The 71,376-nt window shown below is 47.2% G+C and overlaps 1 protein-coding gene across 11 annotated transcripts; it reads right to left on the bottom strand.

Moving 5' to 3' along the window:
* Positions 1–19,749: 19,749 nt before the first annotated feature.
* On the bottom strand, positions 19,750–50,991 carry TEX36 (testis expressed 36). Of its 11 annotated transcripts, XR_005529441.1 has the most exons (9): positions 50,721–50,990; positions 46,130–46,261; positions 45,114–45,194; positions 39,977–40,225; positions 38,965–39,037; positions 31,652–32,290; positions 27,425–27,568; positions 26,359–26,411; positions 25,569–25,613 (listed from the first exon to the last, which is right to left on the bottom strand). XR_005529441.1 is itself a non-coding variant. In XM_039237895.1 (6 exons), exons 1-5 carry the CDS (start codon positions 50,769–50,771, stop codon positions 39,002–39,004), a joined length of 549 nt encoding a protein of 182 aa, XP_039093826.1. In that variant the 5' UTR covers positions 50,772–50,991; the 3' UTR covers positions 20,873–21,442; positions 38,965–39,001. The 11 variants fall into 11 exon arrangements, 3 of the variants coding, with proteins under 3 accessions (XP_039093826.1, XP_039093823.1, XP_039093825.1); XR_005529440.1 differs by lacking the exons at positions 25,569–25,613; positions 26,359–26,411; positions 27,425–27,568 and adding exons at positions 19,750–20,298; positions 21,006–21,442; XR_005529439.1 differs by lacking the exons at positions 25,569–25,613; positions 26,359–26,411 and adding an exon at positions 20,873–21,442.
* Between the last annotated feature and the right edge of the window lie 20,385 nt (positions 50,992–71,376).

Raw genomic sequence — 71,376 nt, 5'->3', positions numbered from 1 at the left:
TGGACATTTTAAACACAATACAAAAGAAAATATAAAAATCTGTACATTTTGCTAAATCGTTATTTAGAGGGAAAGTCAGAATCTGAATTATATATATTGGAAAAAAGATTAAAAATTGACAAACTGACTTAACAAGTTAGCAGTACAATCACAAAGAAAGCAGAAGGAAGGAAATTGTAAAGCCAACAAGAAATGAACGGAATAAAAGAACAGAGAGAATCCACAAAACCAAGAGGGGGCGGTGCAGGGGAGGGAGAGGGAGATGACTATTTGCACATGATACACTGCTGGTCTTGAAGATGGAGGAAGAGATCATGAGCCAAGGAATAGGGGCAGGCTGGAAAAGATGCAAGAGGGGGAAAAAAAAAAAAGGGATTATCCCCTAGAGCCTCTAGAAGGAATGCAGCCTTCTGTCCTCCAGAACTGTAAGACACAATACATACATGTTGTCGGGGTTTTTTTGTTTGAAGTTTTTATTTATTTATTTTGAGAAGGGGGAGGGGCAGACAGGGAGAGAGACAGAATCCCAAGCAGGGTCCGCAATGTCAGCATGGAGCCGGACGCGGGGCTCGAATTCACGAACCGTTCGATCGATCATAACCTGAGCCGAAACTGAGAGTCGGAGGCCCGACCGACTGAGCCTCCCAAACACGTGTTGTTTTGAGCCATAAACATAACTATGTTTATGTTAATTAGTTAGAGCAGCAATAGAAAACAAATATAGTGACTTATGTTAGCAGCTAAAAAAAATCATCTCAGTGGATGATGAGAGAGCCGCCAGCCACCTGCATGGGACACGGGCAGAGCCTCAGCGTTCCCGGCAGGGCCAGGGCAGGCTGCCCATTGCGGGGCTCAGGGCAACGGATGACTGGGGATGGCGCGGGACACTCCTGGGTGAGAGGCTCTTGGCTCACGACACAGATGTGTAAATTTGGACAAGTGATTTCTCCTGTTACCTTTCTCAGGTGTAAGAACCGCACCTACTTCAAAGAGCCACGGTGCGTCATGCACGGTGCATGGCCGGTGCTGCCAGAACAGGGCATGAGCTCAGAGAGACCTCAAGCCATGTTGCTCCTATGAGCTGCCTGCCCTGGGATAAAGCCCCGCAGGTTTCGGGGGTTGGTGACCACATCACACTGTCCGTAGGACTGCCACGTGCTTCGCCGTCTGGTCTCTTACGCAGCCAGCGTGGGTGAGTGTGGACCTCAGGCTTGGGCAGACTCTACTTTCCTTCACCACGTGAAGTCAGTCCATTGTCCCATCAATGAAGTCTGTCTCGAGCCCAAACACCTCCGCAGGCTTTCGCCACCTGCAGATTTGATTCCAGCCTCTTCTCTAGCATCAGTAGGACGCATGGATTTCCTACCCTTCCCACGAGTCCTTCCAGCTCATCTTTGAAGATCCTAATGCATTTAATAATCTAACAAGGACAGTGATAATGAGCCTTGGTTGAGGTCACAGTCCAGGGCGGGCCTTGCCCATCTGTTATTCGTGAGCTCACAGCAGCCCTGGAGGGTGGCAACAGCGGAGGACACCAGGTCCCACTGGCTGAGTTAGCGCCAGGGCCTCCTGGTCAATGCCCAGGCCAGTGTGCTCTTTCCCGCCTTCAACCCTGTCTTGAGCTGGCTTTGCATGGCGTGGCCATCACATCCCCTGACCTGGAGGAAGTGGGTCCTTGGGGAAGGCCATGCTTCGGGCCCTGGTAAAGCCACTGCCCCCAGACCAACAGAGCCCAGAGCTGAGCACCCATCGCTGAATTGGCCTAATCTCTGTGCTGAAACAAGTGAATTCAGAAAGTGCATTCCTGCCCTTCTTGATGCTGCTTTTAACTCCATACTTCACTCCTTGGTAGATTTTATTGATTTTTTACGTGGAGGTTTTTAGAGACCCAGCAGATGGATTATGGGAAATGAAATCCATCCAGAGAGAGTGGCCCAGCTCTGTTTCATCACTGGCCAACCTCTGAACTGTTTCAGCACTAACTTGCTTTACCCGAATTCAATCACACCTTTTCTGTAAGAAATGAATGTATACAATTGAGTGGGCTTGAAACTTCCACACCATTGTTAGAAACCCTAGTCTAAAATTATATCCTGGGTCCTAATGATTAGCCCATTCACACTAAATGTGAAGCTAAAGTGAACTGATCATATCAGCTGTGGTTTCATAAATGGGAAACTCCCCGGGGGGGTCTTATCTTTTTGGACCACGACCTTGCTCCCCACCACACACACTCTCCCTTTGTTGCTCCCCCAAATCCCTCACTAAACTATCGAAAGGTATACTCATCTTGAATAACTCTTCTTAAAGAACATAGGCAAAAGGGGGCACCAGGCTGGCTCAGCTGGAAGAGCACGGGACTCGATCTCGGGGCTATGAGTTTGAGCCCCATGTTGGGTGTAGAGATTACTTAAGTGAAAAACAATAATAATAAAGGGAAAAAAACTTCTTTCATTATAAAATGTAACCGCAGTGAAGAACATTTTGCAAATGGAAAAAAACCACCCATGATCCCAGCAAACTGAAGCAGCTAATGATTTACGGCAGATGTCCACAGTGTGGTCCTTGCAGGCCTGAAGATTAAAGTTCCTCTCAGTGTGTGACTGTGGAGAATCATGTCCAGGGTTGCGGGACAGACTGAGGACCCCATCACACCTTCTGTCAGAAGGGTAGCCGTCTAGCACTTTCTAGAACCTTTCGGAACTTCTAGAACTTCTAGAAGTTTCTCCTCTGCATGGCTTCTGTTCATGCTCATTCCTGTTCATTTTCCAGTTTTGACCTTGTTTCTGCATTTTCATCCAGGACAAGTTCTTCAAGAGATGAGATTTTGTTACATGTGCTCTCTATCTAGTTCCACACACGCAAGAGGACATGGCTAAGTAGCAAACAGAAAGTGGCCATCCGCTCGGGAAAGATGGCTCATTGGTGCACCGAGGTTCCTTGCTCCCAGGGCCATGCACCTCACCAAAACTCATAACGTGTCACAGCTTCCAGCTACTTGCTAGACAATGCTGCATTAAAATCTCCACTTTGTCACCCAATATTTTGCGATGGGGGCTGGTCAGAGGCTCCAAAAGTGTCAGCAGGTCTTAGGTGTGATCTTTCATAAATGGCTTGCCCTCTCTGAGCTTCAGTTTCCCCATCTGTACACCTGAAAAGTCTCTAAGGATGCTTTCCCTGGCTCCCAGGCCATCGGAGCCCTCCTGGAAGGGACAGAGACACCCCCCCATCCCCGGCTCGGCCCTGCCCCAGACTCCAGGACCCATGCTGACCTGAGGCAGAAGGGACGTATAGAGCTTCAGACCCTTGTCCGGCATTTGTCATGTGATCCAGTCTTGACGTCCCCCAGCCCAGTTCAGGAAACCGGGCGTGGGTCCAACTGACTTAGGCAGCAACACAAATGAGCCCCCGCTCAGAGCTGGGCGCTGCGCCAGAATACACACGGGAGTGGCACTGGTCCCACCCCAAGCGGCCCCCGGGGGACGCGGACAGGACACCACGACATCGTCCTCGGGCCTGTGCCCACCAGTGCCCAGTCCAGTGAGCGGATGTGCCTGGGTCCCTGCATCTGAACTTAGACCTGGCCTGCACCTGTGATCGGCCCAGTAGCCACCTCACGCCCCCACTCTCACCCTCAACTGAACTCCCCCTCCTCACGTCTTAGAGTCCTGCCTGAGCTTGGTCTGGGGGGCACGCAGCTAGGATTTCTAAGAACCCACTCCTTCCAGCCTCTCCAACTCTGGGCTGCCCCCTCCCGCTGAGACCCCAGCACTCCAGGGTAGGCATCCTGAGTACCCCCCAGGCCGCGGGCCAGGACTAAGCCGGGAACACCTCCACACTCTGGGGCATCTGCTTGGACCCTCTTCTCTGAACTTTCCCTTCCCTTCCACTCATGGGGACAGTGCCCCCAGCGGCCACCATCTCCTGTCCCCTCTCCCAAAACTGCCCTAAGGGGGATGGTATGGCCCAGGTCAAGATTGCCAGAAAAATGCCAGACACCAGCTAGGTTTGAATTTCAGAGAAACAATAGACCATCTTTCAGTTTAAGTGTCACCATGCAATATTTAGGCGTCCTTTATTTTTATTTGCTGAATCTGGCCACCCTACCCAAGGTCGCCCAAGCCAATTCTCTTGAAGGACTTTGAACCCACAGTTCAGCAACACTATAAGATAATAATGTGGGAAGACAGGGGGTAGCCAGATCCCACCAGGTAGGGAGAGAAGAGAGGAATTTGATCCACAGAGAGAACGCACCTGAAGAGGGTAAGAAGCAGGCACTTTCCTCTGTGCCGTGCTCTGGACTTTTCCAAGGAACCGCTCTCATCCTGGCTTCGGTGTCTTAAGATGCCCTGGCGCCCTCATTATTAATTCCTTTCTTCGGGTGGGGGTCTTGCCCAGTGTGTCTCAGGGGGACCCCCTCCCCCGGAACCTGGCAGACTCGCCGGTGAGTGATGTGTTTCTTTGTGGCTTCCGGGCTCCCCAAAGACCAAGATGGGCTGTACTTCATTGTAGGTTCTTTACTGTCCCAGGGGCCTTCAGACTCCTCTCTCCCCTCACCCCCTGCGTCCAAATCCTGCCGACTCCGTGCTCTCTCCATGCCACAGCCATCAATCACCCTCCTTCGGCCACCAGTGCGGCTTGCCTGGGCTGCTACAATGGTTTCCTATTGTTCTCCAGTATTGTCTACACTCCAGCCAAAGCAACTGTCGTACACATAAATCTGACTTGCCTCTACCCCCTGCCTCCCCCCCCTCGCTTGAAACCCTTCCGTAGTTTGCCCTCCGATGGTTTAGAGCTCCCTCCGTGACCTGGGCTCCGGTGAGCTGTCCAGCATCACCTCCTCCCTGCCACCCACCCACCCCGCGCCCGGGATGACAGGCGCTCACAGGAGGGCCTTTACGCCTGCAGCTCTGCCCACCCCTCTCCCCCGGTCCCTCCTGACTCCCTGCCCCCACTTCCTAGCAAGTGTGATTGAATGCCGCTCCTGCACGGCGCTTACCCGGTCCCTGGCCCAGCAGCAGCACCTGGGAGTCTGTCAGAAATGCAGGTTCTTGGGGCGCCTGAGTGGCTTAGTCGGTTAAGCGTCCGACTTTCGCTTAGGTCATGATCTCACGGTTCGTGGGTTCGAGCCCCACGTCGGGCTCTGTGCTGACTGCCAGCTCAGAGCCTGGAGCCTGTTTCAGTCTGTGACTCCCTCTCTCTCTGACCCTCCCCTGCTCACGCTGTCTCTCTCTCTCTCTCCTAGAAATAAATAAAACATTAAAAAAATTTTTTTAAATAAAAAAATAAAAATAAAAGAAATGCAGGTTCTCAAGCCCCCTCTGGACTTGCTGGATCAGGAACTGGGGGCTTGGGGCCCCGGCAGCCAGGGCTCTAACCAGCCCTCCAGGGTTTGGGATGCTCAGCTCCTGTTTGAGGACCGCTGCTCTATTGTCATTGTGTATTTATTTGCTTGAGATAAAGAGCTCTGCAGCCTTGAGAGGATTAGAAAGACCACAGTGTCTTCACTGGCAAATACAGGAACTGGCACAGAATAGATTCTTGGTCACTGTGGGTGGAAGGGAACGGAGGCCAGGAGAGACACTGGAAGAGACGCAGGAAGAAGGGGGGAGGCAGAGGAGTGCAGGCCGGCAGCACGTGTTGTCTTTCTGGCCTTCCAGCGGCGTCTAGACACAGCCAGCCCATTTGAGCAATTCCCTGGCTCTCCCCTGCGGTCACTGTAAGTTTGGGCATAGAGACAGTGCACAACACTGTGCACTTGTCATTGCTGGTCCAGGGGGCCAAGGAGAGAGAAGATGACAGGCTTTTCCCAAGTGCCAATACCTTTCGGCACGTGGGAAGGAGGTAGGGAGCGAGGGTAGAGAGGCCACCAACGTGGGACTGGTCTTCTGTCATTTCTGGGTGGGCTTCACACTCCTGGCCTACCCAGTGGGCAGTTCCCACTCCCAGGCCTGCTGAGGGCACGGTGTCCTCCCCTCCCTACCCTGGGCCACCGCTGACTGTCACACAGGCAACTCATCTAAGGGGAGCATGTCCGCAGGGCTTGTTGGTCACTTGGACCTGTGTCATCCGCTTGATGAGATGAACTGGGCCAATCCGACTCTTTTCCCAAGACGTCAGGTGAGAAAGGAAGAGACAGGGCAGCAGCTGTGGGGATCGGTCACAAGCTATGTAGCGTCCCCGGGGTGGGTGACGGGCCATGTGCAGCTGATGACGGAGCGCAGACTGGGGGCCGGAGGGAGGGAAGCGCAAGGTCTGGGCAGATGCAGAGAGAGAGGGGAGAGATGTCCTCGGAATGAGGGCCTGGCTGTGCCACCACTTTCCCCACTCCCGTGGCAGCCGCTCTGCGGGCCACACGGATCCGTGAGCCATCCTAGTTGTACTTAGAGAGGACGGTACTTTACTCTAGTTACTGCTGTGGGTGAGTTTCTTTTTTTAATTTTTGAATTTTTTAAAATGTTTATTTATTTTTAAGAGAGAGGGAGAGACAGAGCACAAGCGGGGAAGGGCAGAGAGCGAGGGGGAGACACAGAATCCGAAGCAGGCTTCAGATCCCGAGCTGTCAGCACAGAGTCTGACGCAGGGCTTGAACCCACAAACCACGATTCCATGACCTGAGCTGAAGTCTGACACTTAACCGACTGAGCCACCAGGCGCCCTCACTCTGGGTGTTTCTATCCCTACCTGCATGATGTAAAGTGTGAGGAAAGGCAGCATTCACATCTAAGCCATATTCCACACTTGTGGAAACCAAGGACCACAGCAGCCGAGGAGCCTGCCCAGGCCACCCAGTGATGCCCAGAAGCCCGGTGACACCCTCAGTGTGACCATCTTTGCATTATGATGCTGAAGAGGGCAGTCACAGGCTCCTGTCCCTAAGCTAAACACACATCACCCCGTTTCTCAATGCGGCCCCATGGAAAGCCCTGAAAAATCTCGTGGCATCATCTCATTAGCCTACCAAGGGTACGTGAAGCACCGTCTATGGGAAAGTCACATTTGATTTTGTGTGTATGAGATGCTGAATACCATGGCCTACTTCTGTCTGGGTCTGACCTAAAACTGCACTAATAGCAGAAGCCTGTAAGCAACAAAACAGATAAACATAGGGAAAGGGGGGAAAAAAAGAGAGAGGGAAGGGGGGAAGGGCTAAATGGGGGATGGGCATTAAGGAGCACGCTTGGTGGGATTAGCGCTGGGTGTTGTTAGGTAAGTGATGAATCACTAAATTCTGCACCAGAAACCAATTTAACCATGCATGTTAACTAACTGGAATTTAAAGAAAAACTTGGAAAAAAGAAAAAAAAAAAAGCCTAGCTGATGACCTCGACCAGCAAGAGCAATTGTTAAAGAATACAATGTCTTTGCCAAGTCCAAATGCAATTCTGTCTTAAGCTTTCTCATTTGGCCAGGGGAGTTGGCACGTATCAGTGTTGATTCAATTTGCCTGTCTGGCTGAAACAGAAGAATTGGGAAAACTAAACATATGGGCGAAATCGAAGCATACTTCTATTAATGCCCACATCCTAATATTTGGGGTTTGATTTTCAGTTAATAATAATAGCCAGCATTTACTGTGGGTAAGAAACTTCTCATCAATAATCGTATTTAATCTTCACAGTAACCTGCGAGACAAGCATGCTGTTTTAGAAACTAATAATTATTATATGGGGACTTCCCAGGAGCCTGACCAGGATGTACATACAGCCAGGGAGTGGCAGCCATGTGTCCCCCTGGGAGGCTCTGCCTCAGCCTTTCAGCCACATCACCCGGGGCAGGTGAGCTAAGGAAACAGATGATTGCTTGTTTGTTTGAGGCACAGACAGAGAAGATAATTCAGGAATTTGTAATTGCTCATCCCTGCTGGGGGATATTAGCTAGACATTAGCCTTGACACGTGAATCATGACATTTGTTTCCGGCTGACTTATTACCTATGCACCGTGGGGCTCACCAGCTTGCCAGCTTGGTTTAGAAGATGCTGGAAAAAGATGGTCCTTACTGCTTCCGGATCCTCCCACTGTCCGTGGCTCAAACAGGAATTCCGTGCTCCCTGCTGCCCCCTCCTGCAGTCCCTGACCTCAATCCTACATCTTCCTGCCCCTGCTTCTCTCCTGGCTGCCTTTTGGGAGTCAGCCTGAGGCCCCCTGTGAAGCCCCCATCTTTGGAAGGCTCCCCCACCCTGGAATTCGAGCGTCCCTCCCCAGCGCTCCCCAGCAGGGCGTTCCATCGCTCCGACTCCACTTTGCATCATTCATTCACTCACCAAACACGCCGAGCGCTTGCTCTCTGCCCGCGGACGCTCCACCAGGGACCCAGACGAAAAGGAGGGGGGCTGGGGGCCCCCAGGTGCACAGGCGGAGAGGCGCGGATTCGCCTGCGCGCATCCCCGACCTCGGTCTACCCAGTTGTTTCGTTCTGATTTATGTTTCCGTGCTGTATAGGACTTCATTCCTTCTTTAAAAATTCACATTTTTACCCTTTCCAAGGAACGCTCGTTAATATGCGCCCGTGGGGGCGCCCGGGTGGCTTAGTCGGTTAAGCGTCGGACTTTCGCTTAGGTCATGATCTCGCGGTTCGTGGGTTCGAGCCCCGCGTCGGGCTCTGTGCTGACTGCCAGCTCAGAGCCTGGAGCCTGTTTCAGTCTGTGACTCCCTCTCTCTCTGACCCTCCCCTGCTCACGCTGTCTCTCTCTCTCTCTCCTAGAAATAAATAAAACATTTAATATGCGCCCGTGGCCTGCGGTGCCCATGAGCCCTTGGCGCGTGTGGGGTTAAGGAAGGCGCACGGGGTGCCCAGGCCCGGGAGCCCCACCGAGGAACCAAATGTGGCCAGATGTGGCAAAACAGGGAAAGAGACCTGGGACAACTTCTCAAGCTCAAGGACTGCCCAGCGGCCTTCTCTTCTCAGCCCCCCAACCCTCTCCAACTCCAAGGGCTTCAATAATAAGGACCACCCTCCTCGCCCCTCCCCTCTTAGACGCTCCAGACGGAACCGGTTTCCACTTAGATTTCTCCGACAGCCAAGGATCCCGCGGCCCTTCCCCACGCCAGAAACCTGCTGGAGGCCGGTCCTCACCGGGAAGCCCCCGGGCTCCCCCTTCCCCATCCGGGTCCACCCTCCCTCACGTCCGCAGCCCTGCACCTCTGCCCCCTCTGCGCCCCGCCCCCCTCTCTGCCCCTGAGCTCGCCCCCGCCCTCACTGCTCCCCTCCTTCCCTCCTCGCTCTGCTGAGCCCGCGGGTCCTGCCCCCTGCGCCGCCTTGGCTCCCCCCCTTCCCCGCCCTCTTCCCACCTCCCCTGCGCCCCTCTGCTACGCGGGGTTTTCTCCTTTAACGCGGCCCCCGACACATTAACACTCCAACTGCAGACTGTGCACGCATGGGGCTGTGCCTTCATTCTTGCCTCTAAAGTGTGGGCACGAGGCTCACAGCCCGAGTGGGGACCCGCTAAGCCGCAGCCTGAGCGCAGCAGCTGCGGGGGCGGTTCTGGGGCGGGGGGCGCGCGGGGCCACCCACCGCGGGGCTCCCCATACAGGCCCCTCCCTCCGCCCGGCCTGGGAGACGCCCCCCCAGAACAGTCCCCTCCCTCCGCCCGGCCTGGGAGACCCCCCCAGAACAGTCCCCTCCTGGGAGACCCCCCCAGAACAGTCCCCTCCCTCCGCCCGGCCTGGGAGACACCCCCCCAGAACAGTCCCCTCCCTCCGCCCGGCCTGGGAGACACCCCCCCAGAACAGTTCCCTCCCTCCGCCCGGCCTGGGAGACCCCCCCCAGAGCAGGACCCCGCGGAAGAGTGGACAGGAAGGAGCGCAGAGCGCGCAGCGTGGCGAGCACGGGGGCCTCGGGGTGGCGTGGGGGTCGCGCTGCCCCTGGCAGGTCTCTGGGGGTGCCCAGAAAGCTCGGGACCAGGGTCGATGCGCGGGAGCGGCCGAGTGGGGAAAGATAGTCAGCTCCGCTGCGCAGGAACTGGGGGTGAAGCGCGCGGGGTGGGCGGACCCGGTGCCCCCCAGGCCGTGTGGTGCCCCTCCCCTTCCCTTGCCCACCCCTCCCTTGATTTTCTCCCAGACTAAATTCTGAGGTGGGAGCGGCCTTCCCAGCTCATCTCAGTACCCAGCCTACAGCAGTGGTGGGTGAGTGCTTACTATGTTTTTTTCTTCAATGAAAAAACAAACAGGTGAATGAAGGAATGAATGAAGGTAACTCTCTGGGGTCCAAGATGGGTCTAATTTTACATTCTAGTTAAACAAAACAAAACACCTCTCCATCTTTCTCCTTATCCATCAAAAACAACTTTGTACCTTAAAAAAAAAGATGCATTCATGCATTCAATTCATCTTACCAAGTTTTTTTTTAAGTTTATTTTTGAGAGAGAGAGAGAGAAGGAGCTGAGGTGGGGCAGAGAGAGAGGGAGACACAGGATCTGAAGCAGGTTCCAGGCTCTGAGCCATCAGCACAGAGCCCGACGCGGGGCTTGAACTCACAAACTGCGAGATCCTGACCTGAGCTGGAGAAGCTTAACCAACAGAGCCACCCAGGGGCCCCTTACCGAGCTTTAGGTTAGCACCCTACTGTACAATTTTTGTACTTGGGAGTTTATTGGCCCTGAGGGAACTTTGTATCTGAGAATATGCTTAGACTCTATCAGTGCCCTAAAACTCAATTTCTAGAATCCCGACCGTTGCCATAACTAGGAGTGAGAAAGAGACAGTCCTTCTAACTGACCACCTTGTAGGATTTTTCCTCCCGTAGTGAAATGTATTCAAGAGTGATGAGATGTGAATAGATTGCTGAGTTTTCAAACATCTCTCCGAAAATGCAAATCCTGGGCCACATCTCCTTTCTGTCCAAACAGGTAATTATACTTTGTGTATTAAAGTCTTATATCTTTGACCTATCCAGTGCACAAAAAACAGTTTAACCTTTATACCAAGTCATGTACACCATTTTACTCCTGGAAAGAGGAATTTATGTTATTCCGTCAAATCAGCATCAACTTGACCTTTAAATGCATCCGTGTTTCTTGGAAAAATATTATGGCAGGGGTACCTACCGGAATAAACAATATTAGCTGCTCGTCGCCACCGAGGCCCTTCGGAATAAGAGGGTAGAAGGCTGGGCAGGGCCCAGAGCTCTTTCGAAGGACTCCCCAGGATATGAAAAACAATGTAAATGCACCAGACTTGGCAGCTCCGTTTCTACATTACTGTTCCGGAGATAACAGCTAAGGTGAATCATTTCCCACCACCTACCATTCCAAATTATTTCAAATTCTGAAGGGACCCTATTTATTTCATTGGTAGCTGGCAATTTACTTAGCTGAAGATCATTATATTTATGTGTCTGTGCAATCCTCACAATAATTACACATTTGCGCCGTCTCGGGTGTGCTCTCCATAGTCTCATCAGTCGTATACTTGGAAGGAGATTACCTCCATTTTTGTAGCACCTTCGCAACGTGCGTGTAAAGCGCCCAACTGGATGTGAACTTTGATTCTCCTGGATTTCTCACACATCAGATTTATCAAACAGCGGGACAGCCTGCATTCACATGCAAATGCGTGCAGAATGCTAGGAAATTGTCTTAATTTCTCTTTCTCTCCGTCACTTCAGTGCGGCGGCCCTGGAAGATATTGTCTTGGGCAGCGGGGAGAAGAGGCCTCGCTGAGATATAAAATTGCTTTAGAGGCTTACCAAAAAGTTCCATAATGGGAAATATTTATAAGGCAGAGTGCTTCTTTCCCAATCATAAAGTCACTGAAGGGGAAGCACGAGCAAGGCATTTGAAATTTCCAGCGTTCTGGCAAGTGTCCTCCAGGCTGAAGTCTCTGGACAGCATTTGTGAGGCTGGTGGGTTCACCTGAAAGGCTCTAGTTGGCCGCTTTAAAGTCAGAGACTATTAGGGGCACCCGGGTGGCTTAGTCGGTTAAGCGTCCGACTTTCCGACTTTCGCTTAGGTCATGATCTCGTGGTTTGTGGGTTCGAGCCCTGCGTCGGGCTCTGTGCTGACTGCCAGCTCAGAGCCTGGAGCCTGTTTCAGTCTGTGACCCTCTCTCTCTGACCCTCCCCTGCTCACGCTGTCTCTGTCTCCTAGAAATAAATAAAACATTTAAAAAAATAAATAAATAAAGTCAGAGACTATTAGAGGCAGCAGACTGCCTGGTGGTTTTGTCCATTTCTGCCTTCCGCATGTCTATTTCAGAAGGGTCCACTAGTATCACAAGCAAGGTAATTCTCAGAACCTGTCTAACCTTTTTTTTTTCCCTAGGAGAGAGAGAGAGAGACAGCGTGAGCAGGGGAGGGTCAGAGAGAGAGGGAGACACAGACTCTGAAATAGGCTCCAGGCTCTGAGTTGGCAGTCAGCACAGAGCCCGACGTGGGGCTCGAACCCACGAACCGCGAGATCATGACCTAAGCGAAAGTCGAACGCTTAACTGACTAAGCCGCCCAGGCACCCCGGAACCTGTCTAACCTTGATAGCAAATAGCCATGATAGAACGTTTCTCTCCCTACCTCCCCCTTCCCACCCACCTCCCCCACCTCCCTGGTCCCTGAGCAATGGATTCCAAGAAAACATGACGATTCATGTGCCAGAGACCGTTACAGGGCCATTAGGCTCAGGACGGGGCATGGGGGGTGGGATGGGACTGTCCCGTGGCCTTTACCGTGGTTTACTAGAGCATATAGTTTTGTGCGATCATTGCATTTACTGTGAGCTCCCCCACGAGATGATGGACTGCGTCTGCTTCTGTTCACCTTCGCATCCTCAGCACCCAGCACCGCGCCTAGCACATAGGTGCTCAATAAATGCTTGTTAGATATTGAGATATGACTGGCGGAATTCTCTGGACCAACTGTGTCCTGTGCCTTTCCCCTTTAGATGCAATGCTGTAACTATGTTCTGGCCCTCAAAGAGCTTCTAGTCTCACACGGAAACAGACGTTTAGTACAAGCTCCGGAGGAAGGAGATTCCTAGAGCAGGGAAAATAGATAAGAAATGAGTACATGATAGAACGAGGAGAATGTCATTCCGGTGAGTGTTTCTGTGTAACAAACCACCCTGAAACTTGGTGGCTTCAAAGGGGACGCTGTTGGGTAATGGAAGTGTTCCGTGTCTCGGCTGTGATGGTAACTTCGTGTCTGTCCATTTGTCAAAGCTCAGCAAACAGTATAAACAAAATGGGGGAATCTTACTCTAAGTTATGCTTTTTTAAAACGTTTATTTCTTTTTGAGAGAGAGAGAGACAGAGCACAAGTTGGTGAGGGGCAGAGAGAGAGGGAGACACAGAATCTGAAGCAGGCTCCAGGCTCTGAGCCGTCAGCCCCCACATGGGGCTGAACTCACGAACCATGAGACTATGATCTGAGCGGAGGTTGGCTGTTTAGCCGACAGAGCCACCCAGGTGCCCTTTGAAGTTATACTTTAATAGCCTGCCTTTAAAAACCAAAAACAATTTCACTCATATGAGGATCTTGAGAAACTTAACAGAAGACCATGGGGGAGGGGAAAGGGGAAGAAAAAAGTTACAGAGAGGCAGGGAGGCAAGCCATAAGGGACTCTTAAATACTGAAAACAAACTGAGGGTGGATGGGGGTGAGGGAGAGGGGAAAATGGGGGATGGGCATGGAGGAGGGCACTTGTGGGGATGAGCACTGGGTGTTATATGGAAACCAAATTGACAATAAATTATACTAAAAAAAATCCAAGCCACTATACTTAAAACTTAACCTTGAACCAACTAGGTTACATGAAAACCAAATTTACATGAAATATTGTAGACTAAAGGGGCGCCTGGGTGGCTTAGTCGGTTAAGCGTCCGACTTTCGCTTAGGTCATGATCTCGCGGTTCATGGGTTTGAGCCCCGCGTCGGGCTCTGTGCTGACTGCCAGCTCAGAGCCTGGAGCCTGTTTCAGAGTCTGTGTCTCCCTCTCTCTCTGACCCTCCCCTGCTCACGCTGTCTCTCTCTCTCTCTCCTAGAAATAAATAAAAACATTTAAAAAAAAAAAAGAAATATTGTAGACTAAAATAAAACAGTGTTCACTACAAGAAAAAAAAACCTAACTAAAAAAAAACCCCCAAAATCTTAGGGGCTGGGAAAGCAGTCGTTGGTTATTCCCACAGACACTGTGGAGTCGGGATCAGGGCTGGACATAACAGGAAGCCGAGGCGGAGGGTAGAGTCACACGGAGGCCCCTGTCCCCATGTGTCTGGCACCTGGGCTCTGAGCTGGGGTGACTAGAAGGTTAGCCTCTCCATCCCCCGCATCCTTGTTGAGTGCCTGCTGTATGCCAGGCTCTGTTGTGGGTGCTGCAGATTTAGGACTTAACATTACAGACCAATATTCTTGCCCTATTGGAGTTGATGATCCAGAGATGGAAGAAAGACAGTAAACATTATAAACAAGTAAATCAAGGGTCTGTTAAAGGTAATACAGTATGTTAGAGGGGAAAAAACTTTAAGCAAGATGAGGAGTATGGGGAGGTGGAGGAAGGAATATTCCTTATGAGCAGCGCCTCCTGGAGTTGTGCTGCTAACGGTCCCAGTATTTTCTTTCTGCCAATGCAATGGCGTAAAATGGTATCAGTTTTTTTAATTTTTAATATTTTTATTTATTTCTGAGAGAGAGGCAGCATGAACAGAAGAGGGTGAGAGAGAGAGGGAGATACAGAATCTGAAGCAGGCTCCAGGCTCTGAGCTGTCAGCACAGAGCCCGACGCGGGGTTCAAACCCACGAACTGTGAGATCATGACCTGAGCCGAAGTCGGACACCCAACCGACTGAGCCACCCAGGCACTCCCCGATTTCTGTCTTCTGAGGATTATGTGCTCAGACCCTTTGCCAAACTGAGTATGGGGGTGTTTTTTCTTTTTTTAGTTTATCTGTAGGAGTCCAGTTTGTCCTTGCTTTTCTAGAGTGTACTGTGTGGACCTGCAGACTAAATTTCACCTGCGACCTTGTTACACATGCAGCTTCTCTGCCCCACCCAGAGCTGCTCAATCAGAACTTGAATTTTTAAAAAGCTCTCCCGGTGATTCTCGTGCGCAAGAAAGTCTGAAAAGCTGCTTCGGAAGTTCTGCCTTAATGCCTCATCTTTCATGTGCGTTGAATTCATTTACTCCGTTCTGTACCCGTCTTTCCAGTTTTTTTGGTTGTGTCTTCTCATGTACAGATTTTTTAAAAATTGGTTAACATTGTAGTAATTACCACACTTTCATTTTCTTGCTTGTCTGTCCCCTGTGTGTCCTGAGAAATTCTCTGCCTGCGGTCATACAGATATCAAGCTGAATTTTCTTCTAAGAGTTTTAAAGTGTTTCTTTTAACAGATTGTTCTCCCACCTGGAACTTACATTTGTTTGTGATGTCCCATAAGGCGCTCATCTTTTTGTGTGTGTGCTGGTAACAATTATCCCATTCACTGAATTAATCAGCCATTCTTTTTTTAATGTTTTATTTCTGAGAGAGAGAGAGAGCAGGGGATGGTCAGAGAGAGAGGGAGATACAGAATGTGAAGCAGGCTCCAGGCTCTGAGCTGGCAGTCAGCACAGAGCCCGACGCGGGGCTCGAACCCACGAACCGCGAGATCATGACCTGAGGCGAAGTCGGACGCTTAACTGACTGATCCACTCAGGCGCCCCAGTCATCCATTCTTTATGGCTCTGCCCTGCTACCCCAGTCATGGGCTGTAAGTCAAGGTTCCAACTTATTCATTGATGAATAAGTCTCTTTACATATGAAAGATGACAACTCTTATGCACGTTGTATTTTTTTGGCAATTTGTATTTTACCTTTTACTTTTGTTTGCCATGTTTTTTCAATGTGTAGAAGCTTTAAATGTTGATGTGGTAGAATCTAGTGATGTTTTTTCTTTTTTCCCTTTAGCATTATACTAAAATAAGTCCTACCCCAAAATGATCCCTGTATGTTTTTGTTTGTTTTTGTTTTCTGTCTTGTTTTAGTTCTTTTAGATGCTGGTTTTTACGTTTTAAAATTACTGTTTAATTCACTTGTTAATGACACTCAACCCTCAGGTGGCAACTGACTTCTCCAGCCAGGTAAATCACCCTGTTAAATGCTCACCTGGTACCTTCCATCCCTCAGAGTGCTTGTCACGATGGGAATGTTTTAGGGGCATGTGAGTCTTTGACTGAGGTCTGTGTTGTGCTGTAGCACGCAAGCCCCATGAAGGTAGGAGTCACTTTTCCATCTTTTTATTCCCAGCACCTGTCAAAATATTGGGCACCTGCATCCACTTATGTGTTACCCCCTCTGGCTTTGTTTAGGGCACCTGAGGATTTCTATCATCCTTACCTGTATCTTATTAGCTCAGCTAATAGGCACATGTAAATATGTGCATACACACTCACACATATATGTATATAATTATGAGACTATACAGTTGGAGCCTATCCAGGCAGGTCATTTGACCATGTGGGTCTCTTCTTCCCTGGCTTGGTAATCCCCCTGGGCTTTATAAACAGGCAAACATAATATCTAAATTTAGTCTGTCTTATTTCTACCAGTCATAATTCACATCTTTGATTTGTTTATTGCATTGGCTCAAATTTCCAGAACATGTAGTTCTTTCATATCGGGGGGTGGGGGGGGAGGCAGACATATAAAGCCGAAATAGAAGAAGATTGTATTTAGGTTATAATTTTTTTTCAATTATAAATTTCCAAAGATACCCAGATGGTCTCCTGATGTGGACACAAAGCTGATTTTCATCATTCTCCCATGAGCACTAAAAGCAGCCACCATGCACACGCCCCGCCCCCACACAGCCTGCCCTGGTCTCCTTGGGCACCAATGCCGTGACATAAGTGTGCCAGGGAACAAGGTCCTGTCCCTTCCAGCGGCAGGGTGCAGTGCACAGGGGCACCCCCTGGGTGTCAGGAAAGCCAGACACCGTCCCAGCCCTGACCCGAGGCCGTGACCCTGTCTTGGACAAGCCACTGCCCCTCTGTGCTTCTCCTATCCCTGCTTTCCGATCGAGGTACCTGGCTCCCACCTCTGCAGCCTAGGCCTCCAGGGTTCCGCTGGAATAGCCCTCTGGGCCATGTGGGTCCTGCTACCTCCCAGACCTTGACCTCCCAGCAAGGTGATCCCTGCCAGAGCGGATGCAAGCCAAGTGATGATTTAAATAAGCCCTGACTTGAAAGCCGGCTGCAGTGAGGGTATTAAGGAGAAAAACCTTGGAGAATATCCTATATTGGCTGAGTTGAGCCTACGTATATCATGGAGAGAGTAAACCCTAAAGCACCGTCAAGGGATCGCAGGAGCAGAGTGCCCAAGAGGAGAGAGAGATACCGGCAGAGGACAAAGTCAGCAGGAAGCACTACCAACAGGTCCAGAGGAGGCAGACGAGGGCTCAGACCCTTCCCCTCTCCAGGGAGCCTTCCCTGGTCCCATCTCCTCACCCCCACGCCTGGGCTCCCAGGGCCGTAGATGTGGACACTACCTCGCCAAGGCTCCTTGAGAACTGGGGCCGCGCCTTGTCATTGTCCGTTCCCCGGGCAATTTCTCTATGCTCAGATGGTGACGACACTTTTACTTTTGTCAAGTCACATTTTGTTTCGGATTCCAAAGAGAGCAAATGGTTGTTTTAGAATATTTAGAAGCTAAAGAAAGGGACAGGAATATTCATGGTAATCGCCTCATCCAGAAATCACAGATGACATCTTGATGTGTTATTTCCTCTCTGAGGCTGGTTGGTGGTGGTTTTGATTTTTACGAAATCGATCTCTGCGTATTTATAACTTGCGTGCGTATATCATTGTAAAAATTTCTTCCATCATTAAATATTTTTGTAAAATATGATTTTTTTGATAGCTATATAATTTTACATCTTGTGCCTAAGCATTCTCCATTTGTCAGATAGTTTGCTTTGGTCTTTGAGCTATCAATAATAACTCCCTGATAGGTATTTTTGCTCCTAAATCTTTGTCTAGATACCTTGTTGATTCCTTAGTATACGTTCTTAGATGGGCGATTATTGGGTCAAGAGATAGGAATTTGTATAGGGCTGTTCACAGGTACTACTCCATTTCCTTAGAGAAATATGCCCGTTCTGTATGAAATTATCCATCTCGACAAATCCTTGCCAGGGTTAGGTATTTAAATTATAATAATAAATATCTCTGCTCATTTCATAGTGAGAAATAGAAACTCATTGTTGCTTTAATGGGCTTTTCTTTGATTACTAGTGAAGCTGAAAATTTTCTCATTTGGTTACCGTCCATTTGTAATTTATCTTTTGTGGATTTTCTATTCATTCCTTCTTCCCTCTCTCTCCCTGTCTCCCTCAGACATTCAGTAAAGCTGTCCTGAGCACCTGGTTGCCAGACCCCGGCCAGGGGCCATGGTGGACATGGTCAGGAAGATACAGTCAAGGGCTCAGCATGCCTGGGGTAACACACACCCCGGCAGAACACTACCGGACACCCAATGACCATCGCTGGCAGGAGGCGACCTCGCATAATTTTTTAAAATTGTGGTAAAATACACAGAGCATAAAATGTACCATCTTAACCATTTTTAAGTGTATAGTTAAGTATTGTTAAAGTGTATTCCCATTGCTGTGCAGCCAATCTCCAGAACCTTTCATTTTGTAAAACTGAAACTTCATACCCATTCAACAACTCCTTAGCCCCTCCCCCCCAGCCCTTGACAATGACTGTTCCATTCTCTGGTCCCATGATTTTGACTACTCCAGGGAGTTTATATGAGTGGAACCAATCAGTGCTGTCCTTTTGCGGCTGGCTTATTTCACTTAGCATCATGTCTTCAAGATTCATTTGTGTCGTAGCGTGTGACAGGATTTCCCTCCATTTTAAAGCTAAATAATATTCCGTTGTCTGTATGTATATATATCATACTTAGATCGCTTCTACCTCTGGACTACTGTGAAGACCGCTGCCGTGAACTGGGTGTACACATACCTCTCTGAGACTCTGTTTTTAAGTCTTCAGGATAAATACCCAGAAGTGGGATTGCTGGATCATAAGGTAGTTCTATTTTTAATGTTTTGAGGAACTGCCACACCGTTTGCCACAGCAGCTGTGCCATTTTGCATTCCCATTGACAGGGTGCAAGCGTTCCGACTTCTTCACATCCTTGCCAACACTCGTTTTCTGTTGTTTCGTTTTCAGTGGTCGTCATCCTGATGGGTAAGGGGTGATATTGTGGTTTTGATTTGCGTTTCTCTGATGATGAGTGATGTTGAGCATCTGTTCACATGCTTGTGGGCTGCTCGTGTGTCTTTGCCACGGGCAAGTTTAGACACTGCATTCGCCACCGTTGCATGGAGCATAGCAATACTGGGGGGGTGTTCATCTTTCTGCAGTAGCCCGTTCCTTCTTAATAACATCCTTAATATGAAGCTCACTTGAAATCACCCTCATGATTTGCCAATTTCTGAATAAGATAAGACAATCTTGATCAACCAAATCCCTGCACCTGCTGGAACACGAAGGCGAGAGGCCTATAAGCATGGACAGGTGGGTCTGAAGTGACTCTTGGTGAGTGTGAAAACGGATTTTAATTCCACCTTTTGGGAGCCTCACTGTGAATGTTATATCAGCAAATACATACCCAGGAATTTAATAACACATTTAAGAAAAGACTGGAGGTCAACTGTTTTGAATGGCTGTCTATGCACCTTTTTGAAAACAAATATTATTAAAATGTTTGTAAATTACAATGACAAATTGTAAAACTTGTAACATTTACAAATATTATTAAAATTATTGGTTACAAATCATCAGGTCCCTCTTTGCTCTGACACTGGAGACACGACCCAAGGGATATATTAACGGTGGCCGTCCTGTCCTCACCTCGGAGTGGACACGTTAGTACCAACTGGATTCAGACAGGTGTGGACAGACTGAGAGGTTTTGGAAGGCACTGGTTTTTCCCCACGGCATCATTCATTCTTGCATCTCAGCTTTCAGAACTCTCGGCAGCATCTGTTTTGACTCCAAGCTGGAAACTTGGAATGCTTCTCCCAGTGTGAACTATCGCAGGCTTCCACAAAGTCACATTAAACCCGCGTCGACAGACACAAAATGTATTCCAGCTGTCGAATCTCCTGATGTCTTCCCAGGACCCTCCGCTGCCTGGTATCAGCATGTGGGGATGGCGCCGGGTGATCGTGTGAATATTGGCTGGACACTCCTTTCCCCTTGGAGCCCGGGCCAGTGCTGGGGCCAGTGCTGGGAGTGGGCAGTGACCCGACAATAAAGGGAGAAACCGAAAAGCTGCATGTCCGAGGCTCCCGAGCTGCGCCTTCGGTTCTCAATGCTGCCCTGAGAGAAGGGAAAAGCCAGGTGGGTCCTTACTGAGCAGCTATTTCAGAGCCAGGCCCTGAGGTGCCCCCAGCTCACCGCCTACCTTGTTATTGGGGGGCTAATCTTAGGTGGAAGTTTTAAAGGAGCAGGGTAGGGAATGAACTTCTGCAGAAGGATCTGATACTCAAGAGAGGTGCAGTCCTGCAGTTAAATAAAGGGGCGTCTGGCTGGCTCCGCTGGTTAAGCGTCCGACTTCAGCTCAGGTCATGATCCCACAGTCTGTGAGTTTGAGCCCTGCATTGGGCTCTGGGCTGATGGCTCAGAGTGTGGAGCCTGCTTCAGATTCTGTGTCTCTGTCTCTCTCTCTCTCTCTGTCCCTCCCCCTGCTTGGGCTTTGTCTCTCTCTGTCTCTCAAAAAAAAAAAAAAAACACATTAAAAAAATAAAAGAGGCAAGAAAGCAGTAACTGACACCATATGAACTTAACGGAGCGGCATCCAGGGAATACAGGCAAACAGGGTTCTGTGACCGGAGGCTTAGGCGCAGAGGATGCCGGCGAAAGCCTCTGTCCCCCCCAACAGGGAGCCCCACATTTTGCATAGAAAGGTAAGGAAAAGAACACAAAGGCAACAGTACAAATACAGAAAGGCTGAGAGTCGCAAACACAGGGGCTGGGCCTGTGGAGGAAAACAAATACAAGCCAAATGAGGTTTCCCGGCAACGCACCAGGGCAGTTAGATGGCAGTCTCTCCAAATCTGGCGAGGGAACACCTGTTCCAGAAAGTTCGTGCGTATCCTTGCCCTGTGCGTCCAGCTTAGCCACTGACTTAGCTCTTAAGCGTGTGTCAGCCTCCCACCAGACTGGGCCCCCTTGTCCCTTGGTCCCCAACAGTCCCCGGCGTGGGGGGAGGGACTGAACACGGTCCAGACCGCCCCCCACCCCCACCATAATAGTGTTTAAATGCTCCTTTGAGTGAAACGCAAGCTGATAAAGGGCGAACATGGAGAATGGAGAGGTGTCCACACGTAGACTGAAGATCGGGTTTGCTCCAGAGAGAGAATGTTGATGTTCTGGCTCAGTTCATAGTTTGGTGTCAAAATAATTTGTTTCCATCTGGGGGCTGGCGGAACTGTGTAGTAAAACCCCGCTGATGTTTTCTCTTCTGCAAAGAGAAATGGGAGGCAGGCTGGGAGGTTAACCGGGACACATTTGTTACAAACATTTAAAATAATTTGAACAGCATTATTGAGATGTAATTTACATAATGTGTATGGAAAAGTCAGGGTGTAGAAGAGCATAAGTCGGGGTAACCCCCGCACCTAGAGCAAGAGACAGAATGTTGCCAGCGCCCCAGAGGCCCTGCCCCAGACTCGGGGGGGTCTTGGCACCCAGCCTGGCACAAGAGCCACTTTGGCGACAGACTCATGTATACGCTAGGCTGTGTTTTCCTAACTGAAGCCCGTGTTCACTCGGGCGAAGGATTTGGCACGCCCGGCCTCCTCGGCTCTGAGCAGGCTCCCTTGGGTCTTACATTCCCTAAGGGCAGGTGTAGTGGACGCTGTGGTGCGCTGCCCAGACCCCGCCTGCACACACCTCCACTCAAGGTCACGGCCCTTCCTGGGACAACCCACGCCCAACATCTGGTCAGGGCAGGGCATAAAGACCAAGCTGTCATGACCCAAGTCAGGACCAGTCTGACGGACCCTCCTAGCTCAGGGATCCCCATGGGGTCAGCCAAAGCTGTCATCGGGCCACCCGCATCCAACTCTCCTCCTCTGGCCGGTGCCACGTCCTCCCCTCGCCTCCAGGCCAGGCCCGAGGCTTCTCCCTCATCTAGCATCTTGCGTTCTATAGTCTGAGTCTGCTTCCTGGGCAACCGGCCTGCAACCATGGGCACAGCCCACCCCACCCCACCCCCAGCCTTCCAGCCTTCATTTCTAACTACGGGCTCTGACCTGAGCAAGGGCCCTGAAGCTGATGAATATAAAGAAAATGGTCATTACTGTGCTTCCGTTTACTGATTACAAAACTCTTCTGCGCACACTACCCATGCGCCTTCTGCTCAATCTTCATTCATTCATTCACTCCTTCAGCCCGCCCATCAGCGCCCCCGGCAGTGACGAGTAAGACCTCTCCGTCCCTCCCAGAGCTCACAGTCCAGTGCAGAAAGCAGGTGCCCGGACGGAATTCTCCGATGCTGAGGACCAAGACAGGACAAGCCACCAAGTGGGGAGCAGAGGGGCGATGAGGGAGGCGTGGCCTCCAGGGAGGTGGGGCTGCCCCGTGGCAGCAGCTGCGAGACCACAGAGTGCAAGGGGCGTCGCACAGCTGACCCGTCAGCCGCAGAGCCTGCACCCCGACCCCGGCGCCCCGGGGTTCCCATGGGCTGAACCCAGGTGGCCGGGAGCCCGAGAGGCCCAGTGGGCTCTGTCTTTTCGCCTCTCACTCAGCACCGCTGGGTGGGGCCCAGGCAGCCGCAGAGCAGAGAGCGTAAGGAAGGGGGGAGTTTGGGGGAGTTTGGAGGCGCCGAGTGCTGGGTGGTGGGATTCCAAAGAAAAGAATAATGTGATCTTGGCAAGTTGTCCCTGGGCCCACTTCAAGCACTAACTTAACTTCAATCCTTCTTTGCTACTTTCCAGAGTGGACAGGATTTGTTGAGTTTTGTTCTCCAGTGTGGGAAGAACCTTGAGAGAACAAGACCAAACGAAGAAACGAACAAAACCAAAACAACAACAACAACATGTAAAGTGAGATGTTTTCACTGATCTGAACTTAGGGCATATTGACACTTGAAACAAAATTTAAATGCTTAATTGTGGGGCCAGACACACATCTTTAGAACATCACTGCTCAGAAGAACAACGGCCATCAGATCAGGCTTTTAGACGTTACAAAGATGAAAACATAGCCTGCCTCTTTATGAAATTAATCACCCTAAAATCTAAAGACAAATGGGATTCCTAGGGCAGTATTCAGCCAGTAATTTAATACCTAACTTCTTCTGATCAATAAACCATTGGCCTGTTAGAATATTTAAGTCATGCTTAAAGTCATTCAGGAAAAAAAAGATCTATCAACTTAAGTTCTTTGAAACCATGGCTTTAATTTAAAGTGCCATTGTTTTAAATGTATGCATCGCCTTTTGCGTTATTATAAAACATTACTAAAAATGTTAATAAAAATACTTAAAATCTTTTGAGTCAGAAATGTCATATTTTATTATGTCTTTTATTCAACCGGTATTCAAGCGTCCATGTTATATGTTGCCTCATCGTACAACTCCAGGGGGCGCCACTCGTGCTGCGGTCTCAGGAAATGGTCCGGGTCTGTGTGAGGCTCTGGAGATACTATTATGGACAGCATGTTTGTGTCCTCCCCAAAGTCATATGTTGAGACTTTAACCCCCCATGTGATCATGTTTGGACATGAGACCCTTTGGGATGTCATGAACGTAGAGTAAGAGAATTTCACTAGAAGCCAGCCATGCTGACTTCTCAGCCTCTAGAACTGTGGGCCATACACGTTTGTTATTTAAGACATGCCAGGAATTTTTGTTACAGCAGACTGAACCAAGGCAGATGCCACGGTGACAAGACACAGTCCTCATCCTCCCTGAACACACAGTGGAGCTTGAGACCGACCAGTGAGGAGCGCAGGCCCCTCCGGAGCCCAGAGAGAGCCCCGGCCCTAACACCACGGGCTCAGGGAAGTGCCAGGGACGAGTCCCGGAATGTTAGAACCACAGACAGTCTTTAAAGACTCTCCATCCGAGAAGTTAAGCGATTTGTCCAGAATAACCCAAGTGGCTCTCAAACCAGAGTCACAATTTATTTGCTTGTCCGAATGTAGCATGCTTACCATGGTTATTGGTGCCTTAAAAAAAAAAAGCACCTTGTACTAATATAATATATATTTCAGACCATGTAATGATAAGAAACATTGGGCACATGGAAGGGAAAGAAATTCGAGTGTGCCGTTGCAGAACTCTGCCCTCTAAAAACATCTGACTCCTCCAAAGCATGCTTGACCTTGGAGGGAGCAAAGTTTGAAAGAACTCCGTGTGGATTCAGAGGGGAAAGCAGAAGACAGGCTGCTTTAGAAACTGCCATCTCTTGTGATCGACCATCTCTGCCAACGCCAAGCGGGAAAATGGGATGGGTGGCTTCCTTCGTGTGGACTTTTTCCCAAACAAAAGCTGGATCTTCAGATGCAGTATAGAAGCATGGAACGGAGCATCCATTCCGGAGGAAGCTTCTGGAAGCCCTTAGGGAGGTCATGCATTGCACACGGCTAGTAAGGGAGACCTAGTACTTTTCTAGCATCCTTGTTTTCAAAGTCATCTTTAAGGCGTGTTCTAGAACACAACGCAGGGCAGAGAAAATATCAGCTAGCTGTCTGCCGAGCTGCCGCTGCCCCGTGAGCACGGACACGTTCCCAGGCGCATATGATCACAGCAGAGGAGCCGTGGTCCATTCTCTCTCTCAGTCCCTGCGACATCCTCTGGAGAAAATCAGAAGTATGGATCCATCTAATAGATGGGAAAACTGAGGTTCAGAGAGGCTGCTGAGGTGCCCGGGGCACATAACTTACACATTCCAATTGGCAGCAGCTGATTGGCCCCCACCCGGTGGCTCCGGTTGGTGAGGGGCACACTGCAGGGTGGAGGGCGTCGATCAGCCTTGGGTGATTCAACACTACCGGCTCCAGGGCTGTGGTTAAACAGCCCGGGAGAGACAGGCGCTGACCAGACGCCAAGAGCACTATCCGCACAGACCGTGAGAAGCACTCGGGGGGAGAGGCTACCTGGAGCTTGTAAGAAATGTTCCGAGAAGACAATTTGTAATCAGAAAAACCCCAGGGTCTGCGAAGCCCGTTTCCTCATCTTTCCTGGAGAAATTGAGCTGACTTTAAATTACCCAACAAATTAGTTCATTTTAATGTCAGACCGCATCGAGGGGGGAAGGGGTTCCGAGGTGAAAGAAAAATAAGTGTAATTGCTTCTTTTTTCGAGATCACAATATTACTTTGTTCATTATGAAATAATGAAGCATTATTTAATCCCATTATGAAATAAATGAGATTGAGTAAATAGCACATCTGCATTCATGCAGTGATAGAAAGTCAGGAAATGTTTATCCCACTGACATTTAAAAATAGCAGCTCAATTTTTCTTGGTAATGAAATTGTAGGTGTTGTCATTACAAAAATATATTTTATAAGAAATACAAATATGGCATTGTTAAATTAACTGTTAGGGAGCCTCTCCGACGGAACTCTCTCCTGGGTGCTTGGGTGTTTGAAACGTAGATCCACTTCTTTGAAATGAAGCTGGCCTGTGGGCCGTGATCGAAATCAAACAAAATCGTCAGTGAAAGGCAAAAGAAGGGGGGAAAGTCAATACGAGAGAAGGTGAAGTCCACGAAACCCTATTTCAGTATGTACACCTGCCCTCTTGTGGCATTCATCTGTATGGTCCCTCAGCGTGCACTTTTAAGACTATTGGAAATGGGGTGCCCCAACCAGCAACCTAGGACAGAGCCCTGTCCCTGGATAGTTCAAATTCTTTCCAACAAGTGCTTACTAGACACCACCTCCGGGGGGTTAGAGCCCTCAAGGTTCACACACATCTGGTGACGGCAATGTTGGAGCCCAATCCATTTCCCTGTTCTGTTCCAGCTGCCAGGACTGCCTCGCGAGTGACCCCCCCCCAATATGTAATGATACAGAACAAGCATTCTGTGAGCCAGGAATTCAGACAGGGGCTGATCTGTCCAGGGCCTCGTGGGGAATAATAAAGGCCATGGCGTGGAAACATCTGAAGGCTCATTCACTGTCTGGGTGGGGAGGCCAGCTGGAGGCTGGGGAGCTTCTTCTGCATGTGGCTCTTCACGAGGGCCACTTGGGCTTCTTCAGAGTGTGGTGGCTGTGTTCCAAAGGTGAGTGTCCCCAGGGGAGAGGATGCCAGGCACGAGCTCTGTCCATTTCTATGACCCAGCCTCAGAAGTCAGATATGGTTGCTTCCACCGTATTCTATGGATCACAGGGGCCAGCCCCGACTCGGCATGCAAGGGAACTTACCAGGGTGTAAATACAGGAGGCATAGATCACTGGGGTTCCATCTTGAAGACTGACTGCATACATTAAAAAAAAATTTTTTTTTTTTACATTTATTTATTTTTAAGAGACAGAGAGAGACAGAGAGCGAGTGGGGGAGGGGGAGAGAGAGAGAGGGAGACACAGAATCTGAAGCAGGTTCAAGGCTCTGAGCTGTGAGCACAGAGCCCAACGCGGGGCTCGAACTCACCAACTGTGAGATCATGACCTGAGCTGAAGTCGGATGCTCAACCGACTGAGGCACCTAGGCGCACCACTGCATACATTTTAATAATGAACTATGCTGTGTTTTATTTTTCAGTAAGGTATGACTACCTTCACTTTCTGCCCTGGGCCCTAGCATGCTGTCTGACCAGCACGTGGCACTGAAGTCTCTCTCCTTCCTGCTTGAGTGTCTCTGGGAGAACGATTAAGGGAGATGTCCCATATAGAGTGAATCATCCAAGGGAAGAGGAGATCTTCCGGGATCTAGTTCTGGAAGGAAAAAGGGAGGGCAGAGGAGGGAGGCCGGCACAGATGGGTAGGAGGTGGTCAGGCTGGCGGGGCGGGGGAGGAATGGGGACTTCTCTCTTCTGAGAGGTCTCCCTCTCAGACCCCCACTCTCCACTCCCCACCTCCACCTGCAATTTAAGAGATTCCATCAAGGACTTCTGGGAGAAATAAGAATGACTAATAAACATTAAAGAAAAAAAAATCTCAATTTCACTAGTAACCCTGGAAACAGACATTGAAGCCATAATCAGATACCCTGAAGGAAGGGTGGGGTCAGAATGCTTTCTCAACGAGTGGAACCTCATTTAATCTGAAAATTGACTGCTGCCTATAATTATCTGGATGTAACTCAAGTCTTAATTCAGATTTTCCATTTTTAAACATATAAGTGTTTCTGGTCCTGAAAAAAAATAGCCTCATATTCAGGAATACCACACACTGGTATTGGATCACCACTACCCACAAGCCATCTCAGGGGACAACAGTATAGCCAGAAGCTGTCATGGTGTGGCCGTCAACTGTAGGACCGAGAACTCACCGCTGATCTGGAACATTCTTCATTGTGGTCAGAAAGGAGATGACCAATGGCAGGGCTGGAGGGTGTGAGGATCCTGAGAATATGGGGCTGGAGCTGAGACCTTAACAGCAGGTGAACAGCCTCCGCTGGGTGTTTGGGAGAGCACTGTAGGCAGAGGGAACAGCATGAGCCAAGGGCCAGTATGTCAACCGGAGCCATATGCCTGGGAAATGATAGGTACCAGTGTCCTGGTTGGTGGCATGTGGACGTTGGCATCGGATAGTTAAGGGCCATGGCAGGGAGGCTGAACTCAACCCATTGGGGTGAGTCTTCAGTGTTTTTGAGAGAAAGCACCAGCATTTGGGTAAATTTTAGAAGAAGCCCTCTGTGTATGGTGGCCATGAAGAAGCAAGACGGTATGCCAAAAGCCAACAGCAGGAAGCTGAGAGGCAGTGGTGGCTGGGGCAGTGGTGGGGGGAATGGAGAGAAGTATTGGAGAGACCTTTCTAAAGCAGGTTGGCAGAATGCAGAGGTGAGAGACAGGGAGGCGCTGGGGTGGACACCCAGCCTTCGGCCTTTGGTGACTGGATGGATGGCGATGCCTTTATGTAGAATATGAGGAAGGGGAAGAGTCCGTCTGGCAGAGACCTTGAGCTCACAGTTGGACTTGCTGAGTGTACATGCTCAGACCACCACCGGGGCGCAAGTCCAAGTCTGGCTCTGCCTCGGGGCACGTATCTGGTCAATCATTGCTCCTCCCCGCTGCCACGGGCATTCCAAGAAAGATTTGACTCTTCTTCGTATCGTGTCTCTGATGCCTGGTGGGCGGCCTTGGATTAAATGGCCACCTACATAAGCGATTGGCCAACAAAACGCATGCAAGAAAGAGGAGAGGAAGGAGAAGGAAAAGGGGAAAGGTCGGGGGGGCACTCTGAGGACCCCCATTTGAGAAATGGTTGAGAAAAGGCAGGGTAAGAGAGCGACCCCTGCTGATGTAGCATCGCCAGCTCTTCCCGTGTTGGCAGACACAGCAGCCACCCAGCCATGAAGCCGTCAGACACGGTCCTGGGATGGAAAGCTCGTGGTGACTGGCTCAGCCTGACGGTGCGGGCTGGAACGGGCCAGAACTGGTTCTGTCCATTTTCGTGCATGATCTGCTCTATAGACAGTTCATGTGAATAACCCAGCTAGTCTCTCCCCATTTTCTGACTAGACTTGGACTCACACACCCAGTTCACTGTCTCATCTTTCCGTATCGTATTTACAGAGGGGAAGTTTCCCTAAATATCATTAATTACCTTAAGGAATTCAATAAGTGGCTGGGGCACCTGGGTGGTTCAGTCAGTTAAACATCCAACTCTTGAGTTTGGCTCAGGCCGTGATCTCACAGGTCATGAGATCGAGCCCCGTGTTGGGCTCAGTTCTGACAGCACAGAGCCTGCTTGTGCCCTCTCTCTCTATCCGTGCCCTCTCAAAATAAATAAAGAAACATTAAAAAAAAAAAGAGAATTCAATAAGAAGAAAGACCTAAGGAAGGATTCCTTTTTATTAATAGTGGAAACTTCGGTTATCAGTTCAGGAGTCCAAAGCTCTCCTGATGAAAGCTAAGAAACAGAGTCCCGGGATACTTGAATGAGTTTCTCAGTTTTCAGCTGGTTTGCTTAACATCAGAGGCCTCACGTAATGATCTTGTTCTGAGTGATAGCACCTGTTAAATGATTAACACATGATTTTGTGACTCACTTTAAATTTTTTGTTGCTGTAAAACTAACACTGCAGCAGAAAATTTAGAAAACAGGGAGAGCAATCTCCCGGAATCCTGCCCCCATCACTAAGGGCTGATAATGATTCTGATTCTACGGTTCCAGTCCTCAGCCTGAAGCAGAGAGCTTTTTAGCTGTAAACACGGTGCACTTTGTATCCTGCTTTTTTTCACTTAACGTTATCTGATTCTTCTTTATGAGCAATGAAATCTGATGCGAGGTGGCTGGTCACACGGTTTCTTGAGAGACATTGTTGGAAGGATTGGCGAGTATTTTCTAAGCCCCATCGACTTCGGGGAATCAGGAAATTAAACTTTTTATGTATTGGTCTTTGACTTTCCCATAAATGGACACAGTTTTTCCAGGTTTGACTGGATGACTGAAGCAGACACCAGCTGAACAAAGGCAGGCCGGTGAGCAATTAGGCATTAGGTGGAGGTCAGGCGCTGCTTTATGGGGCCATTAGTAGTCACTCAGCTGCCTTGAGGGTTCGAGTCGGCTCCTGGGACGTTAGTTACCATTAGTTTCTTTGATTTCCAAAAACTGGGGTTTTTTTGGGGGGGTACAAATGTTTAAAAACGAAAAACTGGCTTTTGTACAGTCTCTTAAGGGAAAGGATAAAGAATGTTTGTTATATATGTGCTTTTTTTTTTAAATATTTTTATTTATTTCTAGGAGAGAGAGAGACAGCGTGAGCAGGGGAGGGTCAGAGAGAGAGGGAGACACAGACTCTGAAATAGGCTCCAGGCTCTGAGCTGGCAGTCAGCACAGAGCCTGACGCGGGGCTCAAACCCACGAACCACGAGATCATGACCTAAGCGAAAGTCGGACGCTTAACTGATTAAGCCACCCAAGTGCCCCTATATATGTGCTTTTTTGAAAAACATTTTCCGGGGCACCTGGGTGGCTCAGTCGGTTAAACGTCTGACTTCGGCTCGGGTCACGATCTCACTGCTGGTGGGTTCAAGCTCCGCATCAGGCTCTGTGCTTCCAGCTCTGAGCCTGGAGCTTGCTTTGGATTCTGTGTCTCCCTCTCTCTCTGCCCGCCCCCCACTTGCATACTATCTCTCTCCATCCACCCTGCAGAGCCCGTGGAAGCCGGCTCCTCACTTTCCTATCCAGCAGAGGAGGGGGTGTGCACACCCCCCACCCCACGCCGCTGCACAGGGAGGCTGTGATCTTATTCCATGTTCCTCGGCCAGCCCGCGGGGTTGTGAGTCTTGACCAGTGCTCTGGAGCAAAACTGGGTTTTGCTGTGGGCACTTTTCCTTGTGAAATGCATCTCTGCATATATTTAGCTCAGAGCAAAAGTTGTTATCACAGCGATTAAATAAATAACTAAAGGGAATTTGTCTTCAGAGGGGGGAAACTGAAGCGTTCTTTTCCATGAATGTGGCCTCAGTAAAATACTTTTCTCTTTAGAGAGCCATCTATCCTCACCCACCCCAGCTTTGTAAAGCAAAGTGATCATTGCCATTTCTAGAATGAAAAAAGGCCACTTTGTTAAAAATCATTAGTTTCGGGGCACCTAGGAGGCTCAGTTGGTCAAGCGCTGGACTTCGGCTCAGGTCATGATCTCACGCTTTACGGGTTCGAGCCCAGCGTCGGGCTCTGTGCTGACAGCTCAGAGCCTGGGGCCTGCTTCAGATTCTGCGTCTCCCTCTCCCTCTGCCCTTCCCCCGCTTGTACTCTGTCTCTGTCTCTCAAAAATGAGCCGAGCACTGCAAGCACCCAGCCATCGATGGGAACACAGACCTCATCCCCTCTGCGGAATAAACCCACAGTCCCTCCCCATTACCCCACTCTTAATTTTACCTATCATTAGGCTTTCAGTGAGTAAATAAATGAAACCCAAATAACTACTTATATCCATAAGTAATCAAAATGTATTTAGTGCTGTAGCAAATAGTTTGTTTTTCTAATTTTCCTTTAATTAGCAGGGAAAGAATTAAAATCAATTTCTCATCCAGCGGATAAAGAATTAGGCTCTGCTTCTGCCCTTACACAGACCCAAATTTTCATGTGCGCAAGAAACACAAATTCATAATTGTTCTTTTATATCTTATGTACCCAATATTAAACACATTCCTATGACATTTATCTTATCTCCCTGATCACAGCTTAATAAAATTATAATTATGACCTTTCAAAGTATTATTGCCTGATCCACACTTAATCGGCATTCTTAGCTAGAAACCTCAACTCTTACAGGGGGGTGGCTGCATTTCCTCGGCTGACAGGGACACTGGACTGCACTCAGAGGGAGGGCGAGTCTGTCCCCGCTCAGCCCTGTGCCCCAATGCCCAAGGCAGAGGCTCAAAAAGCAAGTCGTTGAGGGATGAGTAAACCCATGTGGTGTTTGGGCGTGTTTACATTTATTCAATTGGTGCCCGTGAGAATGTGGCTCACGAGGCCCAAAGGGAAGGGGGCAGAGGCCTATTAGGAAGAAGCTAGAAATCAGGCCAGGTTGTGTTGGCAAACATACCTGCTTTGATCAGAGCTGTGCTGATCGGCTAACGACACTGAGCTCTCCAGTGACTGTGGGTGCGCAGGGCCAAATCCTTCCTTTTAAAGATTCTGAATGTGACAGATGTCAGGCATTGGTTAGGTTAGACGTTGGTGCCTGTTCTCAGGGGAACAGTCCGATTTCTTCCATGGGATATTGTTGAGGCTTGTCCTTCCTCCTTGGGGACTCCCACGGCGTGTGTGGAAGGATTGCACACGCCACTCACGGCTGACAATGGTCCTGGACACTCACACCAAGGTTATAAACAGCAGGAGAATATTTAAGACAGTTTCAATCTTTCTCCTTCAGGCCTAAGGTATAGCGATGTGTTCTTGGGCACGGAAGGCCAGATGCTCGTGCTGTCGCTTATGATCCTGTGAACAACTCTATGACCCTGGGTCATGAGCATACCTGGTCCTTCTGCTGGGAGCCAGCGTTGTCCACTATAAGTGATGTGACCAGACCAGCGCCCGGGTGATGCCGAAGTAACGCTTCTTGGATCCGACTTTCTGAAGCTGGCTTCCGTTTGGGCCGAGGGAAAGAAGGGAAGAAAACGTGATGTGTGCTTTTATGTCGGTGTTGCCCAATTTGGAAACCTGCAGATCTGTCCGATTTCGACTGGGGGAGAGAATACAGCCTTTGAAGTTATTTTGGTTCATTCTGTACAGAAATCACACACTACACCTAACAAATCCGACAATTTCATAGAGCCGTAGTCAAGCGTGTGAGTTACGATTTTATTCATTCCATTTATTCAGTGAGTCAGACTCTGACAGGGAGTTGATTTGTTGTTTAATATTTGGGGGGGATTATTTTGGTATATTCACAACGTGTTTACTTAAATACTGTGTGTTAAATGAGATGTTTTCATTTGTTTTGATAGGTACTTATAAAGGCAATGTACAGCATTTCACACTTACACAGCGCTCTCCGAGTCCTCCGCGCAGCACGGGGACTCAAGAATGACTACCCTGAATGTCCGGGAGTGCCAGCCTCACTTCACCCAGAGAAAAGCAGGACTTGAGCCATGCTGTCCAGCCACCAAACCCAGAGCCGAGCTAAACGGGCTCTACCCAAATCTTGGATTCCCAATATCTCACTCTGACCAAAGATTGTGGGCAGCAGCAAAGGGCCCAGAGGAGGAAATGGATTCTTCTTGCTTGTTTTATGGTTCTTAGGGTGTTACCATAACAGCATGGATTCTTCCCTGAACTCAGCAGAACATATGGGAAACCTATACTTAGCCTGTCATTTCAAGCCCTCCCTCCCGCACACACAGCTCCCCGCCCCCCCCACCCCCCCCAGGACTCCTCAATATGGTACCAGTTCTGTAGATTAAAAACAAAAAAATGTTATTGGGTGAAGTGTCCTTCAGTCTTGACCCACGGGACAGCAGCGATGTGTCCTGAACTTTGATCAGAGCTGCAGTTGATGGCTGAAATGCCGAGTGGACATTGTTCCGGGAGTGACTAGCCCATCAGCCGCCGCAGGAACAGCAAGCCACCGCATCTGAACCTGGTGCGCAGCCACCAGAACGGCGATGGCTTTGGCCAAAGTCAGCGACAAAATGTGCAAAACAAAGAGACGGCACAAGGCAGTCTTTAAAAATAGTCCTAAGTGTCAAAACAGACCAAATGAGAATGTGCTTCTCTGCCTAAAAATAGACAGTGTTTAAGAGCTGGCTTCATATAAGAAATCGTCTTCTCTGCTCTTTTAACTCTCTCATCTTTAAGGGTCTGAGATCTGATTTTTATAAATGAGAAAGCCAGTTGTTAGGCACATGCTTACAACATGCACATCTGAAACTCCCTGGTATGACTCTAGGATGGATACCTGGCAGTGTGACTCGGAAAGAGCATTACTAAGCCATCAGCTGTTCTTTTCGCGTCTAAGTCATTTCTAGGATGGCACAAGTCCAAGTCTCATTCGTTAAGACAGCAGAAATCTATAAACACCTGCATGTAATTGATTAGTAAGTTGGGGTTTCTTTACCTGGCTGTTTATTCCTCTGTTCAAAACAACGCACTAAAACAAAGAACCAACAATGGCAAGCCATTGACATTGTGCCAAGTTATTAGAGAGTTTTATTTCTGTAAAGTGGGCTTTGTATTTGGGGCGTCCACCTGAGGCCCTGAGGGCTCCCCTTCCATTAAAGCGCTTTGTCCTTTGTTCTTGGTTCACCGGATTGAGAACGAAAGGTGAGGTCGTTGGACAGTGGTATTTACATTTTATGTAGGAAACAAGTGAGAAAAGACTGGGTGTTTAAGGGCAAGTTATCTAATTTGTGTTTTTGTCGATGGTAAACATACCCCCCTATTCTTTAATCCCAAAGGGCAGAGGCTGATCTTCCCCTATCACCATGTCCCTCCTTTACCCAATTGCAGATTTGGTTCTGCAAATGTTTTTGGCGAGTTTGTGAATTTCATCCCTAGTACATTGAATTTGGGGTAACTCTTGTTGGAGATTGTTGGCATTTGGGTAGAGATAGGTGAGGTGAGGCAGGAGGGAGGCAAGTGAGGGTTTGTGAGGGCACCAGGGAGTAGGGGGTGGGGGGAGAGGAAATGGGAGGAAATTCACCCCACATCCGGCTCCTGGTCAACAGCATGGAGCCTGCTTGGGGTTTTCTGTCTCCCTCTCTCTCTATCTCTGCTCTTCCCCCAGCCCCTCAAAATAAATAAGTGCTTAAAATACACACACACACACACAATTTTGTAGGAATCTATAGTTCTTTCAAAATAAATTTTTTAGGGGGTAATTACACATCCTTTTCAAACACGTAGAACAGTTACAAAAATGGACCACGTTAAGCCACAACACTTTTAACCTTTACAGATCTTAATTACTGACCAGAATGCAAAAATTAATCAGTTAATAAAATATAGACAATGAAAAATAACAAAAGAATAAATGAAAAAAACATAGTTTTTTTTTTTAAGTTTTTATTTATTTATTTTGAGAGAGAAAGCATGCTTGTATGTACGCAAGCAGGGGAGGGGCAGAGAAAAAGAGAATCCCAAGCAGGCTCAGAGCCTGACTTGGGCCTTGAGCTCAGGAACTGTGAGATCATGATCTGAGCCAAAATCAAGAGTCGAACGCTTAAGCAACAGAGCCATCCAGGTGCCCCACAGAAAATATACTTCTTAATAATTCTTGGATTAAAAAAGAAAATCACAATCTACTTTGAAATGGATAACTTTTCTGCTTTGTCGAAGATTAATTGACTGTATAGTTGTGGGTTCATTTCTGGGTTTTCTATTCTGTTCCATTGATCTATGTGTCTGAGAGGCAAACCAAGAAACAGACTCTTAACTATAGAGAACAAAGCGGTGGTTATGGGGGGGGAGGTGAATAGGGGGGATGGTGGGAACAGAGGATGGAGACTAAGGAGAGCACTTGCTGTGATGAGCACAGGGATGTACGGAAGTGCTGAATCGCTGCATTGTATACCTGAAACTAATATGACACTCTATGTTAACTAACTGGAGTTTAAGTAAAAACTTTTTTTTAAAGAGGGGGGAAAAGGTTAAAGAAATGATAAAAATAAAATGACCAATCAGTACATGAGCATGATGTGTCTACAAAGTGGCATTTGAAAGATCGCCTTGCTTATATTTACAAGAAAACAGGAAAGGCTGCAAATAATCGAGTTATGCTTTCACCTTGAGAAGCTAGGAAAAATAAAAATAAGCCCAAGAACAGAATACATAAACATGAAAGCATAAATTAGTGAGATCAAAAGCAAACAAGAGTAACAAAAATGTAGATTTGGTAAATAGAGCAAAGATGTGTGAATAACATTTAACATGTCAAAAGACAGGACATAACTTTAAAGCATGAAAGAGAATAACTGTATTAAATACCCCAAATTCAAAACTCCATATAAAACAGATGATTTCCTCTATAAATAATACTAAACCAAAATTAAATGGGGACCTCTGCCTGGCTTTGCCAGAGGGGTATGCAACTCTTGATATTGGGGTCATGAGTTCGAGTCCCATATTGAGTGTAGAGATTACTAAAAAAAATAAATAAATAAACTTGTAAAAAAGTGACCAAAATTAGAGAAAAAGAAAAAAAAAGAAATAGAAGATACAGACTAATCTCCATAAAATACATTGAAAAGATGTTCAAAGATCCAAGTAAAAACTGTACCACTTCAGGAGGTTTAGTGGCAAATTCTAAAGATATTAGCAATTTATACAAGCAGTGTCAGGGCATCGTAAAAATAGATTTTAAAATCTTTTTAAATTGGCATATCGAATCCTCTATTGATCAAAAGAATAATACCTCTGGGGCGCCTGGGTGGCTCAGTCGGTTAAGCGTCCGACTTTCGCTTAGGTCATGATCTCGCGGTTCGAGGGTTTGAGCCCCGCATCGGGCTCTGTGCTGACTGCCAGCTCAGAGCCCGGAGCCTGTTTCAGAGTCTGTGACTCCCTCTCTCTCTGACCCTGCCCTGCTCATGCTGTCTCTCTCTCTCTCTCTCCTAGAAATAAATAAAATATTAAAAAAATTTAAAAAAAAAGAATAATACCTCATATCATAAACAACTACAGTTTGTCTCTAGGAATGCTAGAATGGATTAGAGAATCCATGAGTATACTTACTACATTCACAAATTAATAGAAAAAATTTATATGATCATCTCAATAGGTGCCAAAACATCATTTGCTAAAATGTCACCCCATATATTAACAATGAGAACTATAACAAACTTGGGGCACTTGGGTGGCTCAGTTGGTTAAGCATCCAACTCTTAATTTCAGTTCAGGTCATGATCTCATTCATGGTCATGAGATCGAGCCCCGCATTGGGCTCCGCACTGACCCTGCTTGGGATTCTCTCTCCCTCCTCTCTATCTCAAAATGAATGAATAAATGAATGGACATTAAAAAAACTACAACAAGCTCTTAGAATTGTTTCATAGTCTCAAAGGAGGTCCTGAGCAAGGCACCTGGCATCCAGAAGCCATTGAAGAGGAGATTCATACATTCTATGACATGAAAATACATGCAGAACTAAAAACATAGTGCCTGCCACACCTGTACAAGGTGTTAACGATGGGGGAAACCTTGGTCGGGGAGGAAGTGGGGAAAGTGGGTGTATGGGAACTGCACACTTCCCATTCAATTTTCTTGTAAGCCTAAAGTCTATTAATTAAAAATATATACACTAACAAAGAGGGAATAACTAACAAACTAGATAAAACACTTGCAACACATTTGATATAAAAGCCTCGATATCTTAATATTTCAAGAAACCAGGGGTGCCTGGGTGGCTCAGGCAGTTAAGTGTCCTGGTTTGTGAGTTCAAGCCCTGCACTGGGCTGGCAGTGTGGAGCCTGCTTGGGATTCTCTCTCTCCTTCTCTCTCTGCCCCTCCACTGCTCACTCACTCCCTCTCTCTCTTTCAAAATAAATAAATAAAGTTAAAAAAAATCATACAAATAATTGAAGAATAAGAACCAACAGAAAAATGAGTGAAAGATACAGAAAAATGTTCACAGCAAAAGAAACAAAAATGGCTTTTCAATAGCTACACACACACAATGAAAGAGACTCAAATTAAAATATGATACCGTTTTATAGCTAACAAATGAGTAAATATTTAAAAACTTGATACTTCAAGGTTGTGGGAAAACAGAGGTGCCCATATCTTGTATCTTGTTAGTGAAGTTGTAAGCTGGAGCATAGCTCCTTTTGGGAAATTTGATCTTAAAATTTTTTAAGTGTAATGTAAACTTGGGGCGCCTGGGTGGCTCAGTCGGTTGGGCGTCCAATTTCAACTCAGGTCATGATCTCACAGTCTGCTAGTTCGAGCCCCGTGTCAGGCTCTGTGCTGACAGTTTGGAGCCTTGAGCCTGCTTTGGATTCTGTGTCTCCCTCTTGCTCTTTCTCTCTACCCCTCCCCCACTCATGCTCTCTCTCTGTGTCTCAAAAATGAATAAACACTTAAAAAATTAAATGTGGGGTGCCTGGGTGGCTCAGTCGGTTTTGCGTCCTATTTCTTCTCATGTCATGATCTCACTGTTTGTTTGTTTGAGCCCTGCGTCGGGCTCTGTGCTGACAGCTAGCTCAGAGCCTAGAGCCTGCTTCAGATTCTGTATCTCTCTCTCTGCCCCTCCCCTGCTCATGCTGTCTCTCTCTCTCAGAAATAAATTTTTAAAAAACATTAAAAAATTTTTTAAATAATAAAATTTTAAAAATTAAGTGTTAATGTAAACCAAAATTTAAAATCCACATATTCTTTGGTTGAACAAGTTTATTTTTATGAGTTTTGCCATGGTAGATGCTCATAGATGGATGCAAATATTTATCTATAAAGCTGTTTATAGGAGGAAAAGACAGAACAATTACATATATGCCCATCAAAAGACTCCAGGACCATGGCACACCCATGTAGTGAAATACTGGGCAACCATGTTTTTTTTTCTTAAATAGTTTATTGTCAAATTGGTTTCCATATAACACCTAGTGCTCATCCCAACAAGTGCCCTCCTCCATGCTCATCACCCCCCTTCCCTTCTCCCCCACCCTCATCAGTCATCAGTTTGTTCTCGGTATTCAAGAGTCTCTCATGGTTTGCCTCCCTCCCTCTCCCCCCCTATTTTCCCCCTTCTACTCCCCCACGGTCCTCCGTTAAGTTCCTCCTAATCCTCCCATACGTGCAAACATGTATATGGTAGCTGTCCTCTGCCTGACTTGAGATCGAGCCCGGCATCGGGCTCTGCACAGGCAGCTCAGAGCCTGCTCCTCCCCGACTCGCTATCTCTCGCTCTCTCTCTCTCAAATAAAAGAACATTTAAAAAAGAGAAAAAAAACAATATCTAAAAGAGAATTTGATGGGGGAGAGACAAATGCAGGTACCATTGCTAGGAGTTTAATTGGTCCAGTCTCTAAGGTAATTTGGGAGTACTTATTAAAACCTAATGCCAGCACTGACAGGGGAACTCTGCAGATATTACCCCAGAGATGCATAAACTCATGCACCCCAAAAGGTTGTTCAGAATGTTCACATAGCACCAGACCTGACAGCAAAAAAGTAAAAGCAATTCAAATGCTCGTCAATAAGGCAATTTCTAAAAGCACAGTACACTCATATTGGGGATAATACAGTGCAGGAGTTTTAAAAGCAAATCAGTCCATTCATACTGACATACCAAGAACTCCCAAGATGCGTTGTTAAATATCAAAAGAAAGTTATAGAGCATCATGCGCTGTATAACAGTTTATGTTCAAAATGTGTATGTAGTTATACATTGTAAGTGCAGAGAATAAAAACAAATGATTAACTTACTTCCAGGGACAGGACAAGGATTGGAGATGGGATGAAATCAAGGGGGACTTCTGCTTCCTCTGTGTTGTTTAAACTTTCAAAAGAGAAATGTAATCGTATATTAATTACATAATTTTTAAAACTTCACCCCAAGTGAATGCGGCCATTTTAAAGTTCATTTAAAAACATTTTTGTTTAAGGGGCGCCTGGGTGGCTTAGTTGGTTAAGCGTCTGACTTTCGCTTAGGTCATGATCTCGCGGTTCGTGGGTTCAAGCCCCGCATCTGGCTCTGTGCCAACTGCCAGCTCAGAGCCTGGAACTTGTTTCAGTCTGTGACTCCCTCTCTCTCTGACCCTCCCCGGCTCACACTGTCTCTCTCTCGTAGAAATAAATAAAACATTTAAGAAAAATTTTTTTTGTTTAATATACTTTCATTTAAAATGTGTATATCTTGGGGCGCCTGGGTGGCTTAGTTGGTGAAGCGTCCGACTTTCGCTTAGGTCATGATCTCACGGTTCGTGGGTTCGGGCCCCACGTCGGGCTCTGTGCTGACTGCCAGCTCAGAGCCTGGAGCCTGTTTCAGAGTCTGTGACTCCCTCTCTCTCTGACCCTCCCCTGCTCACGCTGTCTCTCTCTCTCTCTCTCTCTCTCTCTCTCCTAGAAATAAATAAAACATTAAAAAAAATAAAAAAATAAAAAATAAAATGTGTATATCTTCACAGATCTTTATTTTATACTTACTTGAGTGTTTTTCAACCTTATTAAAAAACAGAAATATTTTAAAGGTGGGGAGTGATAACATAATGTGTAGCTTTTCTAGTTTCTCAATCTAAGGACTTTAATCTCCGTTTATTGCTGCAAGAGTACGTCACCTCAGCATAAGGCTTGTACAGTCTCTAACCTCCAACTTAAATCCTATTTCAACTAGTGGTGCTGGGCCAGTGCAACACCAATTTACAAAACCCATCAACAATCTTCTGCAAGGATTAGGGCTCCCGTGAAGAATGAACCGTTTGTCAATAGTGAAACTTACCTTTGGATTTTTTTTCAAAAACTCTGTATAGCTTCTCTGAGGAATAAATTTAAAAGAGTTCCATATCTCATTATAATGTCTTGGGAAGCGTCTGAAAATTGGGACCACCACGATTTCTTGACAGACGTAAGATATTTGGTTATTTGAAAAGCCATCAAGACAAGTCGGGACATAGTCACATGCCCACAGGTTGAAATTTCTTGACACCTGTTGCCTTTTCTCTGGGGAGATCTTCTTACGTCCCAGGCCCTGGAGAAAAATTATAAGATTAGGAGAAAAATATTTAAGGTCTTTAACAAAACCAGCTACATGAAGTCCTATGTCTGGATGCACAATATGGCAACCGCTTCATGAGGTATCCTTTACCGGCCTATAAACCAGCACTCAAAGCATGCTGGTGGTGTTTCATGATCATTCTTGTAACTTCCCACTCCCACCAAGGGGTCAGGTCTTCTAGAGATATAGAGGGCAGAACCAGAGAGAGACTACGGCTGAAAATAGCCTATTAGGCAGCCTAGACTCCCAGGCACCCTGGGCAGGTTCTCTGCACCCAGGGTGGCACCTCCATGAGTCGGCCTCTGGGGTAGATGGTTCTCCCTCCAAGAAAGGCTGAATTCTCTCCCACACAGGAAGCAATACCTGTGGGGCTCTACCCACAGGATTCCTCATCAACTCTCAGGACCTCACATGTGAACCTGAGAATTACTCTGTATTCAGAATTGTGCTTTTGATCCGATCCATAAGTAGGAGAAAACACCATGCTTAGACAAAAGACTAGAAGGAAATAGACATAACGATTATCCAGATTTTACATTATAGATCATTGTAGATCCATGATGGAGCGACATCGATAAATAAACGGGAAGTTGAAAAACTCGCAAGTCAAGGATCCTCTGTAGCAAAGTGAGTGTGTTGTTTCATAAGGTCCAGTAGCACTCAGAGTGACAGCAGGTGGCACACTTAAATTAGGGTAACTTGAAGAGAGTTTGGTAAAGGGCCTATTTGTGGAGAATCTCACAGGAACAGTGTAGAGGTTCTAGGTCCAAGGGTTGAGGAGGAATGTAGTCCCCATCGATGGGTCCCTGGCGCTAGGGCAGAGAGAACAGGAGACACTGGTTCTAGAGACAGGAAGGGAAGACACTGCCCAAGCACCTTTCTAACATCATCCCTACAGATAGTCCAGGAAAAAAATAATGAAATAAAAGAAAAGGAAGAGACGAATGAATTGGGGAAAGATATACAAGGAAAGCAACAAGGAAAGCTTGTAATTAAGTCTAAATACTTGCTGGGAATAACAACGGGAGCCCTAGTCCTTCCAGAAGATTGTTGATGACTCAGTTAAGCATCCGACTCTTGATCTCGGCTCAGGCCATGATCTCACGGTTGGTGAGTTCAAGCCCCATGTCAGACTCTGCACTGGCAGCACCGAGCCTACTTGAGATTCTCTCTCCCCACCCCTCTCTCCGGCCCTTCCCTGCTCTCTCTCTAAAAAATAAAAAAATTTTTAAAAAAATGAAAAATGAAAGAAAAGTTGAAAGTCTAAATACTTGCTGATAACTATGAAATATATTGAAACTTCAGGTAAGAATTTCTTCTTCCACAAAAAGGAAGAAATGGAGGAGAGAGGAGGTGGGGAAGGAGAGAAACAAATCTGGAACTGAAGTTTGCAGGATTTCAACTTGACAGCTTTGAACCCCAAGAGGTACCACTGAACACTATCCATGAAAATAGCACCTCCATGAGTTGGGACAGCACACGCTGGCCACCAAAGTGAGGAAGGTCAGTACGCTGAAGAACTTGCCATATCCTTGGGGGCTAGGGGGTGGAGGGTAACTATAGGTATTACATTTTATAGTCATAGGGTAATATAATATCAATGTAAATCTTAAATATTTATACTTAAGGGCAACCACGGGTAGACAATAGAAATCAGCATGAGCAAATAAATTCAATCTTGCTAAGTAAGGAGAGGGGGAAATAAGAAGAAACAAGGTGCAAACATGGTAAATAGGAAACATACAATGAAGCAAATAAAACCCAAAACAGAAATGATCATAACAATGTGAATGGATGGAATCCTTATACAAAGAAAAATGACTCTTATATTTTTTTAAAAAATGGTCTATGCTATTTATAACTTAAAAAAATACAAAATGACTAAAAAGTATAAAAACAAAGAAATAAACCATAATATAAGTAACAAATGTTAGTCATAGAAAAGTAATACTGACAAAGCTAAATTGCAATTTAGAATTCATGGCTAAAAACACGAAAGTATGTAAAGAGAGATACCTCATACTGATAAATAATAAAAGCCACCAAGAAAAGAAAATATTCATGAGTTTTTATGCAGAAAAATATACTAAACTATATAAAATAGAAAGAATTAGGTAAGGCTAAAAGAATTTAGGAACTCAAGAATAATCTTAGAAGGAAAAATTTACACATCAAGGCAAAAATTAAGAAAATGTCATGAAGGAATTGAATAACATAATTAACAGTCTTTAATAAAATAAAGAACTTTGAAACTAACTTTGTTAACACCCCTGAAACACTTGTTAAAATTAATCGTGTACAAGATAATAAAGATAAACTCTATAATTCAAAATTCATATCTATAAAACTTACATAACCTATAGAACTAGATATTGGCAATAAAAGATGATCTGAGAAAATTCTAACTGTGTAGAAAATTCAAAACATTCTTCTAAATTATTTTTAGAATCAAAAATTACATCATAGACTATTTGGGAGCAAATAATAACAAAACTCTAGTTTAAAAAATGTTTAGATGTAGCCAAAGCAATAATCTAAGGAATATTCATAGTTTTAGTACTTTTACTAACAGAGACAGTTGCAAGTATGTGAATGAAACATGCAACCAAAAAAGATATAAAAGATCAACAAAATATGATTATTTTAGGAGATGTTATACCAATAAATTTGAAAACAAATAAATATATTTTAGGCACATCTACTCAAGAAGAAATAGAAAGTTTAGGAGTGCCTGGCTGGCTCAGTTTGTGGAGTGGGTGACTCTTGACATCAGGGTTATGAATTCAAGCCCCACATTGGGTGTAGAGATTACTTTAAAATAAAATCTTAATAAGGCACCTGGGTGGCTCAGTCACTTGATCACTTGGCTCTGGATTTTGGCTCAGGTCATGATCTCACAGTCATTAGAGGTTGTGAGATTGAATCAGAGATTCTCTCCCTCTCCCCTGCCACTCCCCTACTCACATGCTCTCTAAATATATAAATAAACCCTTAAAACTTTTTTAAAAAGAAAAATAGAAAGTTTGATTCTATAGGTTAATAATGGAGAAATTAAAAAAGTAAAACAGCACAAAAAAAAATTCAAAACAAAAACTCTAATAAAGTTTCAAACTCAAATAATTTTATGGGCAAGTTCTACCTAAATCTCATTAAGCTGAAATTCCACACTTTATATAAACCATTCCAGAATGTAGAGAAAGTTGGAAAGCTTCCAGTGTTTTCTATGAGACTAACATAGCTCTGATAAAATACGTGTGGTACAACCCTGTTTATATCATTAACAAGATATACACTTATATGTGTATATTTGCATGTGAATTGCAAAAAAAAAAATCACATTTTGACCCCCAAACCCTTATCTGGGAGTCATCAAGGTAGGATTGTGACGATGGAAAGTAAGAGTGTAAATTTTTAAGAAAATGTATTTAATTCTGTGTTCTTTGAAAGTTGTAAAGGACATATGTTACTTTGATAATTTAAAAAACGATGTTAAACATTCCATTTAGAGAAGCTTGCAGAGTGGATATTCTCATTCTGTGCTCAACACTCTGCCTGGGAAAACCAGATTTTTTTTAGGTTAAACTACTTCAATTTAGCTTCAAGATGGTAGCCTGGAGGAAAGAGTAACTTCGGGCAAGCTTTTTAGTATCACTGCTCTTGGGTTCCTCATCTCTAAATTGGGGATGATGAGAATAATTAGCCAGCAGTGTTGTCGTGAGGATTAAATGAGACAGTAGGAGATGCTAGTACTTGGCAAATGCTTTACAAATGATGGGTATTAGTAACATCATCATTGTCATTGTCGTCATCATCATCATCATCATCATGGACTTTCAGATTTGGTAAGGATTCTCAGAGATCACCTGATCCAACCCTCTACCCCAGATACATTAACTTTCCCCTGCCTAGTTTGACAGCCCCTGGCCACATGAGCACTGCCAGTGTGGGTCTCCCAAACTGAGAGGTACCACAGGTAAAATACAAACTGGATTTTATTTTATTTTTTATTTTCTATTTTTTTAATGCTTATTTATTTTTGAGAAACAGAGGGACAGAGCATGAGCAGGGGAGGGGCAGAGAGAGAGGAAGACACAGAATCCGAAGCAGGCTCCAGGCTCCGAGCTGTCAGCACAGAGCCCGATGCTAGGCTCAAACTCACAAACCACGAGATCATGACCTGAGCCAAAGTCGGCCGCTTAACCGACTGAGCCACCCAGGCGCCCCATGAATTGGATTTTAAAGACTTAGTTGGGGGAATGTAAAATATCTCATTAGTAATGTGTCTATTGATTACACTTTGAATTGATAATTCGGGGAATTATTGGATTAAATAAAATACATTATTAAAATGAATTTCACCTCTTTTTACTTCATGTGGGGACTAGAAAATTTCAAATCGCACATGCAGCTCATGATATGTATTTCCACGGCACAGCGCTGTGTTAACCACCACAAGTGCAATCGGACTGCTTTCTCCACTGAGGGTAACTCACCACCTTTGGGCAAGAGACAACTCCACCCACTGGGAAGCCCTTTGTACTTTGTAAGCTCACCTCCCTCTGACCTGTCCTTGTGGGGCTTGGTTCTGTCCACATAGGAAACCCCTCTTTCCCACGAAAGCTCGTGCCTCAAAGAATGAGGCAGTTCATACTTTGAGAAGGACGAAGTACACAGAAACATAGGCAGAAGGCTGGTGCAGACTTTGAAAGCTGCGTGGAACTTTGAGCGCCACTTCCATTTTTTAAACCTGCTATGAGATGTGGATTTTGACCTTGTTCCAATTTGGGGGAAAGTCCTCCAGCATCACGTGCCTCCCAGAGGCGCTCCCAGTTTTACTAGTAATTTGGAGGGCAATACTCACAGAGTCAAGGTAGCATCCAGAGCTCTGAAAGCTGTAGCGATTGTCGTGTACAGAGAAGGGGAAGTTGTTGTCCACTGCTTGCTGGAAGAGATTGGGGAAGAGTTGAAAAGACACATGTCAGAACCCCAATGTGCTTTCAGGGCCCTCGGACACAATTAAACCCATCACGGGAGAGGAGCTAATGGCACAGGACAGTGAGGTCGTAGGTGCGTGTCAACTCAAGGCTTTAAATCTCAACCTTGTGGGTGTCTGGGGACTCAGTCGGTTAAGTGTCTGACTTCGGCTCGGGTCATGATCTCATGGTTCGTGGGTTCGAGCCCCGCATCGGGCCCTGTGCTGACAGCTGGCTCAGAGCCTGGAGCCTGTTTCAGAATCTGTGTCTCCCTCTCTCTCTGACCCTCCCCTGCTCACTCTGTCTCTCTCAGAAATAAATAAAACATTTAAAAAAATTAAAAAAAAAAACTCAACCTTGGTGACCTTGTGGAAAATCATAGAAATTCTCTTTCAAAACACCTTCTTTGGAGGCACAGAAGGAAAAGTGTATAGGTTCGTGGAATTAAAAGCTGGAAAGGGACTTTTGAGGCCATCAAGACCAAACTTCTTCATCTGACCCATAAGGATCCTGGCCCAGGTTGGCAGCATCCATGAGCTAAGGGTGAAGTCTACCCTCGCTTCTCCCCGAGGCCACTTCGTGCCCCTGAAGTTGCTCGTGAACGGGCCAGGGAGGCAGAACGTGCATGTTAATGATCTGTGCGCTGTAACCAAAGGTGATGTTTTCCTGTTCACAGATGAGCTTAACTGGATTGTCTGGACTAGCAGGTGGTTCCTTCTGGGGAGTGTTTGAGGTGTCACAGTGACCAGAACAGGAGCTGGGATGCTACCAGCATGTAAGGACCCGAAGATGACAAAAGAGTAGTTCTTTCCAAGGACAAATTGACCGGCCAGAAATGCCAGTGGTGCAGCCCCGTTGGAGATCCATGGGGACGTGTGGCCCGGGGCCAGCGCTCTGGACTCACCTTCTCTCGAACCTTGTAGATGGGTGGTAGCTTCCCCTCCACTTGCCGAGACAAACGTGGACTGTGGGGTTCTTTTAACATCGCACTGGTGATGGATTCTGGTGTCTTTTGCGTGAGTCCAATCTGAGGGAACTAGAAAACCAGCACACTCCCTGATTAAAACCAGATGCATCTGAACCTCAGAGCCAAGCATCGGGGCTTCCTCTGTAACGTGATTAAAATGCAATTTGGGTGCTTCTGGTGTGCGCTGGAAATGGCATAATTTTCATAATTTGCAAGTATTCTTTCCAAGACCAAAAAAATATTGTCATGGCCCAAGGCCATCACTGCCGGCTGTTTCAAGTTACGGGGGCCGCGCCTGCCGTGTGGAGCCTGGAAATGTTCCTGTGGCCTGGCGAGGAGGGCGTGGCTTTGTGCTCAGAGAAGATAGAAGTGTGTTGAGCTCTTCCTTCCCGTCAGGGAGCTCCCCGTACCGGGGCTAAGGATCTAGCCCAAGTTCATGGGATGAGCCAGCCTCCTGCAGGTAGGGGGTGGAGGAAAACACAGCTGACTCTCCACTGAGAAGGCAGGATGGTAGAGGGTAGAAGGAAAAACTAGGGGATAGGATACAAAGCAAAATATTAATAATAATAATCGATTATCTGGGGAGGCTGTTGGCATCTCCCTATGGACAGGAGGAAAGGAAACAGGACCGGGCAGAGGAAAGAGTTCCCAAGAAAGGCTTTGATCCACCCCACGGAGAACTCTGGGCATGTGCTGGCCTCTCAGAATCATCCTGAGTTAGGGAGAGGCGACTGGGTCTTTCTGTACGCTCATTGATCAGTCACCAGGTATGGGTTGATCTAGGAAGAGGGGGTAATTTTGAGGAGGCGGCTCTCTTCAGCCAGGGGATATCCCTAGGGTTAGGGCACCGAGGCCGTCGGACAAAGAGAGGAAGCATCATGTGGTGGTTGGGTCACAGACTGTGGATTCAAAGTTCCTGAATCCAATCCTGGCTCTCCCTCCTATGGGGACAGCCTTATGCAAGAGACTTCGCTTTTCTAAAGCTCCACTTTCTTTGTCTGGAAAATTGGGATAACGATACTTATTTGACAGCGTGGATGTGACGAAAAGAGAATGTGCCTGCCCCGGAGAGCACTCCATACCTGTTAGCAGGGTGTAGTTTTGCTCATAGCTGTCCCCTCCTTGGATCCCCAAACCCACCGCCACGCCTCAGGCCAGGCCTCCTTCCTTTCTCCTGGATCACAAGGGACCTGGCCAGCATGGCTCTCCTCCCCCATTCCTTCTCACGTCACAGCGGAACTGGACACCCACGTGGCTCCTAGTCACTGCCTGCATGAGTGTGTTCAGTACATTACTGTTTGTGTAAAAAGGTGGGAGGCTATGTCCTGCATGTTGGATACTCGGTGGGCTGTTCTCCGCAGTAGCGAGAAGCAATGGGCTGGGTGACACCCAGCCGCTGAGTGGCCTTTTGAACACAGTGCTGAGTTGGGCGGGGGAGGGGGGAGGGAGGTGCAATAGAAGCCAAATGAGATCCATGAGCCAACACCATTTATGTGAATAAATAATCCGTGCACACGAGACAACAGCGCCTAACTTACAGGACTCATCCGAATCAAAGAACTCTCAGGAAATACTTTTGAATGAAGGCATGTGGAATGAGGAGAGATGGGGGTCAGAGCAGCACCCAGCCAGCGCCCAGGCAGCCAGGGCTCAGGACCCAGCCAGCAGCCACACCAAGGCTCGGGGGGGGGGCGTGAGGGAGGAGGGATGGAGAAGGGAACCAGGAAGCATGACTTTCCTTCCCCTCTTATGTTCCACTGTTTACACAGTTCTTAACTAAGTGCACCCATTACATTCTCCTTTCTTTCACAGCAACAACAAAAAACTGTATTTGTTTCTGATTACAGTTGTAATCCGTACTCACGGTTTTAAAAAACGTGAACATAAAAACTTAAGGAAATCAAATTCCCCTGAACTCACTGGTGACCCTCTTTTGGGCGCATCCCGGTATACGCACGTACAGCCATGGATGTGTCTATGTGTATAAGTTTGCACACCTAGGATCACATTATACATGTGGTTTCTAAACGTCATGAACGCCTACTTATTGGGCAGTAACTTTGGGTTCCTTTCTCCTTCCCCTCGCCTCACCCCACAGCACCATAGCCACGGCTGCCTGCTCAGACACAGACACGGCCACCTGCAGAGGGGGCCTTCCATCGCTTTACAAACCCTGGACCTTGAGGTACATCCTGTTCTGCTCTTTGCCTTCCACTTAACAAGATACCCTAGACATCTCCCGGACTCAACCTATAGGTTTCTACCTCATTCTGCTATCTTTTTTAATGTTTTAAAACAATTATTTTTCCAAAGTACATATAAATAATACAAAGGGCCTCCAGACTCGTGACCTTTTCTTTTCGCCCTTCCTCGGGTCTGGCTGTGATAACATTCCTGTCCAGGCAGCTATGGAAAATCGGGGGTAGGGGGTGGGAGTTTTTCTACCATCAGGAACCATCCCTCTCACCAGCTAAGTGACAACTGACTTGAGTTCATTTGTATTCCGGAAGTCTATGGACTAAATCACTGGGGGGGAAAAGGCTCTAGCATTTTAATTTCACTCTTTTAAAATATATATTGAATGGCGATAACATGATAGTTGTGACATAAACCCTTCTGTTAGATATTGTAACCATGAAATAGAGCTTTTTAACTAGTTGGTGGTGAGATTCGTGCTGCATTCAATCACACAGCGACTGCAATATTAAACAGGAAGGTGAAAGCGTATGGAAAAAGCCTCTCCTACCCGGCAACAGCCAGATTGCAACCAGCAAGGTCAACTGCAAAATGACTGTCACCTCTAATGTGGCAGTTACTGTCCTCCCAAATGGGCAGCTGCTGAGTCAAAGCCAACAGTTTCTTTAATTTTCCCAACTCATCTGCAAGTCACTTTGGGAAACTTCGTGATCAGCACTATTCTTTTTATGCTCTTGGGTGCCGGCAGCGGAAGGGACCCACACCACGTGCTCAAGTCAGACTTTGGAAAGTGACGCCTCTTCACCTGAAATCGGGCTCTGGGAAGTTGTGGGATCGCAAGACTTGCTTTCTCGCATATAACAGAACCGTGACTTTGAGGTGGTGATATGACTGCTTAGAAAATACCTCCCCAAACTCCCGTGCAATGAAATCAGCCATGTGACCCAAAGAGATGAAAACAGAGGTCTGCAGGGTGGCGCCCCGGGGATAGCTCTGTTCTCCCCCCACAAAAGGACAGACTTAGCAGACAGGTGCCTGCTATCATTTTGTTCCTTGACCATCCCCCCTCATTTACCCGCCTGAGTCGAACAGCCACACACCAAGGATGACAGAACAGAGGACCGAAAAGAACAGATGACCCCCCACGAGCATCTGTACCAGCCCTGAGCTGCCATCTTCTGGATTTATTGTTGCTCAAAAAACACAAACCCTTATTGGGTTAAGACACTGTAGTCAGCTTTGTATGATACGCAGTCAAACACAGTCCTCACTGGTACCGTAGATGATAGAAAGAGGGGAAGCTAGTCTGAGAAACGTGTATTTTTCTCTTCAACACTGATTGGTGTTATGTAGTTCACACTATTTCCCATTTTACTTTGGCTGCCAGGAATCTCTGTGTCAAATCTGATGATATTATATAAATAGCTGTCATGTAGGCCATATGGCCTGTGTTATGTATTTTCCCAGTCTCAGCCTCTTATTCTAAAATATATTCAAACTGTATCTAAAGCTTTATTTTTTTATACTTTCCTATTTTATTTTGAATATTTTCCATATATTACGGTAAATCTTTGAGGAATGAAGCAGGGTATATAAAGAAGAAAAAATATATGTATATTATTTTATATTATAATATTATGTATATTAATATATAATAGTTAACAAGTAATGAATGGTTACTCTGTTTCCATGCATCATACTAACCACTCTGAATTGTGTCATCAATCCACACAATGACCCTCTAACCTTGGTGTATACTATGATCCCATGTAACAGACAAAGAAACTGATTTAGAAGGACTACGCTGCTTAGCCAAGCTCACACCCAAGTGGGTAAGTCAGTTTTTTAAAGTCTTCAGACTGAAACGTTCCAAGGCATTTTCCATTTTTCTTTTTCCTTTTAAACAAACAAAAAGTGTTAACTTTTCTATGTATTACTGCCCTGATGCACCAGTAAATAAAAAAAACTAAGATTCCCGCCCCTACGGAGTCTGTATTCTAGAAGGGAAGAGAAACAGCATGCGTGATGTAGTAGATTATATAGCATTTTACAAGATAGATGTTATGGAAGAAGGAAAAAGCACGCAGCAGTGACTGCCTAAGGGACGCTCGCAAGTGTGCTGAGTGTTTTATATACAAGATTTCTTGCATTTAATCCTTGCGAGAATGCTCTGAGAGTCCCATTTCACAGGTGAAGGAACTGAGGCTAGGTGAGGTGATTCCTCAAGAGGGATGCCGCAAGAAGTAGCAGAAGCGGGATCTAGACCCACTTCTGTGAGCTTGACCACACCCACGTGACCTGAGAAAGGCCAGAGAGCCGCCATCTTTCTTACCCATCTTCCGTCCTTGTCTAAAGGTGGGTTGAAGCGTCTCCCTTTGACCATTTTCTGCAGGAAGCGGAAGGTGGCTGAGGCTGGCTCCCTCACCTCCCCATTGCCTTGTAAACTCTCTGCATCCGGGAGACTCCCTCCTTCCTTGTTCCTGACCTTCAGCCTCTACCAGAAGGGGAGGCCCAGGGGTACCCACTGTTGCCATAGAATTCTAACTCCCCTGTCACAATGGGGGAGGGCTGCGGGTCTTCTAAGCCCTCTGAGGGTTCCTGCACAGGCTCCCTGCAGCTGCCCCAACCAGGCCCCCGCTCAGGAAGCCCCATTGTTGGGTCACACAAGTGAGGACAAGACAGCCTTGAGATAAAGGCAAAATCTGTACCCTCTAAATCCTTGAACTGATGATTTTGAGTTGAATGCCCCCCTGGTAACCATCTATTCTGCCGCCGGCCTCCCCCCATGTCTCAGCTCAGACCCACCATATGCTCGCCTTACCGCACACCCCCGAGGCCACGAGGAGGCAACAATCATGACCTGCCAGGTGCTGTGCTGAACTGAATACTTTTTCGTGTTTTTATCTTATTCTCCACGACAACCTTTGGCACTTACAGATGAGGAAGACGAGGGTCACGCAGAGAATGGACCAGGCGCTGGGTCACGGGACAGCTCCAGAGCTCACGAGCCTTCCAGAGGGCCATCTGCCCGCCTCCCAACAAGTTGCAAAGGCTGCTCCTGAAAGCTGGACTTTCTCTCCAAGCCTGGACATGCAAGTCTGCTTCTCTCCTACTCAGCAGTGTGATTTCTGCTTCCTTCTCTCTTTCTTTCTCCCTTTCTTTCCTTCTTTCTTTCTTCCCTTCCTTCCTTCCTTCCTTTCCTCCTTTCCTTCTCTCTTTCCCTTTCTCTTCCTTCCCTCTTTTCTTTCTGTCTTTCCTACCTTCCTTCCTTCCTTCCTTCCTTCCTTCCTTCCTTCCTTCCTTCCTTCCTTTCTGTCTCCCTTTCTTTCTTTCTCTTTTTTTTTTTAATGCTCTGTCTTGCCAATTCTCTTGGCTATTCCATGAAATCATAAGAGGAAACATCTGTAGGAGACTGTCCAACACTGTCTTTTGCTAACAAATCATGTGTCCTCATCGCCTAATCACCAACCTAGGTATTCACACAAGACTTTCCGTGTCAGTGACATGGGACCTCTCCCCTCACCAGCACTGGTGGCCCAGAGAAGTGGGCTCCTGATGTGATACCTGGGGTGGCACACAGTCCTCTTGCAGCCGTGAGGCTGAAGCCATGCAGGGGAAAAGATGAAGGACAGCATCCCTATGTGCCGGGGAGCCAATGTCCCAGCTCCAGACAGATGGCCCTGCTGCGTGGGGGAAAGGAAGGCTGCTGCCTGCTACCAGCCGACAGTCCCGGAGGTGAAGCTCTTCTCGCCACTCTGCTGCTGTCCTCCTGTGGCCCAGAGGTGGCTCCTGTGCTCCACGCAGCAGGATGGAGAGGGTGTGTCCCAGAGCACGGGACTGGCCCAGTCCTGGCCCCGTGGTTCACGACATGCTCTCATTGCTGGCTCAGCTGCTCTTTCTTTCTGTTTTTAATGTTTGTTTATTTCTGAGAGAGAGAAAGCAAGTGGAGGAGAGGCAGAGCGAGAAGGGACAGTGAATCCGAAGTGGGCTCTGTGCTGACAGCAGAGAGTCAGATGTGGGGCTCAGACTCACGAACTGCAAGATCATGAGCTGAGCCGAAGTCGGACACTTAACTGCCTGAGGCACCCAGGCGCCCCCAGCTGCTTCTTCCTAAGGCAGGTTTCTCGCTGCTACTATGCAACGCTTCACCCTGTGAGCCACAGCTTGGTCACAGGGTCACACCCCAATTTAAGAGAGGCTGTGGGCTAGGCTTTGTCCTGGTGAGGTCTTCTAGATGAAGGTTCCATCACCCTGAAAGGGAACAAACATCAAGGACAACCAAAGCCTCTGCCATCCCTGACGGGTGTAAAATGCCCCCTTATCTGGGATGTGAATTGCCCTGCATTAGGAAGGACAGGCAGAAGGTGGGGCGGGGGGAGAGGTCTGCCGTCAACTTCTCAGCATTGTAGCGACTGAGGAAATAGACCCCATAAAAGCACTTTGCAAACTGGAAAGGACTTTGCAAAACTAAGGACGGACACGTGTGAAAAGCACTTGAGTGTTGACCACGTACCTTCCTATTCACTGCTCTGTCTGACTTCCACCAGGCCCCTAAGAGACGTGCTCATCGTTGTCTTTTTGTGTGCTCCCCCTACCCCAAATCTTTCTCTACCTGTCCCCACCCCATTCTGCACCCTGGAGGCCAGCCTGCAAAGACTGAATACCCTCTTTGCTACACGTTGGCTCTGGTTGGGTTCACCCAATAGGAAGAACCAGTGGGAATTGGAAGGGCAGGAAGAGCTAGGGCAAGGTGAGGCATGCTGGTAAATGGCTGATGACTTGGTCTCTGGGAGACAGTCTGACTAGTGCTGTTGGCCAATTCCCATGGTGTAAATACTTCTGCCATGATTTTTAAGCTAACACTGATGCACATGGAGTTGGGAAGAGATGTACACATAGGCTCCGGGACCCCTCCCTGCATTAAAAGTTTGATCTCCCAGGCTCCCCCCTCCCAGACCAGACTGTGGAAGGAGTTGTGTTGTTCTACCTACATCTGCCATCAGTCTCGTGGCCCCTGGCTCCCAGCTGCAGCTCCTGCTGTTAACAGCAGCCTCTCCCCAACCCTTTGGCCTAGGGGTGGGCAAGGCTTTTGGCTCTCACTGGTCCTTGTCAGCCCCCGAACCCTGTCCACATCTCTCGAAGGACACCCTTCATTAGACTGTCTTCTGTCTCAGAGTGGGCCATCTGGTTCCTGCTGGGATGCAGACCAAGGCCGACGCAGGCATTAGCCATTATCTCCACTTTTTTTCTTTTAATTTTTTTTTAATTTTTTTAATTTATTTCTAGGAGAGAGAGAGAGAGGCAGCGTGAGCAGGGGAGGGTCAGAGAGAGAGGGAGTCACAGACTGAAACAGGCTCCAGCCTCTGAGCTGGCAGTCAGCACAGAGCCCTACGCGGGGCTCGAACCCACGAAACGTGAGATCATGACCCAAGCGAAAGTCCGACACTTAACCGACTAAGCCACCCAGGCGCCCCAGCCATTATCTCCACTTATGGAAGAGGAGTCCAAGGGGCACCTGAGTGGCTCAGTTGGTTAAGCGTCTGACTTCAGCTCAGGTCATGATCTCATGGTTCACGGGTTTGGGCCCCACGTCAGGCTCTGTGCTGACAGCTAGCTCAGAGCCTGGAGCCTGCTTCAGGTTCTGTGTCTCCCTCTCTCTCTGTGTCTCCCTCTCTCTCTGACCCTCCCCTGCTCATGCTGTCTCTCTTTCTCAGAAATAAATAAAACATTTTTTAAAAAATGTTTAAAAAGAAAGAGGAGACTGAGTCTCAGACAAGCAGCTGGATTCCCCAGTCACACAGCCAAACATGGCAGAGCCCGAACTAAACATCCAATGTACTGAGGCCGAGTTCAATGCTAGCATGAAGCAGAGCTCACTCTGCACCACTTCCCTGACCTGTCCGAATTATTGGTCAGTGACTTCAAGGGAGATTGCTTTTCATTCCCTTTCTTTGATAAAACAAGGCCTATCTAAATGCCTACCTCTTGGCTACCTTCCCTTCCCTCTCTCCAGTGACCTCTGGAGATCACAGGCCAAATGATTGACATCGTCAACGGAAGTGAAGCCAGGCAACACCGCACACGTGATGGGATGGTGGGGGGGAAGAGGGGGCAGAAGCACAGAATGTGCCCCTTCTATACTCCAAACCTGAAAGGAAAGCAAGAAGGACAGAAGAAGCCCAAGACTTTGAGTTTAAAAGTGCCATTTCTAACACAGTATTTCGTGTGCAATCACTTTGTGAATTCTCTCACCAACAGAGCAGAAAATTTTCTAGAACTGAAATCTCATTTTAAAATATGTTTTGCATCTCCTCTGTAGTTAGTCCACACACTGTTAAACAAAGAATGTGATCACTGGCCAAGGTGTGTCCCAATTTTCCCCCTTTGAATGATTGTTCAAAATTCTTAACCAATTTGTCCAAGGTAATCAAAACGGAATAAAGAACACCCAGCCAGGAAAAACAAAATTCAGTTTTTCTTCAGCTATGATTTCTCGGCCACAGATGGGGCTAGGGCTGTTCATTGTTGATATTATTATTTGCAGAGGTTTGAATTACTGGGTTGAACTTGGCAACCCCCCAGTCTGCACACAAGTCCTGGAGCACTTAGAGCACTCGGGTCACTGGGGTCAAGGTCAGCAGAGGCTCACGCTCCATCCTGCCTTGTGCTTTGCACACGCGGGGCCCCTGCTTGGAACGCAGTGGCGCAAGATGGCTTGTTAGAGAGTGTCCATGGAGGCAATGGTGAGCATGTGGCAGAATCTACTCACTAGGTCAACAAATATTTACCCAAGACCCACTATACACCAGTACTGTTTTCAAACAACACTAAGGCAATAGCCAAAATTCGTCTTCATAAATAACAAACCACGAATTTACCAATACATCCAATGGTCAGTACCCTAGATTATTGATTAACCAAAAATTATTTTCAGTGAATGATCGACAGCAAATTGTTTTGCCTAATACACATATTTTAATGTTTATGTATTTGAGAGAGAGTGCACGTGAGTGTGCATGCATGGGAGCGAGTGTGGGAGGGGCAGAGAGAGGGAGAATCTCAAGCAGGCTGCACGCTGTCAGCTCAGAGACCAATGCAGGGTTGGATCTCACCAATTGTGAGACCGTGACCTGAGCCGAAATCAAGAGTCAGATGCTTAACTGACTGAGCCACCCAGGCACCCTGCCCCATATATTTTTTTGACTTAATAGTTGTGTGCACTTTGACTTTATGTACTTTTGAGAGAGAAAGAGACAGTGCAAACAAGAGAGAGGTAGAAAGAGAGGGAGATACAGAATCCGAAGCAGGCTCCAGGCTGAGCTGTCAGGACAGAACCCAATGTGGGGCTCGAACCCACGAACCGCAAGGTCATGACCTGAGTCCAAGTTGGACGCTTAACTGACTGAGCCACCCAGGCGCCCCGCCCAATATTTTTTTTTTGACTTAACAGTTGTGTGTATTTTGACTTTTAGATCTTGCACACCTCAACTGTTAAGGAGTTTATGAAAGGTAGATGTGTCTATCTCTTCCATGCGTTTCCAGTGTGGTATGCCAGCCATCCCTTGTTTAATTAATGATGTGTTATCTTTTGTAGGAGAGAAAGCGGTGGGATCACGGGCACCCTGGAGGAACACTTTCACCCATGTGTCTGCCCGTGACCGCCTGTGATGCCGCACGGCACTCAGACCTGCATACACAGGCGTTCTTCCATTTGTCACTCCACCAAATGAATGTTCCACCTTCACATTCATGTCCACAAACCCTGGACAACTTAACCTAAGTAGGGAGAAAGCCCATCTGTCTGAGAAATTCACAGGCATCTGAATTATAAACACATTTTATCTTTCTGAATTCTTTCTGCAAATAGCAACCGAATCAAGGTGACTCAACTGCACTTTTTATTATGATCCCTGATTCATATGGTACTAACGGGAACTTTCACGGGTGCACAATAGGTTTGCACGCCCTCTTGAAAAGTAGACTGGCATTTGTAACGGAAGCACATTTCTTTTTTTTTTTTTTTTTTTACAAATAGTTTATTGTCAAATTAGTTTCCACATAACACTCAGTGCTCATCCCCAAAGTGCCCTCCTCCATGCCCATCCCCCCCTCCCCCCCACATCCATCAGTCCTCAGTTTTTGTCAGCATTCAAGAGTCTCTCATGGTTTGTCTCTCTTCCTTTCCCCCACCATTTCCATCCTTCTTCTCCCCCTTGTTCCTCCGTCAAGTTCCTCCTAATCCTCCTATACGTGCAAACATATATTTGTCCTTCTCTGCCTGACTTATTTCGCTCAGCATAACACCCTCAAGGTCCATCCATGTTGCTACACATGGCCAGATTTCATTGTTTCTCATTGCCATGTAGTATCCCATGGTATAGATAAACCACATCTTCTTGATCCATTCATCTGTTGATGGACACTTAGGCTCTTTCCATGTTTTAGCTATTGTGGAGAGTGCTGCTATGAACATTGGGGTACATGTGCCCCTATGCATCAGCATTTCTGTATCCCTTGGGTAAATTCCTAGCAGTGCTATTGCTGGGTCATAGGGGAGTTCTATTGTTAGTTTCCTGAAGAACCTCCATACTGTTTTCCAGAGGGGCTGTTCCAGTTTACATTCCCACCAACAGTGTAGGAGGGTGCCCGTTTCTCCACAACCTCGCCAGCATCTAGAGTTCTCTGATTTGCTCATTTTAGCCACTCTGACTGGTGTGAGGTGGTATCTCAGTGTGGTTTTGATTTGTATTTCCCTGATGAGGAGGGATGCTGATCATCGTTGTAACGGAAGCACATTTCTTGTATCCTATGTTGCAAACTGGTTGGAAAGCTAACTCCATTTCTTTCCCTTCCACTCAAGAAAACCATTCAGTAGATCCAGACAAGTAAGACTAAATTGAAAGAGAAGAAAGAGGGGCGCCTGGGTGGCTCAGTCAGTTGAACATCCAACTCTTGATTTGGGCTCAAGTCATGATCCCAGGGTCATGGGCTCGAGCCCATGTCAGCCCAGCATGGAACCTGCTTGGGATTCTCTCTCTCCCTCTGTCCCTCCTGTACTCCCTCCCTCTCTCTCTCTGTCTCCCATTAAAAAAAAAAAAAAAGAAAAGACAAGGAAATTTATTGAATTAAAAGACAGAAACTAACTCACAGTAACATTTACAAAAACCCTTGACTTTGCCGACATACACGTGATACCCCAAATTCAAATTACATGCACCTGTCATTGTGATGGCTGAATTCTTGATAACCTTGCTGAAATGTGAATTGCTATAAACCTTTCAAATTGTTTTCAGAGGCACTTTTGGTAACTGATAATCTGGAGAATTGGTCACTCAAGTGATGCAATCCGGCAAATTGTGCTGGAGACGATGAAAGACAGTGAAATCCTGCCTCTGTTCTCATGGTGAAGACCCTCTGGTAGATAGAGACATTGGCACACAAACAGTGGGCCATAGCAGAGAGACACAGGTGCTCCAAGACCACCCGACAGAGAGATCTGAATGAATCAGAAAGGTGGCCAGGGTGCTTGAATGCTTGAGTAAACAGTTAAAAAAAAATGTTTTAGTAAAAAAAAAAAGAAATGAAGTGTGGCCGACGTAGCTTCAATGTGGCCTGAGCAGAGGTTGGAGGGAAGAGCAGAAGGCAGGCCACATGGGGCGTCCAGGCAGTCCAGAGCAGTGCCCCTGTCCTCTGTGACCTTGATCCGACAGCCAAGTCGGTAGGAGGCAGAGACTCAGGGAGCGGATGGGAACAAGGAAGCCTCCTGAGCGCTTTGGCTTTTTAAAGAAAAGCACCTTAGAAATAGGACGCACCCCAAATGCAGCAGATGTGTTGAGCCTCTTCTTTCCCCAAACATTGAAAAAGACGAGTGGAGACATTTAGTTTGGCGCCCGTTTCTCCACTCGTCGGGATTTTGATTCCTGTTTCCACTTGTGTGTTTGTGCGCGTGTAGACGGTGACGTGAAGACTTGATGCTTTGTTTTCGCGCCACCCGCCCCCCCCACTGGAAAGACAGCTGCTCTGTCCTCTCTCACAGTTTGAATGGGAGAGTCCTCTGAAAATGCAGAATAAAAGGCAGCCGTAATTACATGTGTGGTTCAAAACGGAGAGCACTAAAATGGAAAATGCCAGCCTCCAGAATCGTAGAGCAAAACGGCAAAATAAATATATATTTTTCAGCTGAAGAGAAAATGAGCAGTGTCTTGGAATGTGACAGAAAGTTCATCTCTACCCCGCCGGGTGGGAACAGCAGCGGCGGGGGCAGGGTCCTCAAACGAAGAAAAAATCTGTAGGCCTTTTAAAATCTCCTTTATTCTCTTATTTTGTACTCTAACCATAATGGAGAGTTCATCAACGTGGCAGGAAATTGCAAGCTAATAAAAGAGCCCTTGTTACAAAGATAATAAGAAGAGAAAGTCATAAAAGACAGACTTGGGCTGAGTTTTGGCTTTAGGCCCTTCTTTCTCCAACTCCACCGGGACCTGAGGTTCATCAACTCAGTTAATGGTGTGGATGACCACCAATTTGTCCTGTCTCCCTCCCGTTCTTTCCTCACATTCCAAGGCCTTTCTGCCCATAGGGGGTGCCTTGCAGAGGCCAGTAGGAAATACATACAGCAGTAAGTCTTGAAATGTCGCCTGTTCATTCACTCCATAAACGATACCCTGATGGAGGAATCAGCAGGATGTGGCTTTGAAGCCAGTGTAGACGTACCCTTCACCTGAGGGAGGACTGGCTTGTTCCTTGAAACCTTCTACCTCCCGCTCTGGCTTCCAACTTACCTTGTCACCAAAACATCAGCTCTATTTTTTTTTTAATGTTTTATTTATTTCTAGGAGAGAGAGAAAGAGAGAGAGAGACAGCATGAGCAGGGGAGGGTCAGAGAGAGAGAGAGGGAGTCACAGACTCTGAAACAGGCTCCAGGCTCTGAGTTGGCAGTCAGCACAGAGCCCGACGCGGGGCTGAAACCCACGAACCGCGAGATCATGACCTGAGCAAAAGTCGGACGCTTAACCGACTAAGCCACCCAGGCGCCCCACATCAGCTCTATTTTTGTCCCTCCTCCCCTCTCATGTCTGAGTTGGCAGTAAAGGAAGGAACCTTCCCCTCAGGGCCTCGTTGTTCCAATTACGGTCCTTGGACCGGCAGCCCCCAGAACATCGCTTTGGAATTTATGAGAAACGCCGATCCTTGGGCCCCTGCCCAGACCTACCGAATCAGAACGTGCACTTTCACAAGACTCCCAGAGGATTCACGTGCACATAAAAGTCTGACAAGCGCCACCACGGAGAATCAGGAGGCACGTGAGACCCATCTCCGCCATGTTGGCGTTGGCTACTTCCTCCATCCTTCTGTGAAAGGGACGTGGAGTCAGAAAGCCCTGGGGGCCCATTTGATCTTGAATCTGCAGAGACTCTTGGACCTTGGACCATGGTCATTGTCGTCCTAGACTTTTAAAGATGCAGAAGCCAAATAGGAGGCTAAAAGTGTTCACATTTACCTGGAAGGTCTTCCCTCCGGTGCTGAAACCCTTTCTAGAAGTGTTTCCCCCTTTCAAACCCTTTCTTTCTCAGACCTTCAGTGTGCGTGATATGGGAGTAGGGGAGTGAAAAATATTTCCCCCGGAGGACCCTGAGACACATGCTGTTTCTTTGCACAGTTACATAAACACACTGCAGTGTGGTTGTCTTCACGTTTAATTTAGATTGCTGCCCCATTGATTCCGCTGTGGCTCAGGCAAATGAGAGCAAACCAGATTCATGGTTCTGCCGCGCCACGGTCCAGTCGTCTTAAGTGTGGGAGAATGGCCACATCAGGGCTGTGTGCCTAATTAAGCACTTAGTCAATAACCCACTCCCTCTGGACTGAGCCATTTGCTTTATCCGTTGCGGGAACGAGATCAAGCTGGGCAGTGAATGTGGGTAATTCATGCAGGAAGAACTCATTTTAGGTGAGGGTGGATTGATTGGAATTGGTTGTTTCAGAGTCAGAGATGGCGGAGAGAAGGCACTTTCTCTCCTCGGGTGATTCCAGCATTCCTTCACACGGCGAGGCGAGGATGGAGTCTAGCCTGCCAGGGGCGCGCGAGTGTGGACCCCGCATAGCTGGTTGCACCTTGCCATGGTGGCCCCAGAGGTCTGGGGGGAGGCTCCGTCGTCATCCGTATGCACACGGCTCGCTGCCATGTGATGCCTGTAATTGTTCTGGGGTGAGATAAGAACTCTGCATTTTATCTGAGTCTCAGACAGCTTATTGACGGCACTGTCTTACTGTACAGCACATAATAACATTGTTAGGGGAAATGTCAGCGAAGGCACTGAAGAGTGGAAAAACACAAAATCAAATTTCTCGTATGACAATGGCTTGAATATTTGTTGGGTTTTTGCTCTCACCGAATGAGCCTGAGGATTCTTTTCAGGCTGATTCGATCGGCCCCTGCACGGGGTCTGTCCAGCCGGCCTAGCCAGCAGTCAACACATTTTAACAAGCTATCCACTCTTCCTGCTCTCAGAAGAAGGGTCTGGAACCGGCGGGTGCTGTCCCCATCTCTGTGCGGAGAAATCATTTCCATAACATCCTGAGCGTCCTAAGACTTCATGTCGTATTCCTCCATCAGCCATCTGCTCGGGTGGATGTATCCATGACAGCTTCCTCCTCTTTCGAACCGTTGTGTTACATTTACATTCAAAGTTATTTTGCTCTTCCTCTGCCCTTGCCCTGCGGGAATTGTGGGAATTCAAGTTAATAGGCTTTTAATGGTTCTGTGATAACTGTGAATCAGATCGGGGGAGCATCGAAGTTTCAGCCACATCTCATGCAAAGATACCCCGGTTGCCTTTGATCCTTGGTTGGAAATTTGGTTTTCCCTGTACAGACACCACCGTCCTTTAAAAAAAATGTAAAAAAGATACCGCATTTGTTTCACAATTGCAAAGCCTTTAACTACATCTTCCTTTTGATATATTAGCAGCATTTAGAAACACATCCTGTTGCTAAAAATTAAGCTACAATTGCATTTCCTGCTTCCTTTTTGAGGGGAAGATGCTGGATTTATTTAAAACACATGCAACATGTTGAACACACACACACACACGCACACACACCGCCTTCAACTTTTCACTGCCAAATATTTAGAAATAAATTTTTACTGTGTTCTCTGAACATATAATTACTGCTTTGAGGCCAGTTAATGAAAATATATTTTTCTTTGAAACATGTCGGCTCTACTCAATGAGCCTTTCCTTGTGAGTCCACAGATGAATTGATTGTGAGCCTCCTTGAAAAAAAGGCATTCTGATCATTGTTGCCAGATGTCTAAAGCGAGCCTGCCAAGCTGGGGCTAGATACACAGCCTTAAAATAGTAGGCATATAGTTGCACCATCAGCCAATTAGCCCTTAGAGCAAATCAGCTCCCGTTTCTCATTGGCCAGAACATCTGTGACCTGCGCTCTGACGGCCCCAGGGTCGTGAGCATCTCTTGCTCTGGCCATTTGCTGCCGGCATCTGAAAAGGCCACAAATAACAGCCCAGAGTTTTTAAAAGACTTCCTTGTAGAACACCTCAGCTCACTTCCTGGAAAATCGACAAGGCCTTCCCTGGAGTCCAGGGCGTTATCTAGGCAAAATAATCCCTGTGGCTGGAATCGTTCCACAAGACAAAACCCTCACTAAAGCTGGTATCTAGACAGAAGGTCTTATTCTCAGGGAAGGGGGCCTTTACCCACAGGCTCTCATTGGGGGAGAAATCAACTAGATTTGTTCAGCAGGAAATCTACAAGGATGAAAGCGAGTAGTTGAGCAGCAGACAGCACCCCCCTGCCTTCCTTAATCACCCTGATCTCAAGTTGGAGATTGCATTCACCATCAATTTTAAAAGACGCATTTCAACAAGAAGCCATGGGAAATGTGGAGCCCTAAAGGCCAGTTCATCTATAAGGAACAAAGAAACGCTGTAGGAGGAAGTCTCATCTTCAAAGGTCAGCTCTTGGCAACATATATGTGGGACAGGGCTGCCAGGGACACTTTAGATACTGTTCAATGTAGCTGCAGGACTGGCATCAGGACCAGAATTAAGAAATTACTATTGGCAGCAAAGAGTAATTTGGTAGCAATAGCTCCCCAAAAGCCTTAAAAATATCCGTATTTTATGATCCTGCAATTTTACTTCCAAGAATTCACCCCAAGAAAATACCCATATATTTGCACAAAGATTTATCCCCAAACATGCTCATTATACTATTTGTTGGAGAAAAAAAAATTGAAATATAAAGTTCAACCCAATGGAGTCATAGAAAAAACATAGAATGACACAAAAATGTTTACATTATATTGTTCATTAAAAAAGAAAGGCAGGGGCCCCTGGGTGGCTCAGTCGGTTAAGGGTCTGACTTTGGCTCAGGTCATGATCTCACGGTTCGTGGGTTTGAGCCCCGCGTCCGGCTCTGTGCTGACAGCTCAGAGCCTGGAGCCTATTTCAGACTCTGTATCTCTCTCTCTGTCTGTGTCCCTCCCAGCTTGTGCTCTGCCTCTGTCTGTGTCTCAAAAATAAATAAACATTAAAAGAAAGAAAGGTAAATACATAAATAGAATGATTCTCTTGTAAAAAAATATATATATATACACATTTATAGGAAAATGGAAGCTTACACAAAAAGTTTTAAGATTACTTGAGTTTCTTTTCTTTCCTTTGCTGGGCTTTTCCAAATGAATATGTATCACTACGTGGTCAGAAACAAAATTAGAAGATGTTTTTAAGAGAAGGCATGGGAAAGCAAGTAATTTATGATCAATGTCTCATAACAGTTCAAGACCCAGCCAAGTAGAGGGCACAAAAATTAAGCTATAAAACTCGGTGATGCATGTGATGGCCTACTAAGAACGAGGCTCGACCTGGCTGTGGTCACGTCATGAATTTGCATGCCTTCCAGAAAAAATGCTCTCCAGACAATGCTCCACATTGCAAAAGGTGCTGAAGATACCACGGTGCAGGAGCTGCGGTCCGGACCCTGGAGGGCTCCCGGCGTGTCCAAGGAATGCGTCCATATTTCCACGGAAACACTTCCACCCCACCCTTGTGGCAGGTGAAGTTCCCTGACTGGTCTCTCTGGACTCTGCCTTAGTAAGCCTTCGCATTATGGGAGGTAAAATCAAATAAAGCTTAAAGTCTGCTCAAGCGTGACACTTGGCCTTCACCCAGACTTTTAAGAGTGAGACCTTGAAGTCAAATGAGGACTAAGGAAGTTCCAAGCTTTGGCAGGCACATCCCTGCTGAGATCTTCAAGCAGGAAGGCTAGGAGCTGCCAAAATGTCTTCCTGGGTTCCTCTGAACATGACCGTGAAACTTTCAAAGCGTCCATTCTCAAGAATCAGACCCCAGAAGACAGACTGTATTGATTTGAGATATTTCTCCTTCTACTATCGAAAAGCTTTTGGCATGAATTCTTCGATACCCAGTGTTCATGTTTATGTTGAATAAACCACTTGACACAGTCTTCCTCAAGGGGGTTAGGGAAGGCCCCAAGGGCACCAGCCAAGTGGTCAAGCCAGGGTTCTGTCCTAGAGAACAGATCTTAATTTAAAAGGGTAGTGGTGGGAGACTTGGAGGCAGGAGGAAAGGGAGGGTGGTAAAAAGGACATTTGGTGGGAACTGGGTGACTCCGCTGGTTAAGCGTCCAGCTCTTGATTCCAGCTCTAGTTATGATCTCACGGTTTGTGAGTTTGAGCCCCACATCAGTGCTCACAGTACAGAGCCTGCTTGGGATTCTCTCTCCTTCCTTCTCTCTGTCCCTCCCCTGCTTGCTTGCTTGCTCTCTCTCTCTCTCTTAAAATAAAAGACATTTGGGACTTGCCTTTCCAGCATCTATCATCCCCCTTCTTCCAGCAATAATCTCCATCACTGCTCATCACCACTATCGATCTACATGGTTTAGGTGGAGTTGATTCTGACCTTTGTTCCTGCGCTAGCCAATCAGAGCATCGTTGGCTCTGGGTGGGCACATGAGGAAATCAGGCCAATTAAAGTAAAGTAAATTCAGTTCTAAGAAAGAGAAAGAATCTCCATATTTCCTGACAAATTTGAACCTGAAACCATGTGGGCTGGCATCTCTGCTGCCGCCGTCCCACCTCCGGACCTTGAGAATGAAGCCAGCTCACAGAGAAGACCAGCCTGGAGGGGCTGAGGGAGTGCGGGCCCAGCACCCAAAGCTGGTAATACCCTTGAAGGAGCCAGTGCCTGAGCCAATAAACTTCCTTCTTTCTGTGCAAAAGGAGATAGGTTTGATGGAGAAGCGGAGAAGGAGAGAGGACTTGGCCTCACAGGTAGAGGGGGAGGGGAGGGCCCCTGGGAAAGGAAGGTTGTGGGGAAAAAAGCACAGAATCCACTTCCACCGAGATCAGGAAACTCTACCTGGGGCTGCCTTCGAAGCCCCAGGCACTGCTTCGCAGACAGAGGCCATTCTACCTGCTTCCTCCTCACCCACGTTCCTGGCTAATCCCCTGCTGTCTACCACCACTGAGCATGCCTCAGACACCTGTCACCCTTATCTTCTGCAGGTTGGACCTCAAGGTATGGATTCTGCCCAAGAATGACACTGTAGGAGGCTGAACCCCAATTGGGGAGGCAAGGGAAGGAAGGATTCCTGCTCCCTGATCCCCATGGTACCTGGTATCTGTGTACTTGACTCCAATCCCAGCACCCCCACCACATACACTCTGGGTTTGAACTTACTCCAACACACCAACTGCCCCTCCCTGCAAAGGATTTCTCTTGGCAAATCCCGGGACTGTCACAACGGCCCCGCTGTTCAATCTATAATCTCTGCTCTCCGTGTAGCCGGCACAGATGGCGCTAGACACCAACACCAGGGTTGGCGTGATCTCGCCTTGCCCTATTCCGTTTTGTTAACAAGACCCGCTCATTCGTTACCCACAGGGCCCGGGCTCTGTGTCTGGGGTTATGACAGGCAGGGTAAGGGAGCTAAAACTTTAAAAGAGCAAATGACAGAAGGGCCACCAATTCAACGTCATTGACAGAGTTGATTAAGTTCCATATTTATTTCCCTATTAGTCATCATATCAATATCATTAATATAAAGTTATATTTTTTTCTGTTAAAAATAGGCATTCTCTGGGCGGCTGGGTGGCTGAGTTGGTTGAGTGTCCAACTTCGGCTCAGGTCATGATCTCACAGTACGTGGGTTAGAGCCCCACGTCGGGCTCTGTGTTTACAGCTCAGAGCCTGGAGCCTGCTTCAGATTCTGTGTCTCCCTCTCTCTCTGCCCCTCCCCTGCTTGCTCTCTGACCCTGTCTCTCAAAATAAAATAAAGACATAAAAAAAAATTTTAAATTTTTTTTTAATGTTTTATTTATTTCTAGGAGAGAGAGAGAGACAGCGTGAACAGGGGAGGGTCAGAGAGAGAGGGAGCCACAGACCGAAACAGGCTCCAGCCTCCGAGCTGGCAGTCAGCACAGAGCCCGACGCGGGGCTCGAACCCACGAACCTCGAGATCATGACCCAAGCGAAAGTCAGACGCTTAGCCGACTAAGCCACCCAGGGGCCCCAAAAAATTTTTTAAAAAATAGGCATTCTCGGGGCACCTGGCTGGCTCAGTTGGAAGAGCATGTGACTCTTGATCTCAGGGTTGTGAGTTTGAGCCCCACGTTTGGTGTAGAGATTACATAAATAAATTTTTTTAATAAAGGCATTCTCATCTTCCATCTTTGCTGACTATTTTAATGCAGGGGGATACTTGGGTCTGAAAAACTTGCCAACCTCTCTTCTAACCTAGTCCAGTGGAGCAAAATAGAACTTTAAAAAGTGCATCCAGAGTTAGTTATCTGTTGTCTGTTCCCTAAGTTATCCTGGAAAGCAAAAGCCGCCTGAATGTCTATGCCTCAGTATTTCTCTGCATTTCTCAATATTCCCAGTATTTCTGTGGTCAGCAAGAAAAACTTCCGACACTTAGGAATGTGTAGGCAGTGGGAACCTGGGAAACCCTCTGAGGGCTGTCCCCCATGGCAGGATCGCCCTGCGGTAAGAACGCAGCTTCAGTGTGAGAGGCTGGCTTGCGCCCCAGTACTGCCGCTGCCCAGGTGTGTGATCTCAGACACCTTACTTCACCCCTCTGTGCCTCAGCAAAATGGGGGTAATTCTTTTTAAGTTTATTTCTTTTGAGAGAGAGAGAGAACATGCACGTGCACGGGGGAGGGGCAGAGAGAGAAGGAGAGAGAGAATCCCAAGCAGGCTCCGTGCTGTGAGCACAGAGCCTGACTCGAGGCTTAGTCCCACAAACCTCAACATCATCACCTGCTCTGAAGAGATGTAGGTACTTTAAAAATTATCTCCATTTTGGGGCACCGGGGCGCCTCATTCTCTTGATTTCGACTCAGGTCTTGATCTCACAGTTCGTGGGTTTGAGTTCTCAAAATAAATACATACCCTCTAAAAATAAATAAATAAACAAAATTAATTTAAAAAGATAATACAGTACCTACATGTTTGGGCTGTTGTAAGGATTAAAGTCATCGATACAGGTGAAAAGCCCAGAAAAGCTCCTGATCCGTAATTAGGTATAAATAAATGCTAGCGCTTTTTACTATATATTACTGATGCTTCAAAGTGCATGGATCCTGTCAAGAAACCCATGGGAACACAATGGTGGCTGAGGACAGAAGGAGGAAGTGGCTTAGGAAGTCAGAGGTGGGTGGGACCAGAGCTGAGGCCCCACTCTGGGTCTCCGGAAGGCTGTCCCCAGGGACAAAGCTCTCAGATCAGACGTAAAACACGCTGTGACAGAGGCAGATGTTTTCCATGCCAGTCTGGGGGTCCCCCTACAGCTGTTTTGGCATCCACCCTTTTTGTGACTTGCAGATGGTGGGGTGAGGCTGGTGGCATATAGGTGGGGTGGGGGCGAGGAGGGATGCTATGCAAGAGAGGACCCCCGAGCACTGACTGGGAAGTCTGGAAGTTCAAGGGCAAATATGGATTCTGTACAGATTTGCTCATGGAAAGCCTCGCTTCAGTCGAAATTCAGGTCTTCCAAGACAAATCACCAGCAATGACAGTGTGGGTTGCAGCCACAGGCCAAAGAACGAGCTTCACTGAACCAGAGTAAGGGGAAGAATGACAGTCAAACATCTTTTTCCACATACAGACTGTAATCAGCTCCCTACAAGGTCATCCTGGAACACCAAGGACAACCCAGACCCCTCCTGGCTCTCCTCAGTAATGGACAGAAGCAATGGTGCAAATAATCTGGCCAAATGGTGGGTAATCCAAAAGCCATTTCCATTTGGCCCTGGGAGAAGTTTCCACGTTCATTCTGAGCGTGGGTGTGGGTGGTCCTCCCTACCAGATCTGGGGTGTGCGGTGGGGTCTGGGGTTACATATCCTGCGATCAGGCTGCACACAGAGGAAGGCATCTCCAAGCCACAGGGGGACAGGCTGTGGCCACCGCAGAGTTCAGACGACGGTGTGGCCCCTTCCAGAAGGGATCTGTGCAGGGGCTCTCCACGTGCCCCGGGCCCATTATCCACGCTTCTCAGGCCCTGCCAACAGCGTCCCCTGGGCTCCTTTGCTGTCTGGCTTCCTGGCAGGTTTGAGTGACAGGAGATGAGAGCAAGGAAAAGAGGGGAAGTCCAGACATCCCTTCCTGCTTCCTTCCTGCTCTGACACGGTTTCCCCGGTAATCTCCTCTACCTCCTCCCTGGCTCCATGTTCACTGGGCTCCAGGAACACCATTCTTTCTTCACCCTTTCAGCCCCCAGGTGGTGACAGAGTCTTGCCATCCCATATGGGACCTTGCCTGCCCATATCTCCATGAGTGGTGCCTTCATTAAAGTGTTTTCATTAGGGGCGCTTGGGTGGTTCAGTCGGTTAAGCATCTGGTTTCAGCTCAGGTCATGATCTTGCAGTTCATGAGTTCGAGCCCCGCATCGGGATCTGTGCTGGCAGCTCAGAGCCTAGAGCCTGCTTCGGATTCTGTGTCTCCCTCTCTCTCGGTCCCTCCCCCATTCGCATTCCATCTCTCTCTCTCTCAAAAATAAATAAACATTGAGAAAAAAAATAAAGTGTGTTGGTTAAACTACCTGGGGCAGGCCGTTTCCCACAGACCTGTGATGGATAGAGGGCGGTAGCAGAGCATAAAGGCGGGTAGCAGAAGGGGCTGAAGTTGGGGTGGGGTCTGGAGACCTGGGAGGATTTATCAGAGAGGCAGCTAAGTGCCCACTTGGAGCACAGCCTCTCACTAGATCTCATGGAAGCCCCCCACCCCTTTATGTTTCAAGGCCACCCGACTCTGCTTGGCCTGCTCCCCATTTCAGCCAGGTAGTATCAGGTACAACCCACATGGACCTCCATCCAGTGTTGGAGGCCAGTTTGTCTCTTCCTCGCAGTCGTCTGGGATGACGGGGTCCTCCAGAGAAGGTTGACCTCCCTTGGAAATGGATACATTAAAGTACAAAAGGAGCAACTTAGCCGACCTCCTTGACCTTTCCTCCTCCTGAGCACCTTCTCCAATCCTGTCCTTTCAAAACTGGGATTGGGATTTTATAGGAAGACTTTTTGGTGTGTCGATCATTGGATCCATGATTTGAGCCACATCCTGTTTTCTAGAATCATGGTCCAAAGTCTTCCTCGTTAGTCTGTTCAGCTATCTGGTGTTCTGGTGGTCACTGCCATGGCTGCTATAACTCGGCCTCTGTTAACAGTCCATTTGAGTGTTATTTTGTTAATGGACAATTCAGTTGTTTCTGATAGTTCTTTTTTAAAAAAATTTTAATATTTATTTTTTTTTGAGAGAGACAGAGTCTGAGCAGGGGAAGAGCAGAGAGAGAGGGAGACACAGAATCTGAGCTGTCAGCACAGAGCCTGACACAGAGCTCGAACTCACGAACATGAAATCATGACCTGAGCCAAAGTCAGCCATTTAATCAACTGAACTACCCAGGCTCTCCTGTTTCCAACAGTTCTTAAATCTAGTTGTTTTCCAGAGTTCCCTGGCCCTGTGAATGGCACCACTATCCATCTAATTCCACACATCAAAGACTTACATACCTTTCTCTCTGCTGCTCCCCAAATCCAAACACTCCCCAAGTCCTCATGTATCTTTCAAATCCATCCATCCACTTCTCTCTGTTTGGTCTTCCAACAACCTGATTGAAGCAATCACTATTTCTCAAGTGGGTGCCTGCCTCACTCCAGGAATCCCCACATCTACACTGCCCTCTCCGCCCAAACCGTTCTGCACCTCATAGCTTAGAAATGTGAATCAGACCATATTAACTATTAAAATCACTTCAGTGATTGGGGCGCCTGGGTGGCTTGGTCGGTTAAGCGTCCAACTTCGGCTCAGGTCATGATCTCACGGCTCCTGGGTTCGATCCCTGCATTGGGCTCTGTGCTGACAGCTCAGAGCCTGGAGCCTGTTTCAGATTCTGTGTCTCCCTCTCTCTTTGACCTTCCCCTGCTCACGTTGTCTCTCTTTCTCTCCCAGAAATAAATGAAAACATTAAAAAATGTTTTTTAAAACCCTGTTATGTGTACATCAGTGTTCATAGCATTGCTCACAGTGGCCAAAAGTCAGAAAAAGCCCAAATGTCCATAGACAGGTGGATGAATAAGCAACACGTGGCATAGACATGCAGTGGAATATTATTCAGCCTTTAAAATGGAAGGACATCCTGACACCTGCTATGTGGGTGAAACTTGAAGATGTTATACTGGGGCACCTGGGTGGCTCAGTGGTTAAGCATCCGACTTCGGCTCAGGTCACGATCTCATGGTTCGTGGGTTCGAGCCCCACATCAGGTTCTGTGCTGACAGCTAGCTCAGAGCCTGGAGCCTGTTTCAGATTCTGTCTCTCTCTCTCTCTCTCTCTCTCTCTCTCTCTCTGACCCTCCCCTGTTCATGCTGTCTCTCTCCTTCTCTCAGAAATAAATAAAATGTAAAAAAAAATTTTTAACAAAAAAGAAGACATTATGCTAAGTGATGTAAGCCAGTGACAAAGGGATATTGTGATTCCACTTGTTGGACATACCTGAAATGGACAAATTCATAGAGCTGGGAAGTAGGGTCAAGGTTACCAGGTGCCAGGAGGGGAGAAGGGAGTGGAGAGTTACTGTTTAATGGGTACAGAGTTGCCTCTTTGGGTAGGCAAGAAACTTCTGGAGATGGATGGTGGGGACGGTTGCACAACATTATGGGTATGCTTAGTGCCACTAAAGAAAATGGTTAAAGAGAAATAGCTGTGTAAGAATAATATTCAAATTATGGTGGTAACTAGCAGGAGAAACAGCTGAGTCGTGAGCGCTTGTCACTAGGAGGTGATGCGGGGAAGAAGGGAGGGGTGTGGCAAGAGACAGCTGCTGGCTGTTAAAGCCCTTGTGCTGTTTTACTTTTAAAATGGTAGTGTTAACGTTATCCAGTGCTAACTGCGGCCGCCTGTGCTTCAGATACTTGGTATATACGTTCTTCAATCCTCTCTCACCGAGCAGCAGGTGTCTCCCGAGTCCCTGCTCTCAGGCATTCTACTGCGCTGCCTCTCCCCCACATCTATTACAGTGATCAAAGTCAAAACTAATTGTAAGAAGATGCTGCAGTGAATATCCTTATATACATATTTTATGTGCTGGTATGAGAACATCAGATTCCTAGGAGTGAAACATCCCTAATTTTTATAAAAGACCAAACAGGGTGTCCAGCCCACGAATGGAGACATAAAAAATGAAGAATGTTGCTGATGCAGATGGTAGAGTCTTTGGAGAATTGAGCACAGAAGCAGATGACTTTCCTCTGTACTCACAATTTTTAACAGATCTCCCTAGTTTTTTCCAGCCTCCCTCATTTCCCCTCCACCTCTCCTGTGAGGTGGAGAGGTGGTTATTATAATGGTGCCAGGGGAATAAAATATAAGGAAAATGAGCATTAGAGGAGTAATTCGAGGTTCTTTTAGAAATAGAGAAAAATAATTTTGCAGTTGAGAAAGCATGTT

The sequence above is a fragment of the Hyaena hyaena genome, unplaced genomic scaffold (genome assembly GCF_003009895.1).
Source record: "Hyaena hyaena isolate Hyena2069 unplaced genomic scaffold, ASM300989v1 scaffold_129, whole genome shotgun sequence".
NCBI lineage: Eukaryota > Metazoa > Chordata > Mammalia > Carnivora > Hyaenidae > Hyaena > Hyaena hyaena.
The sequence above is the reverse complement of the archived record's forward strand: the minus strand, read 5'-3'. Positions and strand labels throughout refer to the sequence as shown.

Coding starts and splice junctions, on each gene's coding strand:
- TEX36 (XM_039237895.1), bottom strand. CDS start 50,771: ATGGTCAAAGGGAGACGCTTCAACCCACCTTTAGACAAGGACGGAAGA. Junction 40,226..45,113: donor CTGGATGCTACCTTGACTCT/GTGAGTATTGCC, acceptor ATTTTTCTCCAG/GGCCTGGGACGTAAGAAGAT. Junction 39,038..39,976: donor TTTTGAAAAAAAATCCAAAG/GTAAGTTTCACT, acceptor CTCTTTTGAAAG/TTTAAACAACACAGAGGAAG.